Raw genomic sequence first — 72089 nt, 5'->3', positions numbered from 1 at the left:
CTATACCCAGTAAGTTCTTTGCTCAACTATCCAAACATCTAAACAAATTCATATGGGCAGGTAAAAAACCTAGACTAGCCTTAGCGAAACTCTATAAGCCAAAGTACCTTGGTGGAATGGGTCTCCCTAACGCCCAGGCTTACTATCATGCAGCTATATTGGACCAAATGAAATACTGGTTCTCCTGTCAATCCGACAATAAATGGTCGAACATAGAACGTACTGTCACCCCTGGGCATGACCTCCCTGCTCTAGCTATGGCGGCTAGCATTCACCACAAACCAACTATCCCCAACTACCCTACTATACAAACCACAATTAAGGCATGGTCGGGCCTGACTCAAAGTAAAATTACTGACGTACCGATGAGCAGACTACAAATTCCATTAGCAACCTACCAATACCTAATACCCAACTTCTCCACACAGCGATGGAAACAATCAGGCAATCACTTTTTTGCGCCCCTTGACGAACAAAGAGACTTAACTGACCGTTATAGACCAAATTCGGCACCACAATGTGTCCAATACTTCTAATCCGGTAGAAATTCCGCAAGCACTATGGGACTTCCTTCTAAACAAAAGCTCTACCTGTAGAAAGGGGATCTCACTTTTCTATAGACTAGCAAACCCTCTGTATCTGAACTCTAAACTGCCCTGCATGTTACACTGGGAAAGAGAAGTGAGGAAGGAATACTCACTCTCGCAATGGCATACGGCACTAAAATATAGTGGGAAATCCTCTGCTTGTATAGATCACTGGGATAATGCCCAGAAGATACTACACCGATGGTACCTAACTCCGCTACGCATCCACAAAATGCATACAGACACAGCCCCTCTGTGCTGGAGGAACTGCCAGCACATGGGGAATCTTCTTCATATATTATGGAGTTGTGAAATTATTACCCCATATTGGAAGAAAGTAGAATCCCTGATCAGAGATATCACAAAGTCTAAGTGTAATATTGACCCAGGTTTGGCTCTTCTTAGCCTCTCGATAGAGCAATTCCCTCCAGTGATGCGAAAAATAGTGATTAATATTCTCTTTGCTGCCAGAATTTCGTTGACAAGACATTGGAAGACCCCCACACCCCCTTCTCTAGAGGAGGTTATTACCAGAGTAAACAACATATATCTTATGGAAAAGATGTTAGCATACAAAGAAGGGGCAATCCCGGGTTTCCATAAATACTGGGGGACCTGGGATTCCTCCAAATACGCCTCTCCACATCTGTGATCTAATTCATAGATTTTCATATTGAATTATATCTTGAAATTAAGTTGCCTGAACTCAAAATGCGTTTCATACAACTACAGTGTAAGTAGAGGTAATAGCACCCATTTTAGCCCAGGAGTAGTGCTCAAAGAGGAATCTATATCTATGTTGTGTTGAAGTTTCTTGTTTACCGTTTTCCCTATGCCTTATGAACAAGTATTGCTGTACTAAGTATTAAAACAAATGAGCTGCGTACTTACCTGTGCCATCGCCCTTGACCCTCGGTAAGGTCAAAGGATACTAATACTCAGGTAATCCTACTCCAGCGCTAAGCCTGCTCACAGTGTGTACCCGTATGGGGTGACAGGCTAGGCCTACTAGTAGGCCATTTAAGGTTTTCAACCTATAATAGCTCTAATAGGATACTACTGTTTATTTTCTCTTTTCTTTGTGAGTATGTGGTACACTGCCTTAAATGTGTATGATAATGCTACATATTTCTTTGTCAACTGATGCATACTTGTTTTATACAAAATCTAATAAAATTCTTTGGTTAAAAAAAAAAAAAAAAGAAGCCTGTCATAAAGGCACAAATCAGTGCATCGCACAGTGATCATAGGATCACCGTGGGGCGCACAACAAACAAAAAAAAAAAACAAAAAAGAAAAAAACCCTGTAAGGGGGGGGGGGGGGAGTGTGGGATAAAAACACAGAGTCGGGCAGCTCCCAGCACCCCGGCCCCACGGGTAAACCAGTATCAGTTGCGACCTAAAGAGTAAACTAAAGAACATAGTAAGCATAATCATCTTAGTGGTCATCAATAAATGCAATTGTAAACCGGCATAAAATAGAGAACATCTATGAGTCATAGGGGGAAGGACATGCAATAGGCCCAACAAAGGGGTCAGATTAAACAAAACAATAATCGTAAAGTATGTCAAGGGCAACACGGAGGGGACCGTTGTATACAGTGGGTTGCAAAGACAAGTCTTGAGATCAGTCCAGGAACTATCAGCACAACAGAGAACCCCAACTATAGGGAAAGGGGGGAGGGGAACACAGCAACGGGGGTTGTAAAAGATATGTAAAAAACCTGTAAACAAAAGGGTTAATCAACATGTGAGATATTCGACCCATACGGGTCCAAGGCCATCACAGGGGAAGGCCCCAGCGGCGAGAGGAGAAAACAGGCCCCGGGGGCCCACTGGATCGGGTCAGTCGTTGGGATCCTGAAGCTGCGGGGACCGAGGGGTGCGCTTGCGTCCTTGCTTCTGCCATTGCGGGGTGTAGGGTAGACCTGGAGTGGTCGGTGCAAACGGCCAGTCAGGCAGGGCAACTTGAGGCAGTTCAAGCGTACTAAGAAATGTAGGCAGGTCCCCCAACGTACGAAATACAGCGGTTTTACCCGCGTGGTGCACTCGAAGATGGAACGGGAAACGCCATTGGTATTTGATCTGTCTTGCTTGCAGGAGTTGCGTGAGGGGTCGTAGGGGTTTCCGCAAAGCCAGTGTTTGGCGAGAGAGATCAGGAAGGAGCATGACGGGTGCGTAGTTGAAGAGGATCGACTGCTGCATGCTGGCGGCCCTCATAATGTTCTCCTTTATTTTGTAGAAATGGACACGGCACAACGTGTCACGAATGAAGGAGGGGTCAGGGGTACGGGGACCCGATGTACGGTGCACCCGGTCCAATTCGATCGGGTCATCCTTGGGTCATTGGAGCAGTTGGTTGAAGATAGTTGTCACAGCTGCAGGCAGGTTTTTGGGGTCAACCGACTCGGGTATCCCCCGTATACGGATGTTGTTGCGGCGACTGCGATTTTCGAGGTCGTCCTGTTGGTACGAGAGCTGCTGAAGCAGGACAGTGTGGGTATTGAGGATCCGATCATGTGATTGTACAGTGTCCCGCAGGCTATCTACTGTGCTATCCACATCATCAAAGCGCACCCGCACATCTTTTCTCAAGTCAGAGATTTCCTTGCGGTATGTTTCCTCGATCCGGAGTACACAGTGTTCAAAGTCAGCTTTGGTGGGTAGAGACCTCATGTAGCTGTGCAGAGATCTAATCTGCGATTCCATGTCCCATCCATCCCCCGATCCTAGGGAGGCATTAGAGCGGCTTCTGGTAAGCCTGGGGGAGAGGGCAGTGTCCTCAGAATGTGAGAGCAGGCTGTGGGGACGCACCTGAGACTGCAGAGCTGATTCAGAGCGTGCCGGGGATGGAGGGGCCGGCGTCCCTTTGGATGCCGGTCGGTGCTGAGAGGACGACCGTCCATGGCCAAAATAATCATCGAGATCCCCTCCCGGGTGATGGTTATTACCGCTCTTGTGTGCTTTGGGCTTGTCTTTCCCCATGGTGCTGTGTATAGTCCGGTTAACTGTCCGAAAGAAGGGCCGCGGGGCCGGGGGAGCCAGGAGCCGAGTATAGGCCCGACCTACCTCTCCATAGTGGGGGCAGGCCCTTAGAGGTGAAAGTCCAGATCATTCAGGAGGGGCTTGCATATAAAGCAGAACGTGGTTCTATAAGTACAGTCTCGAGATAGATCAAGGTGACCCCCGCCGTAGCAATTCTGTGGGGTATAGTGGCTGATTATCTGAGAGGATTAAAGGATCATCCAGGTAGAAGGAATGTAAAGTGGTCAGTCCCCTGCTGCAGTAGAGTAAATGAATAGACAAGGGAGCCAGAGCAGAGTCTGTGTGCAGAGGGCTGCAGGGGATGCCTGGAGTAGTGGACCAGGAGAGCAGGCTGGGGTCACAATCAAAGGTGGATGGAGAACCACAAGCAGAGAGATAAGTCTACTAGAGCAATCCTCCATGGGGGGGGGGGGGGTTTTCAAGCAGGCAGACCGCAGATGCGAGCCAAAACATCCGCGGAGCACGTTCCCGGGCACCAGCCGCAGGAAACCCTGGGGATCCTCAGGCCTCAGTAGGCCGCACTAGGCCGGGGCCGGCCGCGGGCCCCCCGAGGGCCACGGAAGCCCGAAACCACCCCAAATAGGATCCGGGCGGGGGGGAGACAACTGGAGGGGACCGATGACAGCCCCTTACCTTACCCCTTACCTCACCCGCCGGCGTGGCTCCGGTGGCTTCAGGTGATCTCGGAGGCCCAAGATGGCGGCGGCCGGCGGAGAAACTAGTGGCAAGTCCGGGTAGCTGGAGGCCTCAATTCCGGGGGAAAATCGTCCAGGACCCCGTGGCGGCACAGCGCGGACCGGGCGCAACAATTTCCCAGGCAGATTGTGCTCGTTGGCAGGTGGATGGCGACGGATGGCTCCGTGAGCGGCGGGAGCTCTTCAACTACACGTCCGCCGCCATTCGCGTCAGGCCACGCCCCCCCTATATGTTTTTTTTAAATGAAAATACTAAATACCTGCGTGGTCATGTGATCCCCATGTGCTGGCTGGCTGAAATCCCTGGGGAATCTGGGCCCCTCCCGCCTCTCTCCATAGATCGGGGAAGACGAGTGAGGGGGATCAGGTGACCGCACAGCTGCAGTGTGAGAAAACACTATTGTTATTGGCAGCATTTAAGCATTACCAACAGGTTTGTAAGGCTGCATTCACACTACAGGGTTTTGAATTGTGGGCAGATTTGAAGCTGATAGAGCCGATGTGTGAATGACAAAATGCGGAACTCGCATTTGAGATTCCATTCATTTGAATGACACCCCAAAACGCGATGCAGGTCTGCCACAATTGTCGCGTGATAAAATGTGCTGCAATCGTGGCAATCCGCATCACAGGACACATGTCGCCCCAAAGTAGCTCCTGAACTATTTTTGGATGACATGCATCCCACGATGCAAGTTGTCACGATGCGGGTTGCCACGATTGCAGCATGTTTTATCGCACAACAGTCACGGCAGACCCGCACCGCGATTTTTAGTGTCATTCAAATGAATGGCATCTCAAATGCGAGTTCCGTGTTTTGTCAGTCACATATCCATGCTGTCAAATCACGGGCAGATCCATGGCAGATCTGCCCGCGATTCAAAACACTGTAGTGTGTATGCAGCCTAACACCATGGGCTTTTAAAATAGCCCCTGCTAGAATTAAAAATGCCCACCACCGGTTTTGGTAACTTTACAGACAATTCTGGCAGATTAAGGTAGTTTTTAATGCACCAATTTCAAATATAATTCCCTCCAGGTCACAGAAAATTAAACTGGAGGTAATTAAGATCTACTCTAAGTTGGCATACACAGACAGACAGAGTGCCCTGTATGCAGTATAGTAGAGTCATATATATGCCACTGCTACCCTCCCCCTGTAACAGATTTTTAAGAACCCTGTAGGCTTCACAGCAAACAGTCTCCTAACATCCAGTAATGCTGCAATAGGGGGAACCTGATGAACAACTGAGACACTAGCTCCCCATGAGGTCCACTCTCCCCTTGTAATTTACAGCAGACAGTGTGTGGATTCAATAACCAATAGTAAGCTGTCTGTTGGCTAAGGATCCAACCATTGCATACTATTAATCACAAGGGGAGAAAACCTGATGAGGAACTAGTGTCTATTAATTCCCATCAGGCTTTGCGCCCCAGGTACAAAACTCCTTGCTACTGCTCTGTTATCAGGTGCTGCATCAGGTAGAAGGCACAGTTGCAGTGTCTGTAAGGGCAATCCAGCCTCAGTGTAGCTTCACCTTTGATGCATGCCTCAGATGCATGCCTCAGGAAACAGATTCATATACCCACAGATTCATCTACCTATCTACAATTGGTAGATGAATCTGTGGGTATATCAATCTGTTTCCTGCACTACATTTGTTGTGTGGAGGCTCATTGGAATTCTTTTTGGGCATATCTCTTTCCCTACTTACATATATGTCACACGTCATTGTCACTTTGCTGTTGATCTATACCCAGTAGCTGCCTGCTTGTGTGAGTCAGAGGACCACAACCTGGCAATCATCTGTAGCACAACCCATCAGGAATTCTGGAGAAGACATGGCAATTCCTTTTTGAGCCTCAACCCTTCCAAAGGCTCTCATATTCGCTGTATATACAGGCACCTTCAGTTATCTCTTGTTAGTACCCATAGGTATCCTTTCTGTCCTAGACTCTTTGTGCAGCCCAACTATATTCTATGTACATGCATTCCCTAGGACCCCTGTGCACCACTGATTCCTCAAATACATCATTACCTCTGTGTTCCTCTAAGCTCAGCATCCCAATGGTGTAAGATACTCCAGTCTCCCTATACTTTTGTCATGCTCATGAGTCCAGTATTCTGTGCTTTCCAGACACTTGTCCCTTATGTTTCTCTGTACTAGGTGGTCAGCTGTATCTGCATGTGTGCACGCTCCAAACACATCCACCCAAAGGTCAGACTACATGGAGGGTCCATGATCCACAACCATTCATGATATTCCCTTTTGTACACACAATATTGCAAGAGCTCTGGAAACCACATTAACTTCAGCTGCACTTTAAAGACAGTCTGACACTATTTATTTATCTAGCAAAATAAGAAAGATTAAAGAGTTTATTTAATATAGTAGTACAAATATAAGTGATGACCTGTATGAAACAGTAAGCCATAGCAACAAGATTTCTATATAACGTAGCATATGCCAATGTGAAATAAGAAAAAAACAACATACTTAGCACATCTCTTGAAAACATTTACCCAGTACAGAAAAATAACTGCTTATGTGCCATAAATATAGTCTGCTCCTTCGTCTTTTGCATGAAAACTCAATTGTGAATTCCTAAACATGTGGGGGCAGTCTTGCCTACTTCATGAAAATGAATACAGAATACAGACCTCTCCTTATGTTCCTTCTCCTCATTTCCCAAACCTCTGCTCATAGACAGGCAGAGAGCACAGGAAAGTTACCAGCTCGAAAGATTTCTGGCAAATACATAATTCTTCTTCTTTTCATTGGCAAATAATTAAAAGAATACCATCACAACTATACAGGATGCGATATAACCTGCAGGTAGACAATGGAATCTGACCCACCTTTGTAGAGACTAGAGAGAGAGCAACACTTTCTGGCTTCTTTGTGTTATCATATTAAACTTTCAACAGAACAGCATGTCAAATATTCTACAACAGACTCTTCATGCCAGAATAAACTGAATCCTTGTAAACAATTTGTAAATAATTGGATACCTTTAGGCGGTGCTGTGGTAGAGCCAAGGTTAAGATTTTTATATTTTTATTTCTTAAAGTAGTATTAAACCCAGAACAAATAAATGAAATGCGATATATTCTAGGCTAATGATGATCCTTAAATGTGGTGGCTGCAATTATTTTATTTCTACTCTGGAGGGAAGAGCAACAGAGACACATTTGGACAGCATTGTCAGCCTGGGGAGAGGGTAGTGTTAGATGCACAACGTATTTAGATGGACTTGACTGGCAAATTAAGAATGGTCTGCCTCCTCCCTTTACTGAATAGCTTGGTCTGCTAACCACTTAAGGACCAGAAGAATTTCCCCCTTAATGACAGGCCATTTTTTGCAATACGGCACTGTGTCACTTTAACTGACAATTGTGAGGTCATGTGACACTGTACCCAAACAAAATTGACATCCTTTTTCACCCACAAATAAAGATTTCTTTTGGTGGTTTTTGATCGCCTCATTTACAGCACACTGGGCAACCCTGCTTGCAACTCGGAAGTATGCCTGACAGGGCTCAGTGCTTCAGCTTAGACATGTGTATGATGTAAAAATTTGATTTGTTTTGTTTCGTTCTGATTCGTTAATTTAGTTATTTTGTTTAGTTAAGTTCGGTTGATTCGTTCAATTCAAATTTGGAATTCGTATTCAGAATCCGTTTTCGGAATTTGCATTCAAATTTTCTTCAAATTTACAGATTTTTTTTGATTCGAAACGATCAAATCAATACATTTTCGAATAGGTCGAAAACAAAATGTTAGATTGTTTTTGATTCAAATGCAGCAAAGTAAACAAACAAAAAAAAATCTTCATCAAATGGTTACAATGACTCTTTAAATCACCTTTGGCTTAACAAAAACAGCATTATTTCGAAATGGTACTCTAATAATGCACACAGTCTTTGATTTCAGCAATATGTGTAGTTAGAATTTACTGGAGTTCAATAAAAAATTTGATTTAAATTTCAGTTTGAATTTCCGAAATTTGGATGAATTTCGTTATGTTATTCGGAAAAAAAAATTTATATTGTAATTCGGGAATTATGATATATCCGAATCTCTGAATAACAAAAAAATTGAATATTAATTCATAACGAACCACACATGTCTACTTCAGCTTGTTGTGCTGCCATGTCTCTATGCAGCTAGTGGTGATGATGCAAGATTTGTCAGCTCTACCCCTCCTCCATGCCCATCTCTGCTGAATTGCCCTATGAACCACAAATATCCCCTAAGTGTTCAAGGGGATAGTCAATGAGTCAGGCTAAATGTGCCATGCAGTGGGCCATGTGCCATGCAGTACTTCAGCTGGTGTGTCTAGGGGACAGGAACTACACCAGAGTCTGTAACCATTTCAGGCGGTCATACACAGCCATTACTCGATTGACTGAAGCTCCAAAGGAGTTACACCTGCCTGTAAACTGCCTGCTTTGTGACATGCCCACCAGGTGGAACTTGACTTTGGCAATGCAGCAGAGGCTGCACATGCAGCAGAGGGTTGCCAATGAGTACCTGTGTAAGTATGGCACAATGACAGGCTCAGGCTGGCTTGGGTTTTTTTCCCCACATCAATGGCTGTTCATAAAGGATGCATGTACTGTACTATCACCATTTGAGGAGGCCACAAGGATGGTAAGCCATGACAATGCATGCATCAGTGACACAATCCCTATTGTGTTCCTGCTGGAGAAGACTCACAGAGGGTGCAGGAGATTAAATCTTTTGAGGACTAGGCATGAGCTTCGTGTTCGAGTCGACTCGAACATCGGCTGTTCGCCCGTTCTGCGAATACCGAACGTTATGGGCCGTTCGCGCCAAATTCGTGTGGCGCTCACGGCCCACAATGCACTGCGCCATCGCAGTGCATTGCTGGCTCATGATTGGCCAAGCATGCACTGTGACCCCACATGCTTGGCCAATCACAGCGCCGGCAGCGAGGAGAGCCATGATTGGCCACAGGCATTAGGCTGTGTAGTACACGCCCCACACTATATAAGGCCGCCAGCGCGGCGGCCTTGTGTAGTGTGTTGGCATCTGTAGGAGTTAGTGGGTGTTCTGTGTACCTTCAACACAGTATACACTGTTCGTTATCGGCCGATTTTGCGTTCTTGCTTTTCTGTAGTGCAGTATACACCATTATATCCACCTATATAGCTAGCTATCTTGCTCTTTTTAAATAGAGCTTGCAGTCAGTTGTAGGAGATTGTGCGTGCTGTCTGCGTGCCCTGACCGCAGAATACACCGCTATATCCACCTATATAGCTAGCTATCGTGCTCTTTTTAAATAGAGCTTGCAGTCAGTTGTAGGAGATTGTGCGTGCTGTCTGCGTGCCCTGACCGCAGTATACACCGCTATATCCACCTATATAGCTAGCTATCTTGCTCTTTTTAAATAGCGCTTGCAGTCAGTTGTAGGAGATTGTGCGTGCTGTCTGCGTGCCCTGACCGCAGTATACACCGTTATATCCACCTATATAGCTAGCTATATTGCTCTTTTTAAAAAGAGCTTGCAGTCAGTTGTAGGAGATTGTGTGTGCTGTCTGCGTGCCCTGACCGCAGTATACACCACTATATCCATCTATATAGCTAGCTATTTTGCTCTTTTTAAATAGAGCTTGTAGTCAGCTGTAGGAGATTGTGTGTGCTGTCTGCATGCCCTGACCGCAGTATATACCGCTATATCCACCTATATAGCTAGCTATCTTGCTCTTTTTAAATAGAGCTTGCAGTCAGTTGTAGGAGATTGTGCGTGCTGTCTGCGTGCCCTGACCGCAGTATACACCGCTATATCCACCTATATAGCTAGCTATCTTGCTCTTTTTAAATAGCGCTTGCAGTCAGTTGTAGGAGATTGTGCGTGCTGTCTGCGTGCCCTGACCGCAGTATACACCGTTATATCCACCTATATAGCTAGCTATATTGCTCTTTTTAAAAAGAGCTTGCAGTCAGTTGTAGGAGATTGTGTGTGCTGTCTGCGTGCCCTGACCGCAGTATACACCACTATATCCATCTATATAGCTAGCTATTTTGCTCTTTTTAAATAGAGCTTGTAGTCAGCTGTAGGAGATTGTGTGTGCTGTCTGCATGCCCTGACCGCAGTATATACCGCTATATCCACCTATATAGCTAGCTATCTTGCTCTTTTTAAATAGAGCTTGCAGTCAGTTGTAAGAGATTGTGCGTGCTGTCTGCGTGCCCTGACCGCAGTATACACCGTTATATCCACCTATATAGCTAGCTATCTTGCTCTTTTTAAATAGAGCTTGTAGTCAGCTGTAGGAGATTGTGCATGCTGTCTGCGTGCCCTGACCTCAGTATACACTGTTATATCCACCTACATAGCTCTTCTCTAATTGAGCCATCTGCCATCTGCAGTGGTGGGTGTTGTGTGTGCCTCCAGCACAATATACACTACCCAATTGCTGGTTTCCCCATCTCCCTTCAGGCCATTACCATGTCTGGAAGGCCAGCAAGGAGAGGCAGACAGGCACGAGCCGATAAAAGATGGCAAGCAGGCTCTGTGTCTAGAGACAACAGAGCTAGTCGTGGACGCGGTGCATCGTCATCATCAGCACGTGGCCATGGGACACGCTTGTCCTTTTCGGCAGCTGGACATGTTGAGCCGCAACATGCTGAAGACTTGGTAGAGTGGATGACCAAACCCTCTTCATCCTCCTTATCCTCTCTCACCCAGGCTCAGGGTACTAGCAAAGCAGCTGCCAACGCCTCGTCATCCCTCCTCTCAATGTCATCATCAGTGACTCCTTCCCTAGACCCACCACGTCCTCCTGAGCAATCTCCTGAACTCTTTGAGCACAGTGTTGGGTACATGCTCCAGGAGGATGCCCATTGTTTTGTAGGCTCTGATGATGATACTCAGCTAGAGGAAGGCAGTAGCGTGAGCGCAGAGAGAGGGGATGCTCAAGAAGGACAGCAATCTGGCAGTCATGTTCTACAAGCTGCGGCATACTGCCAGGTTTGCTCCAGCGATGAAGAGGGAGGGGATGATGAGGGCACTGACTCCACATGGGTGCCTGGTAGGAGAGAGGAGGAGGAGGAAGAGGAGGAGGAGGCACATGTCCAACGAGGCAGGATGCCCTCCGGGGGCCAGCTTAGGGGCAGCACACCGACTGAATCACACCGCAGAGCTGCGCCTGTGCAGGGCGCTGCCTCTGCACGTTACTCTAAAAGTTCTTTGGTGTGGGCCTTTTTTGAGACGAGTGCATCAGATGGCACCGCTGCTATTTGCAACATATGTCTCAAGCACATCTCGCGTGGCCAAAACATCAGCCGCTTGGGCACCACATGCTTGACCAGACATATGTTTACCTGCCATGCAGCTCGTTGGCAAGCGTACCTCAAAGACCCACACCAAAGAACAAAGCGGACCTCTCCTTGCTCCTCATCAGCTGGGATCTCCAACCCCACTAGACCTTCAGTCCTCTCTGAAACCTGCTCTGAGAGGAATGAAGGTGTAGAATTAGGTGTGTCACAGCCAAGTGCTTCCGGGCACTCTGCTAGCAGTACACCCACGTCCGATTATAGCAGGCAAATGTCCCTGCCCCAGCTGCTGGACCGGCGAAAGAAGTTCACTCCCAGCCATCCACATGCTCAGCAGTTGAATGCTAGCTTGGCTAAATTGCTAGCACTTCAACTGCTGCCTTTTCAGTTGGTAGACTCTTCCCCCTTCCGTGAGTTTGTACAATGTGCGGTTCCTCAGTGGCAGGTCCCCAAACGCCACTTTTTCTCACGGAAGGCGATTCCGGCTCTCTACGGGCATGTGGAAGGCAATGTCCTTGCCTCGCTGGACAGGGCGGTCAGTGGTAAGGTGCATATTACCGCTGACTCATGGTCCAGCAGGCATGGACAGGGACGTTACCTGTCTTTCACGGCCCATTGGGTCACTCTTCTGGCAGCTGGGAAGGATGCAGGACAAGGTGCAGTAGTGTTGGAGGTTGTTCCGCCACCACGCCTCCAAAATGCTACTATTGGTTGTGACACACCTCTCTCCTCCACCCCCTCCTCTTCTTCTTCCTCCATGGCCTCCTCCAGTGCTCTGTCCTCAGAACCAGCGGTGCTCTGTAGGCGTTCCAGGGGCTACGCAAGTACGCAGGCAAAACGATGCCATGCCGTGCTTGCGCTGGTTTGTTTGGGGGACAGGAGCCACACTGGGGCAGATGTTTTGTCAGCTCTGCAGGGGCAGGCCTGAGAGGTGGTTGACACCACGCCAGCTTAAGCCAGGAATGGTGGTTTGCGACAATGGCACCAACCTCCTCTCCGCCCTCCGACAGGGACAACTGACCCATGTGCCCTGTGTGGCTCACGTCCTTAACCTGGTGGTGCAGCGGTTCTTGGGCAGGTACCCGAGCTTACAGGATGTCCTGAAGCAGGCCAAGAAAGTCTGTGCGCATTTCCGCCGATCATTTAATGCCTGTGCTCGGCTGGCTGAGCTCCAAAAGGAGTTGAACCTGCCCAAGAACTGCCTTATATGTGACATGCCCACCAGGTGGAACTCAACGTTGGCCATGCTGCAGCGGCTGCACACGCAGCAGAGGGCCATCAATGAGTACCTGTGCGACTATGGCACCAGGACAAGGTCAGGGGAGCTCGGTTTTTTCTCACCACGCCAGTGGGGCATGATCAGGGATGCATGCACTGTCCTGTCACCGTTCGAGGAGGCCACAAGGATGGTGAGCAGTGACAGTGCATGCATTAGTGACACTGTACCTCTTGGAGCATATGCTGTGTGGAATAATGGACAGGGCACTTGAGGCAGAACAGAGGCAGGAAGAGGAGGACTTCCTTGCCTCTCAAGGCCCCCTTTATCCAGACAGTGTTCCTGCTGTGCCACCCATCACACAGGAAGAGGATGAGGAGGAGGATGATTGTGTCAGCATGGAGGTGGAGGCTGGCACTCAGCATCAGCAGCAGCAGAAGCAGCAGCAGTCTTGTAGGGATGATTTACAGTCCCAAGAAACCCGTGGACTTGTACGTGTCTGGAAGGAGGTAGCTGCGGATCATGTTGTCCTTAGTGACCCAGAGGACTCCGGACCGAATGCCTCAGCTAACCTACGCTGCATGGCCTCCCTGATCCTGCAAAGCCTGCGGAAGGATCCTTGTATTCTTCAGGATCAAGGAGAGGGACCATTACTGGCTGGCCACTCTCCTTGATCCATGGTACAAGGGTAAGGTTGCCGACCTTATCTTGCCATTGCAGAGGGAGCAGAGGATGAGACATCTCCGGGAGGCCTTGCAGAATGGTCTGTGCAATGCATTCCCAGAGACTGGGAGGTTACAAACTCCTGGTCCTGGACAACGTGTTGCTGAGGCATCGGTCAGAAGGAGCGGTGGAGAAGGTGGCCGTCTGACCGATGCTTTCAGACAATTTTTTAGTCCGCAGCCCCAAGGTGTGATCAGTTCCAGCAACCATCGCCAGCGTCTGATTTACATGGTGCAGGAATACCTAGGGGCAAGGTTAGACTTGGACACCTTCCCCACCGAAAATCCTCTGGCTTACTGGGTCTTGAGGATGGATCGCTGGCCAAAGTTTGCACAGTATGCAATTGAGCTACTGGCCTGTCCTGCATACAGCGTTCTTTCGGAACGCACCTTCAGTGCTGCTGTTGGCTTTGTTACTGATCACAGGGTGCGCCTGTCCACCGACTCAGTTGATCGACTGACCTTCATCAAGATGAATCAGTCTTGGATCACCCACAGCTACCAAGCACCTGAAGCTCATGTAACCGAATAATTTTTTTTGAAATATCACATCCCTTCAAGACTGCCTATGCTGATGCTGAGTGACTGTCCTGTTATGTTGATTGTCTATCCTCTTCCTCCTCCGCTGATATGTTGGAAGAACATTTTTGGTTCTGGGTGATGCCAACAGCCCAATTTTTCTGCCCCTGTTTAACAGGGGCATTTAATTAAAATTTTTGTTGCAATGCTTTGCAGCAGGGCTCATTCCTGCACCACAACTAGAGTATATCGGAAAGGTTGCAGTGTCGTGGCACCAGCACCAGTGCCTAAGGCCCAATTTGTCAGCCCCTGTTTAACAGGGACGTTTAATTCCAATTCTTGATGCAATGCTTTGCAGCAGGGCTCATTCCTGCACCACAACTAGAGTATATGGGAGAGGTTGCAGTGTCGTGGCACCAGCACCAGTGCCTAAGGCCCAATTTTTAAGCCGCATGTAATTACAATTCTTGATATAATATTTCACAGCAGGGCCCGTTCCTGTGCCCACCGAGAGTAACTGTGATGACTTATAGTGTTGTGGCACCAGCACCAGCACCACAACCACCAACGGTCCAATTTTTCTACCACTGCTCAACAATGGCATTTAATTACAATTCTTGATATAATCGTTCAGAGCAGGGCACTCCAGCGCCCACCAAGAGTCACTTTGAGGGCTTACAATGTTGTGGCAACACCAACACATTGTTCCGCCATTTCTGCAGAGCATATAGGGAAGGCCCCTACTTTCAAACATCCAACTTACAAACGTCTCCTACTTGGAAACGGAAGGAGACAACAGGAAGTGAGATGAAAAAAGACGGACTGCAAAACAAATTATACAGGGGTGACCCTTCCCTATGTTTTCCAAAAAGCTTAAAAATAGATTTTTTGACTGGAGCTACACTTTAAAAATGTACCAGTTGAAAAATACAAACAGATTCTACTTAACACAACAAACCTACACAGTCCCTGTCTTGTTTGCACTGCCTGTATACTGCTGTTCTGAGTATATAGGGCCTGGGGGCCACACATATTTCCTTTTTTTAATATGGGTACGGGCAGGGGCGTAACTAGAAATCACAGGGCCCCATAGCAAAATGTTGTATGGGCCCCCCCCCCCCCATCAAAAAAAAAAAAAATGAACTAATGCCATTGAACAACAGACTACCACACCCATGTGGCACAGTACCCAGGCAACAGCTTATATTAATTTTGAACAACAAAGTATGCAGTATACTCTATGCAGCCCCTGAAGGGAACACATTGCAGACCTCCAGGCCTTCTAACCAATTTCTGTTCTGTTATATAAAATGAAATAGTTCAACTCACCATAATGCAAAATCAGTGGGATCCCTGAGCGTGTCACTTGCCATCATCGCCTGCCACCAGATGCAGATTGTAACTTGTCACAGGTTGCGGAATGTCACCTACCACATGTTGCAGATTGTCCACTTGCCACATCCCAGATTGTCACTTGCCAAGATAGATAAGTCACACATTATGCCACACATTATGGATTGTCACTTGCCACGTCCTGGATTGTCACTTGCCACGTCACTTGCTAAACATTATGGATTGTCACTTGCCACGTCCTGGATTGTCACTTGCCACATCACTTGCCACACATTATGGATTGTCACTTGCCACGTCCTGGATTGTCACTTGCCACGTCACTTGCCACACATTATGGATTGTCACTTGCCACGTCCTGGATTGTCACTTGCCACATCACTTGCCACACATTATGGATTGTCACTTGCCACGTCCTGGATTGTCACTTGCCACACATTAAGGATTGTCACTTGTCACATCACCTGCTACATGTTGCGGATTGTCCACTTGCCACATCGCCTGCCACCAGATGCAGATTGTCACTTGTCACACGTTGCAGAATGTCACCTGCCACATGTTGTGGATTGTCCACTTGCCACATCCCGGATTGTCACTTGCCACGTTACCTGCCACACATTACGGATTGTCACTTGCCACGTCCTAGATTGTCACTTGCCACGTCCTGGGTTGTCACTTGCCACGTCACCTGCCACACATTACGGATTGTCACTTGCCACATCACCTGCCACACATTACGGAATGTCACTTGCCACGTCACGGATTTTCACTTGCTACGTCCCCTGCCACATGTTACGGATTGTCACTTGCCACATCCAGGTTGTCACTTGCCACGTCACCTGCCACACATTACGGATTGTCACTTGCTACGTCATTACAGATTGTCACTTGCCACATCCTAGATTGTCACTTGCCATACATTATGGATTGTCACTTGCACGTCCCGGGTTGTCACTTGCCACGTCACCTGCCGCACATTACGGATTGACACTTGTCACGTCACGGATTTTCACTTGCCACGTCACCTGCCACATGTTATGGATTGTCACTTGCCACATCCAGGTTGTCACTTGCCATGTCACCTGCCACACGTTATGGATTGTCACTTGCCACGTCCCGGGTTGTCACTTGCCACGTCGCCTGCCACACATTATGGATTGTCATTTGCCACGTCATGGATTTTCACTTGCCACGTCACCTGCCACACGTTACGGATTGTCACTTGCCACGTCATTACAGATTGTCACTTGCCACATCCTAGATTGTCACTTGCCATACATTATGGATTGTCACTTGCACGTCCCGGGTTGTCACTTGCCACGTCACCTGCCGCACATTATGGATTGACACTTGTCACGTCACGGATTTTCACTTGCCACGTCACCTGCCACATGTTATGGATTGTCACTTGCCACATCCAGGTTGTCACTTGCCATGTCACCTGCCACACGTTATGGATTGTCACTTGCCACGTCCCGGGTTGTCACTTGCCACGTCACCTGCCACACATTATGGATTGTCATTTGCCACGTCATGGATTTTCACTTGCCACGTCACCTGCCACACGTTACGGATTGTCACTTGCCACGTCGCCTGCCACACATTATGGATTGTCACTTGCTCTGCCACTTTCCTGCTGTGTCACTGAGTCAGACAGCAGAGAGATAATGTCAGCTCTCTGCTTCCTGGCTGCCTGCCCAGTGAGGGGGGAACTGCACTGCAGGGATGCAGGGCGGCCAGAGATGATGTCATCTCTATGCTCCCCGCCCTGTCAGCTCCCTGATTGGCCAGCCCACTCTCTCACCAGCGAACTGGCCACTCTCATCCGCCTCCCACGGATCCTCTGACCGCCCGCTCTCACTCACTGAGCCGCCTGTGGACCACCCGCGGAGCCGCGGAGCCGCCCGCGGAGCCGCGGCGCCGCCCGCGGACTACCCGCGGAGCCGCCCGCGGACCACCCGCGGAGCCGCGGACTACCCGCGGAGCCGCCCGCGGACCACCCGCGGAGCCGCGGACTACCCGCGGAGCCGCCCGCGGACCACCCGCGGACTACCCGCGGAGCCGCCCGCGGACCACCCGCGGACCTCCCGCGGAGCCGCCGGCTATCTCCCGCGGAGCCGTGGCGCCTGTCCTCACCGGGCCCCACTTGACTGCGGGCCCCATAGCGCCCGCATGTGTTGCTATGGCGGTAGTTCCGCCACTGGGTACGGGGTTCCCCTTAATATTCGTACAAGACCCAAAGGGGCTGGTAATGGGCAGTGGGGCTACCCATGCCATTTTTCTCAATGATTTTCATCCATATTGCAGGAACCAGATATAACATTAAAACCGCAAGCAGTTTTAAATGACGTTATTTCCGTTAAATGTCATTTTGTGCAGGGACTGTTCTAAACACGGGAAACACGTGGCACTTCACAGGCATACTATAGACACCCGACAGGCACGATATTTAAAGGAATATTTCACTTTTTTTTCCACTTTAATCGTCATTAAAATCAGTGCTCCCGCCAATACGGCCATTTTTAAAAACATTTTAGGCATTGACCCACGTCTCCTGGGGCAGGAGCCAGGTCCCCAAACCCTTTTTAGGACAGTATCTTGCATATTAGCCATTAAAATTAGCACTTTTAATTTCGATGTTCGAGTCCCATAGACATTAATGGGGTTCTAAAGTTCGTACGAATTTTGGATCCGTTCGAAAGTTCTGGTGCGAACCGAACCGGGGGGTGTTCGGCTCATCCCTATTGAGGACACCTTAAATAGAAGTTTATCTAATGCTTTTCCTGACTCTGGTAGGTTACAGTGTCATGGAAAACATAGTTTTGAGGCTTCTATTGGTCAAGAGAGGAACGGTGGAGAAGGCAGCTATCCAAGTGATGCATTTAAAAAAAAAGTTTAGTGGGGGGGGCGTGGCTAACCGCCGAGCATGATGGACATCTGACTTTTCAGCTCCTACACCGACCGGACTCTATAACAGAGACATCGCCGCTCAGACTGCCTCTACAAACCCCTAATTACACGGGGAGACTGCTATGTCCCAGGCAAACCGCAAATGAAAAGATTACCAGCCGCCGAAGAAACTGACTGATTACTTTAATCAGCCGCCTGACACTGAAATCCAAGATGGCGCCCGCGGCCCTGCTCGAGAATCATCTGCTTTCACAGATCTCCCTGATGCAGACGAGCCTGTAATATCCACTCCACAGCATTCTCCTGAATCATCTACACAGTATACTTCATCCTCGGCCAGTAATAGCCCAGCAAAGGCGCGGATGTGACTGGATTCTGCGGGGCCAACTCTGAGGTAAGCCCTGCATCCCTCTCAATCTCACATCAGCCCTCAGCTATTGCAGCCTTCTCCACTTCTGACCAGCCTGTTCTGGACACTACCATGAAGGAGATGCTCATCTCCTTACAATCTTCCATACATACTGAGATAGCATCCATGTTTACTAAATTTTCCTCTCATGTGCTGCACTTAGGACAAAAAATCCAACTTGTTGAACATCATATGGGTGACCTGACTAATACTGTCAATGACCTTGTGGATGCCCAAGATCACACGCATGATGAACAACAATGGTTGAAATCCAAAATGGCGGACCTTGAAGACCTCTCTCGACGTAACAACGTCAAAATCAGGGGTATACCTGAATCGGTCTTGCCTCATGACCTCAACACATACGCCAGAAAAATGATCTCCACTATATTACCAGACCTGTCACCTATGGAGACCATAATTGATCACATACACCTTATTCCCAAGCCGCCACACCTTGCAGCAACCATACCCAGGGATGTCTTGATGCGGGTCCATTTTTTCCACGCTAAAGATCAGCTATTGTTCAAGACCAGACATCTGAACAAGCTGCCTGAACCGTTTACTGACTTGCAGCTATTTGCAGATCTGTCTCAGCATACTAGACAACTGCGCAGACAACTAAATACTAGACATGTGCAGAGTAAAATATTTCGTTTCGGAATTTCGTTTTCGTCCGAAAACTTAATTTATTTAGTTACTCCCAAAATTCGTTTTTATTTATTTCGTTTTTCGTTCAAAAATTGCATTCGTCCGAAAATCCACATGAATTACGGTCGAATCTGTCTTTGAAGGCTTATAGTGTCTGTCGAATGTGTAAAGAAGATTCGACGGAGCTAGTATATAGCATACTTTAGAACCCCTGTTAAAGTCTATGGGACTCCAACATTAAAATCTAAAGTGCTAATTTTAAAGACTAATTTGCAAGTTACTGTCCTAAAAAGTGTTTGGGGACCCGGGTCCTGCCCCAGGGGACATGTATCAATGCAAAAAAAAGTTTTAAAAACGGCCGTTTTTTCGGGAGCAGTGATTTTAATAATGATTAAAGTGAAACAATAAAAGTGTAATATTCCTTTAAATTTCGTAGGGGGGGGGGGGGGGTTGTCTATAGTATGCCTGTGAAGGGGCGCATGTTTCTGGTGCTTAGAACTGTCCCTGCACAAAGTGTCATTTATGCAGGAAAAAAATTCCTTTAAAATCACTCGCAGCTATTATGAATTGTCGGCTCCCCGTAATACAGAGAACACTCATTGAAAGTCATTGATAAAAAAATAAAAAAAAAGCGTGGGGGTACCCCAAATTCAATTACCAGGCCCTTCAGGTCTGGTATGGATATTAAGGGGAACCCTGCCTCAAATTTAAGAAAAAATTTGACGTGGGGTTCCCCCTAAATATCCATAACCAGACCATTTATCCGAGCACGCAACCTGGCAGGCCGCAGGAAAAGAGGGGGGGACAAGAGAGCGGCCCCCCTCCCTCCTGAACCATACCAGGCCACATGCCCTCAACATTGGGAGGATGCTTTGGGGGTCTGTGACCCCTCAAAGCACCTTGTCCCCATGTTGATGAGGACAAGGGCCTCATCCCCACAACCCTGGCCGGTGGTTGTGAGGGTTTGCGGCGGGGGGCTTATCAGAATCTGGAAGCCCCCTTTAACAAGGGGACCCCCAGATCCCGCCCCCCCCCCCGTTTGAAATGGTAAGGGGGTACAAAAGTACCCCTACCATTTCACAAAGAAAGTGTCAAAATGGTTAAATAAGACAAACACACTTTTGAAAAATTCCTTTATTAAAAATAAAAAAATAAAAAAAAGATTCCAGCGGTGCTAATCCACTCTTGCTATCCAGCGACGGAGGATCATCTCTCCAGCGATGGCTCATCTCATCCAGCGCAGCGAATACATCCTTCTTCTGTGTCCGCTGAGGAGACACTGCAAGGATTCCGGCGGCCTGACGTTTCTTATATACAGAGGGCGGGGCCACACGTCACCTGACCCCACCCCCCTCTGACGCAAGGGGAAACCCGGGGTTACCTGTGACGTATGGGTGACCCCACCCCCTCTGATGTAACGGAAACCTGCCTGTGTTACATCAGAGGGGTGCGGGGTCACCCATACGTCACAGGGAACCCCGGGTTTCCCCTTGCGTCAGAGGGGGGCAGGGTCAGGTGACGGGTGGCCCCGCCCTCCGTATATAAGAAACGTCAGACCGCCGGAATCCTTGCAGTGTCTCCTCAGCGGAGACAGAAGGATGGATACTCTGCACTGGATGAGATGAGCCATCGCTGGAGAGATGACCGTCCGTCGCTGGATAGTAAGAGTGGATTACCGCCGCTGGAATCTTTTTTTTAATTTTTTTTTTTTTTAATAAAGGAATTTTTCAAAAGTGTGTTTGTCTTATTTAACTATTTTTTACACTTTCTTTGTGAAATGGTAGGGGTACTTTTGTACCCCCTTACCATTTCAAACAGGGGGGGGCCGGGATCTGGGGGTCCCCTTGTTAAAGGGGGCTTCCAGATTCTGATTAGCCCCCCGCCTGCAGACCTCCACAACCACCGGCCACGGTTATGGGGGATGAGGCCCTTGTCCTCATCAACATGGGGACAAGGTGCTTTGAGGGGTCACAGACCCCCAAAGCATCCTCCCAATGTTGAGGGCATGTGGCCTGGTACGGTTCAGGAGGGAGGGGGGGCGCTCTCTCGTCCCCCCCTCTTTTCCTGCGGCCTGCCAGGTTGCGTGCTCGGATAAAGGGTCTGGTATGGATTTTTAGGGGGACCCCACGTCAATTTTTTTTTTAATTTGACGCGGGGTTCCGCTTAATATCCATACCAGACCTGAAGGGTCTGGTTATGGATATTTAGGGGGAACCCCACGTCAAATTTTTTCTTAAATTTGAGGCAGGGTTCCCCTTAATATCCATACCAGACCTGAAGGGCCTGGTAATTGAATTTGGGGGACCCCCACACTTTTTTTTTATTTATGTTTGTTATTTTTTTATCAATGACTTTCAATGAGTGTTCTCTGTATTACGGAGCCGACAATTCATAATAGCTGCGAGTGATTTTAAAGGACTTTTTTTCCTGCATAAATGACACTTTGTGCAGGGACAGTTCTAAGCACCAGAAACATGAGCCCCTTCACAGGCATACTATAGACAACCCCCCCCCCCCCCCCTACGAAATTTAAAGGAATATTACACTTTTATTGTTTCACTTTAATCATTATTAAAATCACTGCTCCCGAAAAAACGGCCGTTTTTAAAACTTTTTTTTGCATTGATACATGTCCCCTGGGGCAGGACCCGGGTCCACAAACACTTTTTAGGACAGTAACTTGCAGAATCTTTTCTCTCTGCCAAATCATTTTTCTCTGTCGAATATTTTCTCTATATAATCTTGGACTAATAGAGGTAAGGTTAGGCACATTCGACCACAGGTTCTATAGACAGATTGTTATTGTCAGAGTCATGTCGAATCTCCTATTCTATATCGAACTGTTGTAACAATGAATACGAAAATAAAGCATTTATTTATGTCGGATCTTTCGTTTTTTGGATTTTGTGCTTTCATTATCGTTTGTCAAAACGAAAACAGCTGAAATTCGGACGAAAATGCATTCGGACGAAAACGAATGCACATGTCTACTAAATACCATTACTAAACCACTGTTTAACCACAAAATCCCCTACCAATGGGGATTTCCAACTAAACTGATCGTTACCAGAAATGGAACGAAACATATCATCACATCAGTCCCTGAAGGCATAAAGCTCCTACAACAATGGGAAATCATCCCGGAAGAGCCTGCCGCACTGTCCAACACTCGCAGAGGACCTTCCCAACCCCTCTATGCTAAACAACCTCCTAATGCTCGCTGAAGTCATTCTCCAGGCGATGGTCATTCATTTTATGCTATGCTTACTCCGGTCGGTGCCCTGCTTGTGCAGTGTTCACCATAAACTTTTACCCCACTCAGTTGACACAGCCTAGTATTTTCAGGCTGTTCTAAGCTACAGTTCATACCGTTTCTTTTACTGTCCTGCTTACAGTTAACACATTCTTCTATTATAACCTCTTCTCTCCACCCTCTCCTTCACCGGTTTACCTCCATCTTGAGAAATCTACCTGCAATACCTACAGGAACTCGCCTCCAGGAACCATTTGACACTGTAAAGAGACTCTCACCTACCGTAAGTACCGACTACTACACCTAACACCCACGCCTGCTATACAATATGCCAAAATTTCTCTCACTTAATACAAAAGGACTTAACCATCCAGCGAAAAGATCTTCCATGTGGAGGACTGCCACTGAATCCAAGTGTGACATCCTGTGTCTCCAAGCGACACACTTTAAAAAGTCAGATGAGCCTCACTGTTCTTACTGCCGATTCCCCCACATCTTTAAGTCCTCAGGACCAGACAAACGCAATGGGGTTATGATAGCGATTAAAGACACCATTGCCTTCACCCTACACAACAGCATAGTGGATGAGGATGGGAGATATCTAGCACTGGACTGTACTCTTGACAAAACCAGATACACCATTGTAAACGTCTACTCCCCCAATATTGGCCAAATCAAATTCCTATCTAGATTGATGAAAAAGCTCGAAAAATTTCGACAGGGATGTTTCATTATTTGTGGAGACTTTAATGTGGTACCGGACAATTCGATAAATACTTCTTCACGCTCTTCGAGACTAACTTCCCCAATGACTACCTTCATCAGAAACAATGACCTCTACAACATCTGGAGATGTCACCATACCACAGAAAGAGACTACTCCTTTTTTTTCACCACAGACATAACTGCTACACGAGGATTGACTATTTTCTTGTCGATAAATGGACACTAACTAGATCAACAGACTCGGGCATCGGTACGATAACGTGGTCCGACCACGCTCCAATAACACTCACTGTTACGGATCATCCAAATTCCCCACACCACATGGTATGGAGAGTGAATGCAGACATCATCCATTCCCCCGAACATTCTTCTTACATACGCACTCATCTTGAAGAATTTTTCAAGTTAAATGCTGGCTCAGTCTCCAGTGATACTGTCCTCTGGAATGCGCACCAGGCATTCGTCAGAGGGATCATTATGCAGATCTCTGCACGAGAGAAGAGGAGGATATCACAGCGTCTAGACACCATTATAGCCAAGATACATGCACTTGACATTCAAAACCAAACCAATCCAGACCCTAAACTAAAAGATCAGTTAGTTCTCCTCCGGCAGGAACTCAGAAATTTACTCCTAGAAACACACACTAAAACCCACACAAAATTCAAAGCACACTACTACACTACAGGCAACAAAGCAGGGAAGGCACTTGCGCTCAAGATTAAGGGTCGCTACGTTAAATCAAGAATCCACCACCTCTTCCACCCCACCTCAAAACAGAAACTTTTTGATCCTCAAGCTATTGCCGATGCTTTTAGCCATTATTACCAAACATATGATATGCATATCCCTGGGCCGACAATGGTATATCGTATTTAGGCATTGTGCTCACCAAATCAGTATCCAGATTGTTCCAGTCTAACTATGTAGCAACCAAACAAATGCTAATCAAGGAATTATCCAAACTGACCCAATTTGAACTCTCATGGTCAGTCAGGCTAGCAGCCTTTAAAATGCTCCTACTACTCAAACTACTGTACATGTTTCGCACCCTTCCCATCCCCTTAACCAAATCCTATCTCAATTCTTTACAATCTATTCTTACTAACTACATATGGCAAGGTAAAAAACCTAGAAGCAACCACTCTAAGCTTATCAAACATAAACGTGCGGGTGGCATGGGATATACCGACATCCAGGATTACTACTTGGCCACCATCCTTTCCCAATTGCAAGAATGGACTAATCCCCCCCCCACACCACACTATGGGGTGATATCGACCAGGTTCTGATCTTAAAAGTTGGCTATGTAGCTCTCCAGCTTTTGTGACGAATCTACGCCTATACTCACCCACCATACAGGCATCGATCTCTGCATGAAAGATACTACACAACAGTAAGTGGATATCCTCTCCCATGAAAGACATACAGATACCCCTACAAACTCTCCAAATGTTGTCCCCTGATCTGACCCTCCCTACATGGCTCACATCACACACATCAACCACGACTGAACTTAGAACCCTCACAGACCACAAAACATTCCCTGAGATCCAGTCCACATACGGGGCACCTACCTCAGACTTCCTCACATACCACAGGATATGTTCCTGTCTGACCACACACACTCACATAGAAGGGGCACTGCCTACAAAATTATGGAACTTCTATTTCTCCCATAGCTCCACGGCTAAAGGCATCTCACTTATCTACCCATTACTACAGGAGAGAAACGTCTTCTGCAAATCCAAACCCTTCTTAGACTGGGAATCGGACATACACCTACAACTCTCTGCTGCCCAATGGCAACAAGCGCTAAACTCTATTTATAAAGCTACACGGTGCACAGGTTTATGGGAACTAACGACCAAAATCACACTTCGCTGGTACCTGACTCCTCACAGGCTAGCTAAATTCCAATCCACCACCACCCCATTATGCTGGCGTAATTGTAATCATACGGGGACTCTACTCCACATCCTATGGCAATGTCCTAAAGTACGACCCCTCTGGTCGGAAGTCACACAACTCATAGATGAAGTAAGTCATACCACTCTATCCTTGACACCACAACTCGCTACACTCAACATAATTCCAGACGATATCCCTCACGCATTTCACGCGGTCCTTACTCATATCCTTCTGGCAACTAGACTGCAACTAGAAACTGGAAATCACCAAACTTACCTACTATCCTTGACGTCACCACACTGGTCCATTCACACTACACCTATGAACTTTTAGGATCAAGAGGCCTAGCCTCATATACTAAAACTCATACCAAATGGCTCCCATGGCACAGATGGTACACATCTAAGATAGACTGATCTTCGTCTTGATGACTTCTTTTCTCTTGCTATTATTCCTGTAATTGAAGGGTTACTTACCATACAACTTTGTTCTCAAGATCCCTACCCCCTCCTACTCCATCCCCCCTCCCCCTTCCTACCCTATCTCCTATCCAAATAACCTTTACTAAACTTATTACGTGGCACATTACTAGATCACTTAACTCTGCTTCCTGTTTTCTGTTAATCATATATATGTGTGCCGAGGTTATTGTTACTATTGGCAATCTCTGTTATGATATATTAAGATTGCAACCGATGGAATTGTATTTTCTACTATTGTCCATTGTGAAATTCAATAAAAATTAATTTGAATATTTCTGCCCAGGGATGTCAGCTTCCACATCCCCTCGTCAGCGTCTGCATCATATGGGGGATGATTATCTAGGGGCAAAAACAGAGATGGTGAACTTTTCAATTGATGATCCACTGCGTTACAGGGTCATGGGAATAGACCACTGGCCAAAACTTGCCCAGTATGCAATTGAGATGCTGGGCTGTCCTGCATCCTGCATGCTTTCCTGAACGGGCATTCAGTGCTGCTGGAGGTTTTAATACTGATAATAAAATGCATCTGTCCATAGACTCTGTGGACCGTCTGACATTTATCAAAATTAATCTGTCCTGTATTACCAGCAGTTATGAAGCCCCTGATGCTGATGTTGCTGATTAAGTGTTTTTGGGATGTATAATCTCTGCAGGACTTCTAGGCAGCCTAGTGTTGTGGTTGTTGATTTAATCTGAAATAACTTTTTTGGTGTAGGTTTCATGGGCACGATTAACACCCAAAAAACAATTTTCCACACCTGTTTGACAGTTACATATCATTTAAATTTTTGACAGCAAAGCAAATTCTTGCTTTCATCAAGAGTACCTCTATATGGTTACAGTGTGAAGGGGCCACAGACACCAAAAGGCCAATTTTATGGCACCTATTTGACAGATACATATCATTTCAATTTTTGACAGCAAGACCAAATCTTGTTTTTATGAAAAGTACCTCTATAGAGGTACAGTGTGAGAGCACCTCCGACACCCAAAGACCAATTTTTCTGCACCTGATACTTGTAAGTCTGACAAAGAGACACCAAAATGTATCCAAAAATCTCTAATCTTATTCCCAGTTCACTATATTGGGGCCTCATCATACAGACTGTCTCCCCAAGTTGTTGTTTACAAAATAAAGAAATCTTGCAGGGAAAATGTCATTTTTTTGGATTTATAAATGCAATTATTTCTGCAGCAGTTCTATAAACAGTACAGATGTGCCACTTTACAAGTAGCCTAAGGAGACCCCCCAGGCACTATACTGAAAGGAATTTTTCATTTTTATTGTTATTTCTCATTTGTATGCTTTTACTTTAAGCATCTGTAAATCTCTGCTCATTTAAAGATGACGTTTTTACACATTTTTTTTCATTGATTCATGTCCCCCAGGGCATTATCTGGACCCCCATAACCATTGTTTGTCCAATTACTTGCATATAAGCCTTCATAATGGGCACTTTTGATTTTTCCAGTTCGGGTCCCATAGACTTTAATGGGATTCATTATTTGGTTCACTTTTGTGATGTTCTAAAGTTCTGTTGTGAACCAAACAGGGGGTCGTTTGGCCCATCCCTAATCATTATACATAGATAGATACCACGAAAAACCTTCAGCTTAGATGCAGACCCTCAGGATCATGCAGTGGTGGGGATCACAAAATTTTGGAGTAAAAGCCCCATTCTCAAGTTAGATCCACCTGCATGTGACACCCAAATGACTTTGTAGGAATTACAAAAGAGAAAAAAACTGCGCTAATATAAAATCCACTACACATTGCTTGAAGCAGCAACTCTCCTATGAGATATAAACACAGTCCAGGAATAAAATATTTTAACAGAGTTTCCCTATGTTGTGTTTATCTGCATACACCAATACAAAGCCTGATCTGATGCGGTCCACAAATAATATAGTGAAAAGTGTCCAGCTACAGCTTCTATGAATGGCACAGGATAGGGGACAGGTGGCTGATTGATAACTCTATCCCCTCCATTAACACATTTTAAAGCCTTGTACACACAATCTGATTTTCTGTGGTGTGTGCCGTGAACTTGTCTTGCATACAAATGGTATACAATTGTCAACCAACAAACACGAACGTAGTGGCATACTAAACATACTACCAGCCTATAAAGAAGAAGTTCAATCATCATGCGCCACCTTTGGGCTCCTTCTGAGTTTTGTGTTAGTAGAAGTTTGGTGAGTGTTAATTTGTGCTTTTCATTTCGTGCTTGTAAAGGCCCGTACACATGATCTGACTTTTTGACAACAAACATGCAAATTAGCTGTTTTGAAGCAACATCAGACTGTGCGTACGCTCCATCGGACAAACTTTTTCAGTATTCATCGGACTTTTGTTGGTTGTGCGAACGGACAAACTTTTTGATAACATAAGTCCGATGGAGCAAAGTCTGATCGTGTGTACACAAAACCATCGGACTTTAGTCCAAAGTACAAACCCGCATGCTCGGGAGCAAGGACCAGCAAGAAGAGGTCGGTCTTGTAAAGCTAACGTTCGTAATGTAGATAGCACATTCATGATGTGTCAAATTCAGAATTTTCTAAATGCAGCGCACATTCTCCTAATTTTTAATGGCTTAATAATAAATATGATTTGCTGGTGATACTGACAAAGTACTAACAAACATATTTTACATTAGATTTGTGTTCTAATGATATCAATAAAAAAAAAACAAAAAAAAAAAATTGCCATATTGTTTATTGTGCATTCAAAACATAAATAAAATTTTTAAATTATTAGACATATTTTCTGTCATCACAATTCTAAATTTAAAATTATAAACCAAAAGAGAAAATGACACATGGAACACAAAAAATATAGCCTATTAAATCATAGTTAAATCAAAAAATACAACATGCTAAATTAGTAGCCCCTAAACCCCCCAGACCACTGACCTTGTTGTGTATCCTGGGGCCGATTTTGCCACTGACCACCATGCTGCTGAGGTGGGTGGGCTTGCTGGGGTGGGTAGGTTTGCTGGGGTGGGTAGGTTTGCTGAGATGGGTATGTTTGCTGAGGTGGGTAGGCTTGTTGTGGAAGAGGTAAAGGTGTGTGGTCTAAATTATACTCATGTGATTTGGTGGTTAGCTCACATTTTGCTGAGGAGCTGGATGATGATACCCTCACATAGCTCCCTTTGAACTGGGTCAATTTCGCAGAGCTTATTAGCTGTAAAACAGCCAAACCCTTCAGCACTATCGGGTGCTGTGATTATCACAGAAGTAGCCTTAGTTAGGAAGTCAGCTGTGGCCTCATCCAGGTGTTGGCACTTCCTGGCCCTTTTTTTGGGAGGACGCAGGGGGGGATTCTGCACTCCGTTGTCTGGCTGCTGGGCCGAGTCTCTTCTTGCCTCAAAAGTTCCTGTGTGTGAAAAAACAACATAATTTAAATTTTTCTACCGTCGGCTTGTGTCAGCTTGTATCAGCTTGCATCAGCTTCATCTCCCACCTATTCTGAATGTTTCATTGCATCACACGTTCATGTTTTATACTCGGCATATGCGTCAAACCTCTGCTCTCCGAGCGTCGAGACGTTGGGCCGTTACCATATTACAGATTCTGCAATGCATTGTTAATATTTAACGTTCGTATCCAATTGACTTTAATTGTTTTCTTTATTCATGTCCGGACTATTTTATTTATAACATATATATATATATATATATACACATCTATAAATTAGATCATTTTTCCATACATGTATTTAGCAAAAGAGAGGTTCAGTGCTTAAAATGTTTAATCGTGTATGGGGTGGAGTCCATCGTATATTCCCGATCGGACCTATATACATACCGCATGTTAAGCTTGACATACACTACGCATGCGTGAAACTCCGCTTGCGTCCCACGCCTCTGATGTTCCTTTTCTCTAATATTCCCTGCTCCTTCTGTCTTCGTTGTGCAGTCGGAGAAAACATGGCGGAGACACAGATGTAGGCCAATGTATCATCCAGTGAGGAGGAATCCCAATCTAGGAGGAGGAGATTTAAGGCCACCAACATGGCCTTTGAAGAAATGGTGGATATTTTACGCAGGGAGGATTACAATGGGAAACATGGCCCATACCTGCGATGGTCCAAAGACCAATTAAGGAAGCGCTGGTCTGACATTAAACTGAGGGAGCCAGATCAGTATCTCAAAATAAAGAAGGTGCTTTGAAAAAGTAAGTACCTGTTGTGTGTTCCTATTATAAATAGTAACTTGTAAGCCTAGGTAAGTAAAACTAGGTAGGCTAGTAACTTAATGTATTTTGTCAGCTACATTTTTGTTCTTACCCTAAACACCCCCTAAAATGTGTCCAAATTTTATTGTTGTCCTCCTATTCAGGCAGAGTGCAAGAGCCCATTTTTGGGACCAAACTCATTTGTAATCCTCCTCCCCCCCAAAATGTTAAGTCAACAGATACAAATACTCAATCTGCTAACTTTACAAAACCCATACATACTATCTCTCTTTTGTGGTCATATCTCTTCAGAAATTCACCCAACCATGTAGTGCATGGGCCTGCCTGATGGCCTACAAATTTGTAACATAGGCAGTTTTTGTCTCCTATTATATTGATATGCATTTTCTGAATGTCAAAATGTGCTGCAATTTGGACAGTGTGGATCCATATTTTTAGATTATGACACTTCTTACCTGTCTACTGAGCTGCCAATAGTGTAAGTATAAAGTAAGGAGGGGATGGCTATATCCCAAGTATCCCAGATTATTTATGCAAACAGCTCGCATGAAAGTGGAGAGGGTTACCTGTCCAAAACATCTACATTCCCCCAACCCTAAAATTTTGCTAATGGGCCATCAGAGGGGGAGATGATTAAGACAAGTTGACCTTACACCTTTGGCTTTAAATACTCATTTAAAGAGGGAGTCCGCATTTTTTTTTTTTTTAAAGCCAGCAGCTACAAATACTGCAGCTGCTGACTTTTAAAATAGTGACACTTACCTGGCCAGCGCGCCCGCGATGTCGGCACCCGAAGCCGATCTCTCAATCGTCTCTCAGGTGCTGCAGCCGCCATCTTGGGTATGGGAATCAGGAAGTGGAGCCTTTCGGCTTCATTTCCCAGTTCCCTACTGCGCATGCGCGAGTCGCGCTGCGCAATAAGGATGGACCCGCTGCCTCTGGGATCTTTGTGTTTCCCAGCAGGCAGCGGGGGACTTTCGGAAAGGGGCGTAATCTACGCCCCTTTCCGCAGAGAGCCATCCCGGAAGTGGGTGCAGATACCTGTACTGTACAGGTACCTGCACCCCCCTCCCCCCTGAAAGGTGCCAATTGTGGCGCCGGAGGGGGGGAGGATTCCAATGAGCGGAAGGTCCACTTTAGGGTGGACCTCCGCTTTAAGTTGTCTCCTTATGTTGGATAACCATGTTTGTGTCAAATCTGATTGCAATGTTATGTGCAGAAGTAGTAATTTGTTTTTTCTTTTTTAAATCCACAGCAATGGCAGGACATTGCAGCCCAGTTCCAGCACCAACGGGATTTTCCCAACTGTGGTGGTGCTATTGATGGAAAACATGTCCCACCACTCAACTCAGCTCATATTATTTTAATTATAAGGGCTTTTGCAGCATAGTCATGCTAGCTGTAGTGTCTGCCACATATGAGGTCCTGTATCTGGATGTTGGGAAGAATGGCCGCAACTCTGATGGAGGAGTCATTATGCAGACAGAGTTCTACAAGTGGCTCCAGAATGGCACCTTAAACTTGCCACCTGAGGATAATGTTGAGGGCCTGAATTTTGTATTTGTTGCAGATGAGAACTTTGCTCTGGGGGAAAATTTTATGAAGCCGTTTTCTATGAGGAACCTCACTCCAGAGCAGAAAATATTTAACTACAGGCTCTCTCATGCCAGAAGGGTGGTTGAAAACACCTTTGGCATCCTCTCCAGTCGTTTCAGGCTGTTTTTAACCCAAAAATCAACCATGTGGTATTCTGCTCCTATATCCTCCATATTTTTTTATGGAGGAATGCTGACAGTGATGACATCTCTGGAAAATTCCATGCTGGATTGCCCTCCCAAAATGCAAGAGATCTCCAAAAAAAAATACCTGTATTATATTGTGGGTAGAGGGGCAGTGGCTTGTCAGCAAATTGGAGCTGATCATTAATAATATATTTCTTTGATCATAAACTCCTATTTAATTTGAACTACTGTTGTCTGGGTTTCTTATCTGTCCAATATGTTCACAAATGGGCTTCATTTTGGCCACTTGCTCCAATAGTGAAAATGTACCTTATTTGCTACATGAGGTGACAGGATCTTCCTCAGCTAACTATTATGGTGTGCTGTGGGTCTGCTACACACACAGAATGTTTTTGCTCTTAATGGATCTAATGCATGAAGATCAAAAACATTATGCCTTTTCAACTCTATAATTTTTTGGAGGACTAAAAATTGCAGGAGTTGGCCACATTCTAAGGCCACATTGTCACTGTAACTACAAATACTTAACAAATACACTGGTATTGAGCTTCGAAATAATAAGCCAGGCATCGTTTATTAAAAAACAATTCACTTAAAACACATTCACATGTGCATTTTAAGGTTTAAAACTTGGTGTATAACATGTGTGGTTTACATTATTTTCCCTTTTTGGGGGAAAAGGGCATGTTCAAAAACATTGGATACAAGTCCCAAACTCGGGAACTTACAAAGTTGCATTTTGGTAAAGTGAAGGCCAAATAAGGCATTAGTATCCCAAGACTGTTTGGATGTTGACTTCCTCATATGGGATGATCGCACCCCTTTAAAAGCCAAAATTTTAAGTCACATACACATAGAGGCATAGCAATTAAATTACCCTTGATCCCATGCCACAAATGTGTGTAGTTACACACAAGTTTTTTCCTAAACCCAAAAAACACACAGTGTGTCAACATATGCTAGCCCCCATCATGGGGTATCAATGGATGTGTTTTCCGGGGGTGTTTCTGAGCTTTTTTAGCCACTTCAGCCCCAGAAGAATTTACTCCCTTCCTAACCATGTCCTTTTTTCCCACAAATAGACCTTTCTTTTGGTGGTATTTGACAACCCCTGCGGTTTTTATTTTTTGCGCTATAAACAAATAAAGAGCGACAATTTTGAAAAAAGCGCATTATTTTTTACTTTTTGCTATAATAAATATCCCCCAAAAATATAAAAAACTTTTTTGCCTCAGTTTAGGCCAATACGTATTCTTCTACATAGTTTTGGTAAACAAATTTGCAATAAGCGATTATTGATTGGTTTGTGCAAAAGTTATAGCATTTACAATATAGAGGATAGTTTTATGGCCTTTTTATTAATAATTTTTTTTTTAATGGCGGCGATCAGAGATTTTTATCATGACTGCAACATTATGACGGACATATCGGACATTTTTTACACATTTTTGGGACCATTATCATTTATACAGCAAGCAGTGCTATACAAATGCACTGATTTCTGTGTAAATGACACTGGCAGTGAAGGGGTTAACCACTAGGTGGCAGTGTAGGGGTTAAGTGTGTCCTAGGGGCATGTTGCTAACTGTGGGGGCGTGGCTAAGTTTTACAGATCACTGACCTCTGTTCCAATAACAGGGAGCAGAGATCAGTCTCACTTGTTGCTAGGCAGAACGGGGAGATGCTGTTTACAACGGCATCTCCCAGCTCTTCCTCTCCATGAGGCGATCGCAATCGAGTCCGCGGGACCCGTCACCGGACTCACGGAGCTTCCCGCGGGTGCGCTGCCGCCTCTTAAAGGGCAACGTACAGGTACGTGATGCGGTCGGGGAGCGGTTAGTTATGAGGAAGGGGTTGCACCCCCAAAACACGTCCATTGATACCCAGTGATGGTAGATAGCACATGTTGACACACTGTGTGTTTTGGGGATTTTGGCAACTAGATGTATGGAAATACACACATTTTAGGCATGGGATCATGAGGAAATAATAATTTTAAAGCATAATTTGGGAGCACCTTCAAATTTTGGGTTTTATATTCTTCAAAACACAGAAAAATTACAATTCCCATTAGTTAGGACAGTGTTCCCCAACTCTCCTCCTCAAGATGCAAACCCAGGTCATGTTTTCTATACTTGTGGAATTTGGCACAGGTGGTGTTGTCATTTTCATTGTTAGCAATTCAAACAGTCATTTTTAGACTGAGGAAAATATAGAAAACAGGACCTGATGGTGCACCTAGAGGAATGGAGTAGAGAAACACTGAGCTTGGACACTAAACTTGCTCATTTAAAAGTCAGAAAAACATGGTAAATATTCAAAGTGAAACAGGAGGCAACAAGTGGAACAAGAAACTTCCTAACAGGCAAGAGGAAATTATAATTTGTCAAGAATATCTACAAAATCTCTGATTCTTCACTGTAAAGCAGTGGCAGCCTCCTTTATTTGCCCTTCAGACACCTACACTACTAGGAATGTACACACTGAAACTACCCAGTAATCTTGGCCCTGGGGCCTGGGTCTCCAAAAACTCGGGTACCTAGCAAAAATGACAGCTCCTTCCACCTCTTCCTGTTCCATGCTAATGTTAAGGCACTACATACATTGCTAATGTGTGGAGTGGGTGTTTTGTTTGTTCAGCTAAACACTCAACATGTAGACACATTTAAAGCCAGATTCCAAGAATACTTACTTGTGCAAACAAGAGGCTCCCGAATACTTGCTTCCTCTTCGGAGTCACTTTGGCCCGAAATGCGACTTGCGTCAGGCGATTTGACATCCACAATGTACAGGTCTGTGCTGGGTCCAGGAGTCAGATCCCATGCCTTCAACCCCACATCCTGGGTGAGATAACCACACTCACTTTCCTCTAAAAAGAAACAATACACCATTCATTAAGCCACCCCTAGTCCCATCTGTTTCTAGCATCCATTTTGCTACATTAGTTGACCAATCTTGCACTTGGTCTGATGACAATGTTTGCTCCTGACAAGTAGACTGCACCCTACTGCACTGTGTTTTTTTTTACAGTGAAAAATGCATGGAAAAGGGAAGGTGATGTCATTTTACGGAGGGCAATCACTGAACAAGCGCCAACATTGAAAAAGTCCTGCAGTTGCCCCTCACCCCTTTTGTCTCCTGCCTCAGCCGGCTCCGTCACTCCGTTCCGTTCCAATAGGTGGACCTGGTCTTCCAATGTTCAAACGAGTGTCTCTGGATCATCTCAATCCGATCACTGTGTCTCTGGCACTTCGGGTCACTCACACAACCGAGCAGGGTTGTGCTCTGCAAAGGCAATAGGCCACTTCCTTCAGGAGGCCTCCTCACCAGTCCTCACAGGCAGGCCATGCGTTCCCAAGAGACCTAAGGTGGCCGCTCATGGTCCTTTTATGTCCAACCCAGCATTCAGTGCAAGAGAGCATGTCCATGGGTAGGTCACCCGGCATCCGGTGTAAAAAGATCAACTCTTCAATGTAAATAACAGTCACTTCCTGTAAATAGTTCAATGCTTGTGAAAGCAAAAATCATTTAAGTCCACTTTCAGTGTTTGGCCGCTAGATGGCACCAAACACTAAGCCATAGAAATGTCCATAGACTTTCATTGTAAATACTAATACACATTAGTAGACAAGGATACCAGCACTACACACTCCCCCTAATTTGTCTCTTTGGTCCCCAAAAATGTTCAAAATCATGACTATCCTATATTCTTGTCTCTATACAGTTACACAATACAGACAGAGGAGCTTCCCACCAGTTCACTTGTGATGGGGAGCTATCCTGTGCACTCACAGCTGACACTATAGTGTCTGGTACAGATGTGTCAAGGGGTGAGTTGGGGTTGTCCCTCACTGAATCAATAGTAAAGGGACCAGGCATTTCAGAGTTTCTTTTGCTAGTATGTTGAGTTGCTTCAGAGCATTCACCCAATGTATCATAAGTCAGTCTCTTTGGTGGGTGAATGTCTCTTTTCTCTTTGCCTTTTTGGTGTATCCACCATTCTTGAACAAGTATCCTCATTCCTCATTTCAGGTGCTGGTAATAGGGAGTAGACAGGAGTATTTTGGTCTTCCGCTTGTATTGTCATTGGCACAAATTCTGGGGCCTCTGCCCTAAGAGTCCCATTATTATCTTTTCCTGTCTTTGGGGAAACATCAACTTCAGTCTCTGATGTCTCAGGTGGCCACAGCCAACTCATCTACATTTCCTCACCCTAATCTCCAGAGGGGGCTAGGCTGAGACCTAGTTACTGGTCTGCGCACAGCAGTGAATGTGGAGGGGAGATCCTCTTCTGGAATTATCCTGACTGCTTCTGTGAGGGGTAAGAGATGATTTCGATGCCAGGTTTTTACTGGCCCAGTGTTTCCTTCTGGCTTGCTTTCATACACTGGGAGACCTGTGAGCTTCCTACACACAACATATGGCTGTGATCTCCAGCGGTCAGCCAACTTATGTTTGCCTGGGATGCCCAGATTCCTTAGTAGGACACGGTCACTTGGTTGAAGATCCTGAACTCTTACTTTTAGATTAAAGTTCCTCTTATTCCTATTTTCTCTGATATTCGAGGTGGCTTGAGCTTGCTCATAAGCTATCTTCAAGTTCCTCCACAGTCTGTCCACATACCCTGGATGAGAGGTCTCTGATATGTGGTCCAGAGAGGTCCCAAAGGCTAGATCCACTGGTAGCCTGGCTTCACGCCCGAACATTAGCCTATAAGGTAAATATCCAGTAGCGTCATTCTTGGTACTGTTATATGCATGAACCAATGCACTGATGTGCCTACTCCAATGGGGTTTCTGCTCTTCAGTCAAAGTCCCCAACATGTTCTGTTGAACCTTTCCGGTTGAGGGTCCCCTTGTGGGTGGTAGGGAGTAGACTAGACTTTTGTATGCCTAATAAATCCAACAGTCTTTTTATCAGCCTGCTCTCAAAGTCTCTTCCTTGGTCCGAATATATCCGTTGAGGTAGACCATAATGGATGAAGAACTTTTCCACGAGGGTCTTTGCTACTGTGGCTGCTTGCTGGTCCCTAGTAGGGAACGCCTGGGCATAGCAGGTGAAATGATCTGTAACCACTAAGATGTCCCCTTGCATACTCAGGTTGGGTTCCAAACACAGAAAGTCTATGCAGACTAGATCCATTTGCCCTTGGCTCTTTAAATGGCGCATTGGGGAAGCCCTTTGAGGCAAGGTCTTCCATTGTATGCACCTGAGGCAGGAATGGCAATAGCTCTCCACTTCATTCCTCATGTGAGGCCAGTAGAATCTGTCCCTTACAAGTTGAAGAGTCCTCTCAACTCCCAAATGACCATGGTGGTCATGCAGAGCGATCAGCACCCTCTCTCTGTGCTTTTCCGGCAGAAGCAGTTGCCTTTTTCTCTTCGGGATCTTCAGAGGGGCCCCTTCGGTAGACTGCCCCCTGTTGTAACTGCAACTGATCCCACCCTTTCAGTAGTAGCCGGGCTTCTTTCTGGGGGTCCTTCTGCAGCAGATCAGGCTGTTTGCTCTCCAATGCCTTCAGCACTAGCCCACAGAGTGAATCTTCCTCCTGATATCTCCTGAGATCCTTTTTTGATAGCTTGGGAAGACCCTCTTGCATAATCTGGGAGATGTTACAATAACACCTGGGTATCCCCACTGAGGACACTCCCACTTATTCAGCTCTGGCCCCACCCTTCCCTTGCTGGCTTGTCCCTTCACAGAGAGCGCTTACTCCTTCAGGGGTAAGTTGAGTCCAGTCTTCTGAGGGGTTTTGGGAGTCATGGGGCCTTCTTGACAGTGCATCTGCATCTCGGTTACCAAATCCTGGTCTGTACTTCAGGCTGAAGGTAAACGCCGAGAGAGCAGCCAGCCACCTGTGGCCGGTGGCATCCAGCTTTACGGTGGTGAGCAAGTATGTGAGGGGGTTGTTGTCCGTCTTGACTACGAACTCTGCCCCATAAAGATAATCCTTCAACTTGTCTACCACTGCCCACTTCAGGGACAGAAATTCAAGCTTGTGAGTAGGATAGTTTCTTTCAGCAGGAAGAAGACTTCTGCTCACATAGGCAATGGGCTGCAGCTGTCCATTATATTTGTGATAGAGCACTCCTCCTAGCCCGTCTCAGCTGGCGTCCACATGTAGCTCGTAAGGTTTGGCAGGGTCTGCATAGGCCAAAACCGGAACAGTGGTAAGGCTCCACTTCAATTGTCTGAAGGCTTCCTCGCATTGTAGAGTCCACTGGTCCGGGATGGACTCTCTTCTTCCTGGGCCCTTCCTTTGGCTTCTCAGACTGATCTGGGTCTGCACCAGCTTCTTCCTGATTCTTCAGAAGCTCAGTGAGTGGGTGGGCTATTTTGGCAAACCCTTCCACGAACCTCCTGTAGTAGGGGCAGAAGCATAAGAATGATCTGAGTTTGGTCACATTTGTAGGCCTGGGCCAAAAAGTGACAACTTCCAATTTCTCAGAATCTGTTGCCACTCCGTCTTCAGACACAATGTGTCCTAGGTAGTTCACTGAGGGTTGGTAGAATTGCCATTTTTCCATGGAGAGCTTCAGGCCTTCATCATGAAGCCTCTTCAGGACTTTCTCCAGGCATTCTTTGTGCTCTTCTAATGTTCTCCCAAACACTATGATATCATCCAGGTATACCAGCACTTCAATCAGGTTCATGCCGCCCACTGTCTTCTTCATTAATCTCTGGAAAGTTGCTGAGGCTCCAGACAGACCTTGCAGCATCTGATTGAACTCGAAGAAACCCACATGAGTGATAAAATAATTTTTTTTCCCTATCTTCAGGACACATGGGAATCTGATAGTACCCTCTTTTTAGGTCCACACTGAATTACTTTTCCCCCCCGAGAGGCTCTGCAAGGCATCCTCTATTTGAAGTGTGGTGTACTGGTCAGGAATGGACCTCCGGTTCAGGGTCCTATAATCAATGCACAGCCGTAGGGACCCGCTCTTCTTCCTTACCACCACTATTGGAGAGGCGTAAGGACTCCGGGACTCTCTAATAATGCCCGTCCTTTTGAGTTCAGCCAGTTGTTCCCTCAAGTCTTCAAGATCCCCCAGTGGGATTTGCACCACTGGACCACTATGAGGGGGTCCATACTGGCACTAAGGGGGTGGACTTGTTTGCAGAGAGAGGCATCCCGGACGAGCCCCCACGTGTAGCACTGACCCCCAAAGGAGCTGCTGGTTTGATTTGGGCCTGCACTCTGCTAATAAAACCCCACTAACTTGCCTCAGTCATCTGGACACAGCTGTGGTGCAATACAATACAGTACAATATAATATAACACAATATATCTATATTGTCCTCTCAGGATCCACTGGCTCCACTTGCTGGGAGAAAACAATACTCCACACAACAGGGTACTTAGCCAAAGTATATTTGACTGTATATATTGGTAAATAGGTGATTACAGCAATTGTACTGTCACCCCAACATAGAATGACAGCACAATGAATTTTGATAAAACAGTTACAAACAAACTATATATATATATATATATATATATATATATATATATGTATATATATATATATATATATATATATAGAGGAGCTCCCCCTACTTTTACAGCTAGGCGTGCGATCTCACTTAAAGTACTCAGTCTTTAGTCTTTTGGTCTTCACTACCAATGATAATTCCTTATAAATTGTAATCCAAGGGTTAAAGTAATTAAAGTTGAGTTAAGGATGATCCTAGTGTTGCTTCTGTAAATACAATACAATACTTGAGATGTTATAGTAAGTAGGCCTTATGCCTGCCTAGTGTCAGTTGCTATACTCCTCCTCCGTGGGACTAAGGATCCCAGCGAGGCCTGTATATAAGTCTCTTGAAATAGATGTGATGTGTATCTATCACAGGGTGGTTCTGTGGATACACTATAAAACGAAAAACCAAATGCCATGTCCTTTAAATAACTTGAAAAAAAAGGGGAAGGAGACAGGGAAAGGAAAAACACAAAAAAACCTCAACAAAAAATGTTGGTTGTGTTGGACTTTTTAGGCATAGTAATATATTTAAATGTAACGAAAAAGGGGAAAAGAAAAATAATATTTGAAATAAAAAAATATTTATTCATAAAAAAGGAAAAAGAAAGAAAGTGTATATAAAACATACCAAATACTGTTTCATATACTGTCTAAACTAGTACATTTTGACAATGTCCATATATATTCCCATTAGGCATATGAGTCCAAAAAAGAAAAAAAACAAACAATCGTGAGCACCAGAATATATCCAATTGGTTCTGTAACTAATATCATGTCTACTGTAAACAGTTTTTATATTGAGTATTAACGTGTGTTTGTTTTTTCTTTTTTGGGCTCATATGCCTAATGGGAATATATATGGACATTGTCAAAATGTACTAGTTTTTTTTGTTTATGGCACAAAAAATAAAAAACGCAGAGGTGATCAAATGCCACCAAAAAACATCTCTATTTGTGGGAAAAAAGGACATCAGTTTTGTTTGGGTGCAACTTCCCGCAATTTGCACGACAGCACAATTGTCAGTTAAAGCGACACAGTGCAGAATCGCAATCGTGATTTCATAATTTGCCTCAACACAAATGTTAATTCTCCATTACGAAGCTAGTTTTCCAAGACCGATTGCTTCCGGCTCGCCCTTGCTTCCAAGCATGCGTGTTTGTACTTTGGACTTGTGTAACAGACTTGCATACACACAATAGGAAAATCTGACAACAGACCGTTGCCTGACGAAAATTTACTAGCCTGCCATCCAACATTTGTTGGCGGAAAGCAACTGTCTGATGGAGCATACAAATGGACGGATTTTAGGCAAACAGTCTGCCATCACACAATTCCGGGACCAAAATCTGATCGCGTGTACGAGGCTTTACTATAAATTATGTCCATTGTACTGATTTTTATATTTTTATTTTAAGCTAAACTTGGCCTTTAAAAGTAAAAAAAACAAAAAAGAATTACTTTGTGCTTTTTGTGTGGGTTTTTTTTTAATGTTTCTTAAAAATATCGCTGTAAAATACACCAAAAAATAAGGAGAAAATAAAAAAGAATCTGTCTCCTAAATGTTTTTAAGTTTCCATCTTGACAATTTCCTCTATTGTTTCCAAAAGAAATAAAATAAATAACAATGCATATCATGCAAACTAGGTATAAACATATGTCACTGGCTTTTTAACTTCTTGCTGTCCACATAACACATATATGGTGTGGTAAAGAGCATGGACTTTAACACCCACATGTCACACCTATGCATCCATAAGAGTGGCAGAGCTTTCTGCGCTAGGAGCATACTCATTGTGCGCTCCCAGCACAGTAACCGAGCTGTTAGTGACAGCTCTCAGTCCATACTAATGTTTGGAAATTGGCAGACTGTCTCCCAATCGTGTGGCCATAGTGACAGCCAATTACAGTGGTCACATGATCATTCAATCCTTCCTGCCTCCATTATGTACAGACTCTATTGAAGGGATGTCAGGCCTAGGCAGGAAGGAGTTAAAAATTCCAAGGCTATTAGAACAAATCACAACATACAAGAAGAAAAAAGGATCTAGGACAAAGAAATGCATTTATTGGATTTATTTTACATTTTTATTATGACCTTTTGTAACGTTTGAAAAAATGCATTTGCTGATATACAAAATCATTCCACTACACAAAAATGGAACTGATTTCCCCATCCACACATTCAAGGTGGATGCAGGAATCCTCCCTGGTGTGTCATTGGATTCTGACAGTGGGACAGAATAATGTAATTAATGCGTAGTTAAATGCCTGCATGTGCTGATTGATGAAAAATTTCCAGCAAGCTCGTTCCTGAGAAGCCAATTGTTAGATCGACTTCTCACGATCAGGAATGGCCACAGATGGATCAAAATTTGTCGGGTCCCCTGCTGAATCGGATTTCAATCCATCTATGACCAGCTTTAAACTGAACTAGCAGCTTTATGACACATACTGTAGAACAAGAAGCTTTATCAAAGTCTGTTTGTGTGCGGGGGAGAAAACACTAAAAGACTGATCCCTATTTTATTATTCTTACACATTGCATTTTTAAATAAATATGTGGGAAGGCATAGATCAGAAACAGAAATTTAAATCACACACACTGCATACTTTTTTAATTAAGAACTCCCTGAAGTGAGAAAAACTAAGTATACCTAAAAGGGGTGCTGGCGGAGAGTAAATGCTGCGTACACACGACAGGACTTTCCAGCAGAAAATGTCAGACGGAATAATTTCATCGGATATTCCGATCGTGTGTGGGCCTCATCTGACTTTTTTTTTTTTTTACAAAAATTCTGACGGACCTAGAAATAGAACATGTTTTAAATCTTTCCGACAAAATCAATTCCTATCAGGGAAACTGTTCGTCTGTATGCTATTCCGACGGATCAAAAACGATGCAAGGGCAGCTATTGGCTACTGGCTATTGAACTTCCCTTTTCTAGTCCCGTCGTACGTCATCGCTTTCTAAGCGAACGGACTTTGACGTGATCGTGTGTAGGCAAGTCCGTTTCAGTGGAACTCGTCGGAGAAACCATCATGCCTTGTACACACGGTCAGACTTTCCGACGGAAAATGTGCGATTGGATCGTGTTGTCAGAAAATCCGATCGTGTGTAGACAATTCTGACGGACAAAGTTCCACGCATGCTCAGAATAAATTATAAGACAAAAGCTATTGGCTACTGACCCGTTTATAGTCCTATTGTACGTGTTATACGATCGGATTTTCCGACAACTTTGTGCGACCATGTGTATGCAAGACAAGTTTGGGCCAAAATCTATCGGAAAAAATCTGACGGATTTTGTCGTCGGAAAAGCCAACCGTGTGTACAGGGCATTAGAGTTTATTCTGATGGAAAAACCGGTCGTGTGTACGCGGAATAAAAAGAATAAATGTTCCTAAATTTCCCGTCCTTTAAAGTGTTTGTTACTCCAACATTTCATATTCCTGATATGTGCCTGCTGTACGATGTACTTGTATGAGGAAGTATCCTGTTATCTTTGTATTGCTTCTTCTGTATAAAATCCCTGGTGTCCCTGACAGTCCCTCTGCTTTCTTATTAAAAACTGACCACACTGGGGCGTGGCTTGGCACCGGACTGTGATGGCCGCTTAATCACAGAGCTCCGGCAAACGGGTTCTCGGCTAGCACTATCCCATAAGCTTGGAGGCTGGCAAACGGGTCGGAAAGGATGGCGGGGAAATCTAAACTGCACGATTCCCGAGCTGTTCTGGACACAGCAAGGAGAGTCTCAGGCCACGCACATGTTGGCGGGAGGAGTTGTACCCAGCGGTGTGCAGGAGGCCCGAGGGGTCCCCGAGGTGTCCCAGGAAAAGTTCCCGGCATCTTCCCTCAGTCTAGCAGACCTCCAAATGGTGGTGATGGATATCAAAGCCACGCTTGCGGCAGCGATTACCGATCTCAAAGCAGAGGTGAAAGGGATGGTCACCAGGATTGAACATGTGGAAGCAGTGACGGCATCACATGGAGCAGCCATTCAACAGGTACAATACACTTCAGGGGCACAGGAGCAGATCATCCTTGATATGCACAGGCACCTCGAGGATTTGGACAACAGGGGGCGGAGGCACAATTTGAGGTTCAGGGGTATCCCAGAAACAATAGAAAGCCCCCATCTCCAGCAAGCTGTGTGGGCGATTTGCAATACACTCTTGGGGAGGCCGCCAGACGCTCCGGTGGAAATGGAGAGATGCCACAGAGCCCTACGTCCAAGGGAGCGAGAAGGGGACCCCCCCAGGGATGTAATTTGCTGCTTAGTCAGCTTTAGTCAAAATGAGGACATCCTTCGCCAGGCACGCACGCAAGGTCAGATTCTACATGAAGGTGCTCATGTTCAAATTTACCAAGACTTGTCGGCCATTACCCTACAGCACAGAAGGGAGCTCCGCCCCCTCCTCAGCATACTAAGAGACAGACACATAGCATACCGCCGGAAGTTCCCCTTCTGCTTGCAGGCGTCAGCAGGAAACCGTACGGCCTCACTGCGCACCATGGCGGACCATACTGCTTTTTGTGACACCCTTGGGATCCCTAGAGTGGAAGTACCCGAATGGTATAGCAACCTGATCAGACGAGATCCATGGATCCAGATTCCACGGGACCTCACTCCCCGTTCGCAGCGCAACAGACACAGGCGATGTAGATCATCATCCTTTTCCCAAAGAGGTCTGGACGACATCACCGACCGTAGCCCGGATGGGCTTCCCTCGTCAATTCGCAGGAAAATGACAGAATGAGTCTCACAAGATGAGCGCTGGGTGAGGAACTTTTCTTTGCATCACACTCAGATCTTCTAGGCAAGCTCATAGTTCTCTCAGACTGTAATTTTGCAAGTTGTTATGGTCAAGCTTGTCCTTTGCTACTCACTACCGTTTTCTCCAGATACTTTTCTTTTTGCTTTCTTGTCTCCGCCTTTTTTTTTGTATGGAGGCCTGGATTGTGCCCAGACTGTAGCGGCGCACTCGGTCCCGCACTACTAGCGAGTTATGCGGAGAGGACGCTTAAGGTTTACAACCTCAGAGTTGATTATGTTTTCATCCCCACAAGTAGGCTCCCAACTTAAGGTGGAGTCATGCAGCCTAAGGTATTACAACACCTCTGTCCGCACAGCATCCACCAGGGTTTTTTCTCCATCCTGATCTAGGACTGGAAACTTTTGGCTGAGAGCAACCCATAGAGTTCACAGGCTCCAATTGGACCATGAAGGTTGCCCATTGGAAGAAGGATCACGTGGTCTCTACTATACATTTAGGGGACACTGCTTCCCGAACTTTGATTCCAAATGGGCTCCTTTGCCATTATTTAGTTATTGTTAGTTAGCATGTTCACAAGCTTAGTATCCCAATATGGCATATATGGGTAATGTCTGTCTTACAGTATGGGTAGCCTCTACCAAGTTTTGTAAACTAGCGGGTCTTCCCTGGTCAACGCTTGGTAGACGTCGGATCTGTGGTTTGTAACTTCCAGTAGTTTGAAAAGGGGAAAATAACAAAAATAAAAAATAACTAATGAGGAGGGGGTTGCAGATCACAGATTCCACGTGAAATTAACCTATATGGCACGATAACGGTGGTGATGTTGCTAGTTTTCTGTTAAGCTATGTGACCAGAACATACTTTGAGTTTGACAGTTGCTTATGTTATGCTTCTTTGACAAATGTAAGACGAGGTTTAATTGGTTGTTTCCCCACGGCACTCTTAGATGATCCGGACCTCCCTTTCTGACCCACTAAGAGGCAGTTTAGCCCTACCCTTAACCTCACTTTTCTACCTTCTTAAAGCCAACTATCCCAGTTTGCTGCAGCGATACCAGAGTCCAGTGCCACACCCACACCACATCTCTGCCGGCTCATCCTCTACGGTGCCCCCTTCCCGGACACCCGTCCTTCCCCTTTCCCAGTCCCTTTACTAGGTGGAGTAGCGGGTCCTTCGGCCACCCCTGGCAGTTAGAGCCTACGGGCTCAGGTACTTTGGTACCGTCGTGCTAGTGTTGTTTGTTGCCCCCCCCCCTTTTTTTATTCCTTCCCTCTCTCTCCTCTGTCCCTCTTCTCTCCCCATATCTAACCTGCCCATTCAGTGCGACAAAATAACCCCAAAATACTGGTGGGCTAGACCACACAGCATGGCAGATAAAGTAGAGAGCGTAACTCATTTATCTTTGAATGCGAAGGGCCTTAACAACCCATGTAAGTGCAGCAATGTGCTCTTAGAAGCGCACAAACTAAGAACACAAGTTTTATTTGTCCAAGAAACACACTTCAAACAGGGTTCTGTGCCCCGTTTCTCGAATAGCCGTTTTGCTGTAGCCTTTCACTCGACCAACCCTGGGGCTAGGTCGAAAGGGGTCTCAATCCTTTTATCTAAATCCTTCCCTATGACAATTGAAGACCAACTGATAGACCGAGAAGGGAGATTCATATTTCTAAAAGGCGTCTGGCAAAATAGACCGCTCACGCTAGCTAACATATACTGCCCCAACACCAAGCAAGTCACTTTCATGAAAGACATCGCGTCTAAGCTGTCTCTTTTCCAAGCGGGCCTAGTAGTCCTGGGGGGAGATTTTCACATTCCCCTAGACCCTCTCATTGACACCTCCACGGGCACCTCAACCCTTCCCTTTTCGGCCTTACATCAGATCCAAATACAACTGACATCCCTAGCGTTACATGACTCTTGGAGAACGCTGCACCCATCAGGTCGCGATTACACCTTTTATTCGGCTCCACATAATAGGTATTCGAGGCTCGATTACCTGTTTGTATCCCAAACCGATTTAGCCTTTCTCCAGCAAGCCACGATCGAAAGTATGGTCCTGTCAGACCATCACCCCATCACCTTAACCCTAGTCTTCCCAGAAACACATAGGACCACTAAGCTGTGGAGATTGAATGCGTCCACGTTGGCAGATCTAGGTAATTTGACAGAAATAGGCGAATCCATCCGGAACTTTTTTCTCGACAACGATACCCTGGAAACATCCCCTATGGTACAGTGGGAAGCCCATAAATGTGTGATCCGGGGGCGGTTGCTGGCTATCGCAGCCAGGAAAAAGAAAGCCCATCAAGCTTTGATTCGGACCCTGTCCTCCAAAATTCATAAGCTGGAAATCAAACACAAGCGCCCTCTGGCGTTAGAGGTTGCACAGGAATTGGCGGAAGCATGAACGGCACTACTAGAGGAGTTAAATAGAGCGACAATGCGGCGGAATAGTCTAACCCAAAAGATGTTTTACGAACAAGGCAATAAACCAGGGAAACTTCTAGCCAGGGCTACCCAACAACGTAAAGCAATGTATACGGTACACCACATCACAGACAGAGCGGGTACAACCCATGTGAAAAACGAAGATATCGCTAGACAATTTCAATCGTACTATAGCGATTTATATAATCTACAGCCTCCTGGTCATCCCGAGTCGCAACCGGGGTTACGGGAGGGTTCCATTAGCGAATTCTTAAGCACCTATAGTCCAAAAGCCCTTGCGGCCACGGATCGCGAGGCCATGGAAGAACCCATTAGGTGAGAGGAATTCCTGGAGGCATTGAAATCTACTAAACCGGGTAAAACACCGGGCCTGGGCGGCTTTTCAGCCCTCTATTACAAAACGTTCGCAGAATCTCTTGCCCCGTAATTTACTAAAGCATTTAAAAACTGACCACACTAAGCAGGTAAACACACCTTGCTAAGTTCTCTAGCTATGCTGGGAACTCAGCCTCCTCTCCTCTAATGATCAGACTTGTCCTGACATGGCCTCCACTGCACAGCCTTTCAATGGGAAGAACAGTGCATTGCTGCTTCTCCCCTCCAGCTCTTATGCAGCTGAGAACAGAAGGAGTATGATCACTTATAAAAAGGGGAAAAAAATGTATTCATAATGTTTGTTTGTTTGTTTGCTTTTTTACAACTATACACAAATGTTTTGGCTTTCATTTATATTTTAAACTGCATGGGTTGTTTTACAAGGCAATCGTTTACAATCACTTTAAAGAAAAAATAGTGCTGATTTAAATTTACAGATAAAAATATAGTTGACCTAAAACAAATGGAATGCTAAATAAATCACTCTTTAAATCAAGATATTAGTGACAGATGCAATCTCAGCTTTGAGTGTCAGTTTAATGTAGTGTGACCCAAAAATGGCATATTACTATCCAAAAATTGAATATGTTGCTCTTCGTTCTAATCAATATTGCCATGATTCATAAAATAGAAAATATTGATAAATGGAATGCAATCTTGTCAAAATAATAACCTTTCTGTTCAGTTATGTTTAAACAGTGCATTAGTAATCTGTAGTTACACAGACCAAAATATGTGCATATTATGCTTGTTTAAACTTAAAAAAACAAGATATTGCTCATTTTTCTATTTAATTTTTTGAAGAAGAAACACAGTCATAAACGCAAACTTAAAACTATATCCAAAGACTTCAGCATTATCTCTTATGCTGCAAACAAATGACCAGACTTTTCAGCAGAATAGGTCCAACGGAATCATTCCATCGGATATTCCGATCATGTGTGGGATAATCTGATCGTTTTTCTAAAAAAATTCCGACCTAGACCTAGAAATAGAACATGTTTCAAATCTGTCTGATGGACTCGATTTCTATTGGGAAAAAAGTTTGTCCGTATGCTGGTCCAAGGACAAAATACGACACAGGGCAGCTATTGGCTACTGGCTATTGAACTTCCTTTTCTAGTTCTATCGTACATCATCACATTCAAAAGGAACGGACTTTCAAATGAACTTTGGTCCATTCATGTGTGGGCAAGTCCGTTAGTTCTGACCGTCTGACCTTTTCTGCCGGAAAGTCCGGTCGTGTGTATGCAGCATTACAATTACTTCTATGTAAAAAGCAGCTTGCACCACGGTGTATATTTATAAAAAAGTTTGCATAGCTATTCATCCAGCAAATCAAATTTGAATGTACATTCCTACTCTGCAAATCAGGCAAAAACAGTTGTTCTTTAGACTCTTTTCTCTTCTGAATAAATGTTCTTTTATTATGTGCAGTAGTAAAATATCACATTGTGGGCACTAGATGGAGTCTAATATTAGCCTCTCATAGTACATATTCTTGTTCAGCCGAATGTAGAATGAGAGAGGTGGAAGCAATACAGGGAGCTAAACTCAAATTAAAGTAGTTGTAACCGTAAAATTTTTTAATTAAAATTAAAATATCTATAAAAAAAAAAAAAAAAAAAAAAAGATAAATCTTGTTCCCTTAAAGCAGGTTAAATGGCACAGTGTTTGTGCTGTCTAACCTGTCCCTCTGTAAGCTGTAAAATACCTGGCTGATCCTGCCTAGATCTGCCCTCCCCTCTGTAAACTGACCACGTTTATTATGGCTGCTGAGCCCTGATTACCATCATTTCCTATGTCTCTGTAAGCCATCTCTGCTCCCCTCCCCTCTCTCCTGCCACTATTAGGACAAAAGATAAAAAAAATGTCACTGGCAGCCCCTTTCTGTATGCAGCAATAGCACACAGTGTAAGGTTTTTTTTTTTTGTTTTTGTTTTTTTAAACAATGCCTCTAAATACCTTTATTCACATATCTTGAGGCTGGTCACATGACTCCCAGCCACTCTCTTACTCCGATCCAGGGCTACGGGGGGGGTGAGCGGACATCGTCAAAGGGAGACCTCAGCCCCTCCCGCTGTAGACCTGGATCAAAGTAAGAGAGCAACCGGGAGTCCCGTGACGGGCCTGAAGATCTCTGAAAAAAAAAAAAGGTATTTAACCCTTTCATGACTAAGCCTATTTTTGGAATTTGGTGTTTACAAGTTAAAATCCATATTTTTTGCTAGAAAATTACTTGGAACCCCCAAACATGATATATTTTTAGCAGAGACTCTAGAGAATAAAACGGCGATTGTTGCAATATTTTATGTCACACGGTATTTGCGCAGTGGTGTTTTAAACGCAACTTTTTGGGAAAAGGGACACTTTCATGAATAAAAAACAAAAACAAAACAGTAAAATTAGCCCAATTTTTTTGCGTAATGTTATGCCGAGTAAATAGATACCAAACATGTCACACTTTATAATTGCGCGCACTTGTAGATTGACGACAAAGTACGGTACCTAAAAATCTCAATAGGCGACGCTTTAAATTTTTTTTACAGTTACCAGGTTAGCGTTACAGAGGAGTTCTAGTGCTAGAATTATTGCACTCGCTCTGACGATCGCGGCGATACCTCACATGTGTGATTTGAACACCGTTTACATACGCGGGGGCGCGACTTCCTATGCGTTTTCTTTGCTTCACGAGCTCGCGGGGACGGCGGGCGCTTTAAAAATTTTTATTTTATTTATTTTATTTATTTTAAAATGACTAAATTGTTTAAAAAATAAATAAAAAATTGATCACTTTTATTGCTGTCACAAGGAATGTAAACATCCCTTGTGACAGTAATAGGTGGTGACAGGTCCTCTTTATGGAGGGATCGGGGGTCTAAAAGAACCCCCACCCCTCCTTTACACTTCAATGTATTCAGATCGCCGAAAACGGCGATTCTGAATACCGGATATTTTTTTAAAACTGGCGCCATTGGCAGCCGAGTAAACGGGAAGTGACGTCATGACGTCGCTTCCGTGTTTACGATGAGGAGACTGGAACGAAGCCTATTACGGCTTCGTTCCAGTTCCTCCGCAGCAGCCGGAGGCATCGGATCACTGATCGGTGCTCCCGATCGAGCGGGAGCACCGGTAACAGCGGCGAGAGGCGGCGGGAGGGGGGGACGTCCCCTCCCGCTCCTCTGGCATAACAGCCAAGCGGCTTTAAGCCGCATCGGTTGTTATGCCTGGATAGCCAATCGCCTGCTGCAAAAAACGGTACTGGGATGATGCCTGCAGGTGCGGGCATCATCCCGGTATAACCCCCGGAAGCCGAGTACGCATATCTGCGTACGCTCGGCGGGAAAGGTTTAACCACTTCAGCCCCAGAAGGATTTATCCCCCTTAATGACCAGGCCATTTTTTGTGATAGGGCACTGCACTACTTTAAATGACAATTGCGCGGTCGCACGATGCTGTACCCAAATGAAATCAATGTCCTTTTTCCCCACAAATAGAGCTTTCTTTTGGTGGTATTTTATCACTTCTGCAGTTTTTATTTTTTTATAAACAAAAAAAGACTGGCAATTTTGAAAAAAATTTTTTTACTTTCTGCTTTAATACATATTAAAAAAATAAAAAATAAATAAAAAAATCACCATCAATTTAGGCCAATTTGTATTCTGCTACATATTTTTGGTAAAATAATCCCAATAAGCGTATATTGATTGGTTTGCGCAAAAGTTATAGCCTATACATACTACAGGATAGATTTATGAACTATTAATATTTTTTATGTTTTTTACTAGTAATGACGGCAATCAGCGATTTTTAGTGGGACTGCGACATTGCAGCAGACAAATTTACGTGACACTTTTTGGGGACCAGTCACACCAACACAGTGATCAGTGCTAAAAAAAAATCCTGTATAAAGGTCACTGGCAGAGATGGGGTTAACATCAGGTCGATCAAAGAGTTAACTGTGTTCCCTCAGTGTGTTTTCTTACCGTGTGGTGGAAGTGCTGACAAGAACAACACAAAGTCGCTGTTCCTGATCACTAGAAACAGCAGATCTCCATGTTGTCCCCTATCAGAATGGGGACCTGTCTTGTTTACATCCCCGCTCTGCTTCTCTGTACCGCGATTGAGGGTGGCCGGTGGACATCAGGTCTGCTGGACACGCGCATTGCCTCCTACTTCGCTAAGTGGATACTCTGTGCCCACAGTATCTATTGCAGGACTTTCCAGCGGAGGTCCGCAGAACTTTTCGAACGAGCGGACATGCTCACACACGTCCACACACAAACAGACTTTTCTGGTGGACTAGGTCCGGCGGACAGTCTGCCGGACTTTTGGCGGAGGTCCTCTGGACTTTCCAAATGAACGGACTAGCCCACACACAGACTAAAGTCCATTAGTTTTGAACATGACTTCAGGTACAACGGGACTAGCGAGATTGACACCTCGCAAGCCCTGTCCCCTGGTATGGGTTTTGAGGATAACCCCTACGCCAAAAAATGGCGTGGGGGTCCCCCCAAAGTCCATACCAGACCCTTATCCAAGCACGCAGCCCGGCTGGTCAGGAAAGGGGGTGAGGACAAGCGAGCAGCGACCCTCCTGAGCCATACCAGGCCACGTACCCTCAACATGAGTGGGTAGGTGCTTTGGGGAAGGGAGCTCCCTGCGGGTCCCCACCCCAAAGCACCTTGTCCCCATGCTGATGAGCACAAGGGCCTCTTCCCGACAACCCTAGCCGTTGGTTGTTGGGGTCTGCAGGTGGGGGGGCTTATTGGAATCCGGGAGCCCCCTTTAATAAGGGGGCCCCCAGATTCCGCCCCCCGCCCTATATGAATGAGTATGGGGTACGATGTACCCCTACCCATTCACCTGGGGGAAAAAAGTGTAAAAAAACACACAACAAAGGTTTTTAAAGTCGTTTATTAGGCAGCTCCGGGGGTCTTCTTCCGACTTCGGGAGTCTTCTCACCGGGCTCCTCCGCTATCTTCTGCTCTTTTGCCACTCTTTTGCTAGTGGAGGAGCCCAGCTTTCTCCTTCATCGTCGGCGCCTTCTGGGGGTCTTCTTCTGACTTAGGGGGGTCTTTCCGGCCGGTTCTCCCGCTCTTCGGTTCTTCTGCCAGGCTCTTCTTCCAGCTCTTTTATTAGCATTGGCCTGGTCTTCTCGTTCACTGCCGCCACTTTCTTCTTCTTCTTCTTCTTCCTTCTTCTTCTCCTCTTCTTCTGATGTTGACACAATGCTCTCTCCGGCTCTCCTGACATGTTGCGCGGTGACTTATATAGGCATAAGGGGCGGGGTCAGAGGGTGATGTCACATGGTGACCCCACCCATTATGATGTCAAAGTCCGGGGGGATGCTGGGACTGTGACAACATAAGGGGTGAGGTCACCATGTGACATCACCCAGTGACCCCGCCCCTTGTGCCTACATAAGAATAAGAAGAAGTCCCCCCAGATGACGACGAAGGAGAAAGCCAGGCTCCTCTGCTAGCAAAAGAGCAGAAGATAGTGGAGGAGCCCAGCAAGAAGACCCCCGAAGTCAGAAGAAGACCCCCCGTAGCTGCCTAATAAACTACTTTAAAAACCTGCGTTGTGTGTTTTTTATTTACACTTTTTTTCCCCCAGGTGAATGGGTAGGGGTACATTGTACCCCATACTCATTCACATGGGGGGGCAGAATCTGGGGCCCCCTTATTAAAGAGGGCTCCCAGATTCCAATAAGCCCCCCACCCGCAGACCCCGACAACCAACGGCCAGGGTTGTCGGGAAGATGCTCTTGTCCTCATCAACATGGGGGCAAGGTGCTTTGGGGTGGGGGGCCCGTAGGAGGCATTCAGAATTTCAGAATTGTTGCCGCCTTCAAAAAAGAAGCAGTCTGGTATTTTATTTTCCAATATTAATCTATCAGGTAATAGTTTACGAATTTTGCTTTCAGGCAGTAAGTCAGGCCCTTTAGGTTTGGGGTCTTGGATAACTCTACAAGAATAGTGCGATAGCTGATATATGTGTACAATATTCCTTATCTAAACAATAGAAAAAGCGGCGCTGAATATAAATCCACACCAGTGAATTCAAAAATATTAAAGATGGGGGGGCGTGGCGACCGCCGAACGAGATGGCCGCAAGCGAATAGAGCTCCGCTCGGCCGAAGGGGAACTATCGACATACCGCCTTTAGGTCGCACCTCTGAATCGCCGCCGCGGCTCGACTAAACGCCGCAGAAGCGAGGAGTCCCGGGGACATGAAGAAAAAGCTCCGCGCGGCGGAGAATATGCAAAAATTACCGGCCTTTTTTCCGGCCGTATCCCGCGGACTACAAGAAAATGGCGGCGAGAGACAAAACTTCGGGCAAGCCTCTAGTGCTCTAGGGACACCGTCCGGACCGGAAGCGCAGCGGAAGGAGAAGGAGAGGAACGCAGCCACCGCACATAACATGTTCGCTGCACGGCACAGTGAAAACAAATCGCCCTGTGACTCACCCACAACTAGGAGCCCGGCGAAATCCAAGCCCAGGCTGGATCCGGATATCCCTGAACACCCTAACAAATTCTCAGCCCTGGATATGGAGGTGAGTGGTACTACTGACAAAGACTCAGGAACACATGCCCCAGCAGACCCAATAGCAATGTTTCCAACTACAGGGCAGTCAATTTCGGATATTACACTTAAAGAGATGCTGATGTCGCTTAGATCATCGCTACAATCAGATATGATGTCGTGTCTCCAGCAATGCAGAGCTGATATCACTGAACTGGGGGGCAGGGTGCATCAAGTTGAAACGCAGATGAGTGATGTTACCATTTCATTTAACGCACTTGTGGACTCCCATATGTCCCAGCAAGACTCTATATCTAAAATACAATCAAAATTGGCAGACCTCGAGGACCGTTCCCGCCGGAACAATTTGAAAATAAGGGGCATACCGGAAAGCGTCACATCGCAACAGCTCCAGTCCTATGCCACAGATCTTTTTCATGCTGTTGCGCCATCATTGTCCCCATTGGATCTGAAGATAGACAGGATACATAGAGTACCTAAACCTTCCTTCTTACCACAAGAAGTCCCGAGAGACGTGCTCCTTCGAGTCCATTTTTTCCAAACAAAGGAATTACTTTTAGATGCCTTCCGTAAAGCGGAGAACATTCCAGAACAGGCTGCAGGATTACAAGTGCTCCCGGACCTTTCGCAACACACGTGCGACATGGCGACAGTCACTAAAGCGCTCCGAAACCACAAGATAATGTATAAATGGAAATACCCGGCGAAACTTGTCGTTTCACATCAGGGTGCCACTCACTTAATTACATCATTGGAAGATGGTCTGAGTCTCATCCGTCAATGGCAAATCCTACCGCCTGATGCTAGTGCTGATCCTCCTCCACTGCAGGTGGCCCCTCCTGGCAAAGTTCAACCAGAGTGGCAACTACAACAGCGCAGAAGATCCAATTCGAGGCGTACCTGAACCGACCAGTACTACTTGACCTGCTAAACACAGTTGGGTTCCCCGACGGCCTATGGTACCATACACCGTACCGTAGCTTCCTCCAGTTGGACGGCCAGCTTGCCTGGTCCGTCTGGACTTGTTCGTATGTTTTTGAGTGTTTTCTTTTTGTTTTCCTTTTGTTTTCCCATTCCTTTTGATCTTTGGAGATTTTGCGCGACTATTATGCTCGCAGCTGCAATTTTTAGATCATCTCCACATGCAGTTCCGGACATTACCGCTTTTTTGATTGTTTGCCTCCATTTCCACTACTATTGGCAGTCATCCTGGATATTGACTGTTGCAAACCTCCACCTATGCTTTAACTCTGTTACATATCTAAATACAAACCTATCGGAGATCCTATTGAAAGTTGCTTCTACATCATTTCCACTTCAGAGAATACTGTGCCATTTCTCCCATGATCAAAGATATTACCGACTGCAGTATCGTCCCATATCTGTGAATGTCAGTTAAGATCCTATCGATCAACGCGAGAGGCCTTAACCACCCGGCTAAAAGAAGATCCCTATGGAGAGAGACCATCCAGCACAATGCAGACATTCTAGCAGTCCAAGAGACACATTTTCATAGCTCAGCCACACCTAGGTGTTCCCACCCGAATTTCCCGCATGTGTTCTTATCATCTGCTATGACGAAGAAGAGAGGAGTGATGATTGCGGTGAGAGACACAGTGGTATTTGATCTAAAAGACTCCTTTTGTGACCCAGAAGGTCGATTCATCATTTTGGTTTGTACCATAAATAAGCTTCCTTTTACTTTATCATGCATATATGCTCCCAACTCGCATCAACTCCAATTTGTAAAGCGTATCACTAAAAAGATCTCAGAGTTGCGAGAGGGGAGTGTATTAATTTGTGGTGATTTCAACATGGTGGTAGACGTAAACTTAGATTCTTCCTCCCGCACTAAAAATAGTAACCCGAATTTTCGGGACCTTCTTATCAGGGAAGATTTGTATGACGCGTGGCGTTGTCTAAATGCTAATGACAGATCGTACACTTATTACTCCCCCAGACACAATACATACTCTAGATTAGATATGTTTCTAGTAGATAAGATGCTGTTGCAGAGAATCTCCCACTCTGCTATATACGATATAACGTGGTCAGACCACGCACCTGTACTTATTCAGATAGAGGGTGGGAGTGCATTTGCCGCAGCTCGCTTATGGCGTTGCAATGACTACATTATTCAGGATCCTAAATTTCAAAAAGAGATCGCCAACCACTTAACAGAATTCTTTCATATTAATACCCCTGCTGACACAAACCCTTTTATAAATTGGAATGCCCACAAAGCTTATATCCGGGGTATCCTAATCAAACTAAATGCAGTAGCCCACAAGGCCCGCTCGGCTAAAATTACGGAAATCACATCTGCACTTCGTAAGCTGGAAAAAGAAAACCAGCTTACACCTACAGCTGCCACTGCCTCGAAACTAGCCAACACACGTACACAACTCAGGGAACTGTTTTGTACTCAACACGACCAACATATGAATAGACTAAAATTAAACTACTACGCTAATAACAACAAGGCAGGTAAACTCCTAGCAAACAGATTAAAACAAAGAAGATCCAAAACGGTAATTCCCCATCTGCACTACCCCGACGCATCCAAAAAAATAGAAAATCCACAGGGTATTGCTGACGCATTCGCGGACTACTACTCGTCACTATATAACTTAAAAGATGACCCCAATACTACCCAACCAAATAGGACGGATATAGTCAAATTTTTATCCACAATCAATCTACCTTCACTATCAGAATCCCAGCTTCAAGCATTGAACGACCCTTTTATAATCCCAGAAATAGAAAAAGCCATAGAATCCCTCCCACTCAATAAGGCCCCCGGCCCAGACGGCTTATCCAATGGATACTACAAAATATTTACCAAAATACTGACTCCAAACCTTATATCACTATTCAACGAGGCTAGGTCAAATGGTTTCTTCCCACCAGAAATGCTAAAGGCTTATGTAATCACACTACCAAAACCGGGGAAAACTCCCGATACGCCGGCTAATTTCCGCCCCATTTCTCTTCTCAATGGAGACGTAAAAATCTATGCAAAATTACTCGCCAACCGATTATATGATATTATCCCAGACCTGGTGAAATCAGACCAGACAGGCTTCACCAAAGGCCGTCAGGCTTCAGATGCCACAAGACGCCTTTTGAACATTATTAACCAAGCAGAGACCCGGAGAACGCCTTCTCTGCTCTTATCAGTGGACGCAGAGAAGGCGTTCGATAGGGTCCACTGGGGCTATATGGAGGCAGTCCTGCAAAAATTTGGTTTCCAAGGTGAATCCCTATCAGCCATTATGGCCCTATATTCAAATCCAGTAGCACAGGTCTATACCTCAGGACTGTTATCGAAAGAATTCCAAATTACGAATGGAACCCGCCAGGGGTGCCCATTATCGCCATCAATTTTTAACCTAATGATGGAGCCCCTGGCGGAAACCATTCGTACTCATCCCCACATCTCAGGCTTTAAATTCCGTAAAGTCAACCACGTCATAAGCCTCTTTGCGGATGACGTTATTCTTCTACTTACCAACCCCTCTCTTTCACTTCAGTTCACCCACAACGTTCTCAGTGAGTTCGGTAACTTATCGTACTATAAAGTAAACTTTAGCAAGTCCCTAATATTAGACTTAGGCGTTCACCATCTTACTAAATCTCATTTAAAAAATACCTTCCCATATAAGTGGGCGGAAAAATCCATAACATACCTGGGAGTTCAACTTGCGGCAAGGATTTCAAAGATAGCCGAGATTAATATTAAATTATTACTCTCGGACATCCGAGGAACTTTGGATAAGATGACCAAAATTGAACTCTCCTGGGCAGGCAGGATTGCATCCTACAAAATGATCATCCTCCCTAAAATACTGTACATGTTCAGAACCCTCCCCATTCCGTTTAAAGCCTCCTACATCAACGAACTAAACAGATCCCTTAAGTTGTATATCTGGCAAGGGAAAAGGGCTCGTTGTCCATTTAATGTTCTTACTCGACATAGGAAGGGAGGGGGGATGGGACTCCCGGACCTAAAAGACTATTACGGGGCTTCTCTTCTTGCCCAGTCCAAAAGCTAGTTTCAAGAATCTTCACCTCCGTTATGGGTAGACATAGAAGCATCGGTCAACAAGGCGTACCCTTTAAGTCTTCTACTGATAGCAGACTCCTGGAAACAACTATCGCTTACATCCCTGTCCCCAACCACCAAGGCCACTCTCCTTGCGTGGAGATATCTTCTGTCACAACCCAAAACTGAGCAGAATCTCACCACCTTAAAAATACCATTGCAGACACTCGGTATAATCCTCCCCTATAGCCACATTCAAAAATGGATAGATTTGGGGATAGATACAATAGAAGAACTTCTAGACGACGGCACGCTAAAGCCATTTAAAACTTTACAAAGTAAATACAATCTACCTACCTCACATTTTATGTTATATAAACAAATCTCATCATTCTTAAGTAAACATCCCCTTCCGATTATACAGATAAACAAGCAGGTATGGCAGTTCCTTACATCACAATACAGCAAACGCAGAGGCATATCCCTTATCTACAATCTCTTACAATCCAAACTCGAGTTCCTCAAAACGCCAAATATTCTGTCCTGGGAAAAAGATCTGGATGAAACGTTTGATCCTGACCACTGGCGAGTAGCACTGCGTTACAACTACAAGGCCACGCATTGTATTAATCACTGGGAACTGTCCCAAAAAATTCTCACTAAATGGTATAGGACACCCTTTCAATTAGCTAGAATGTTCCCTACGCATTCCCAGTTATGCTGGAGGAACTGTGACTCAACCGGAACAATACTACATATTTTCTGGCATTGCAAAAATCTAACCAGCTTTTGGAGAAAAATATTCACAATACTTGCAGAAATCACAGGTATATTACAGAATCCTAACCCAGCTCTAGCAATTCTCCATTTAGGCATACATAACTACCCTTATCAACTCCGGTTAGTCGTAACGCATATTTTAACCACAGCAAAACTGATTATTGCCAGGCATTGGAAAAATACTCTCTCTCCTAACCCCTCTGAAGTAACGGCACAAGTAAATCTTAACTATCACTATGAAAGGTTATTAGCGATTAGAAGTAATTCTTGCTTGACTTTTGACAAAAACTGGAAATGTTGGAAAGAATGGTATGGCCGTTGATAATATATTATCTTTCGCTTCCACTATTTGCCCTACCTATACTCCTCCTGTCATCCCTAGAACTCTATCGTTCACGTACCTTACCAAGCAGTTGAAGCAAGTTAATGGTTAGGCATTCAATTCATCGTTTTGTACTTTTATAGCGGTCCTCCACCTGGAGTATGCGTCATATTCGAATCCAAGCAACGAACCTCCTCTGGCGCAGTGTGATCCCAATTGGGGCACCGGAGAGGTTCGGACAAGTCTCACTAGACGCGTTTTCCAGTTGGTTGACAACAACAGTAGTTTTCACATGCAACTTTATTTATGTTCCAATGGTAATGTTCTCACTCAACCTATTGTATTTTATTTGATGTTACAACGTATTACTCTTATGACCTTGTTTGACAATCCAATTGTAACTGTGAAATTTAATAAAAATTATATTAAAAAAAAAAAAAAAAAAAAAAAAATATTAAAGATGATAGACCCAATCCAGTGAACATGAATTACTAAATGTTACTACACTGTGCAAGCCCTGCCCCGAGCATACAGAAAATTAATTAATAGTTTGTATCGAAATTAATTAACACAAATTATTATATAGTACATATCACCAGATGAATAGTGATAACAAATATATACGATCTGTTGAAAAAAATATCCTGTGACTAAATATTATTCAACACTAAAAATAAATAAACAAGTAACGAGAATCAAATGAATTGTTTCAAGTTCTATCAAACAATGTCCACTTCCTAAAAACATTGTTACCAACACCACTGTGAAAAGCTTCTGAGAATATAATGTATCCCAGTAAAATCATAATCCATAAATTGAATCTTCAGATCATAATCCAAGTAATGGAATAGTGAAAAAAACGTTTAACCAGTGTCTCTTGAATAAACAGCAGATTACATCTACACTCCTCCACCACACCGCTCTAGATGTGACTCCTCTCCCCTTATGTGATTACACTCACCCGCTGTATATGCCTCACACTTTCGTGTTTGGCTGGATGTGCTTTTTCCCTTTACAGGGTTTAAATGGGGTATCCAGGTTTCCACTCCAGAATGCAGGGCTAGTACCATGGCTGCTCTCATAGACGCCACGGATGTTTCCATAGGTGTCACGGCTGTTCCCATAGATACTCTCATGCAACAAAGAAAAGATTTGCTTCCATAGCGTGATACAGTCTAAAACTTTTTAATCACACATAAAAATCTCTCACATTGCACTCACATCAAAGGATGAATAAACACGCCAAATGTAAAAATTCACAGCACTCTTGAGTAACCCATACTGAAGCATAGGTGGTCACGGCGGACCCAGGATATGCGGGAATAATTGATAGTCTCTCACCGCTCCTTAACTGTACCGCCGCTTTACAGGGATCAATGTAAGATGTTCAGCATCCTATATGTATCTCTCTCATTCGCCTAGTAGCCAAAATCCGACATGTTTCGTCATAAAATTGACTTAATCATGGACCTGGTCACTAGGCAAGACAAACTGACTTATATTTTCCCCAAACTGCTCTCAATGGGCGGTGTATAATCACCACACATGTGCATCACCTGTGTCCCCAATTCCATCAATGCTTCAGTTCACACTGCTCATTAATCCAGAGTCAATCCATGATGCAATCTAACAAGCTTTTAAAGATTATATATAAATATCATTCCAACAATCTAAAACTCAATTGCACAAAAGTAAAAGTAGATTAATACTCTATACAGATATTGGTAGTGAATAGTAGCGGAGAATTTCCACAAGGGGAGTCGCTCTTAACATATCAATCTGCATCAGCATATATAGCGTCCTATCTCCCCCAATTTCTATTACTATCCTATATCAGATGCTACATGCATTGGAAAAGGGGGGTGACCTGCAGACTTAAAATAAACAAATTGGAAATGGGTTTTATTGATATCTATATTTCCATTAAGGAGAACTAAATACCACACATGAGACAAATGTAATTAATGCATTCAAAAATGCCTTATGACTTAATAACATCTGACCCATTTACATGGATTATGCCCGCATGCAGGGGAATACACCTGCATTAACCCATATGTATATATCACTAATTAAGTCACTGGTCCTATTTAAACTAAAATTACAAAACTATATAAAAATATATAAAAAATACATATATTTATATATGTGTGATCACACTGCTGGCAGTGCGCGTGCAACACACATATATACAAAATCCTACTACTGGTGTTCCTCAAAGTGCAATGACACACCATGGCACTGGAACCCCTTCCAGATGTTTCCTGGACGTTCAGAGATTCGCACTCCTAACATCCGTTTGGTGCGACCCACATAAACCAATCCGCAGGGGTACCATAACAAAAAATTGATCCTTCCTTCTGATAGTAACAGAGGTCAAAACATCCCACCATGTTCAAGCCTACTGTTCCAGCAGGTGATCAAGATTTTATTTAAAAATGCCTTATGACTTAATAACATCTGACCCATTTACATGGATCATGCCCGCATGCAGGGGAATACACCTGTATTAGCCCATATGTATATATCACTAATTAAGTCACTGGTCCTATTTAAACTAAAATTGCAAAACTATATAAAAATACATATATTTATATATGTGTGATCACACTGCTTGCAGTGCGTGTGCAACACACATATATACAAAATCCTACTACTGGTGTTCCTCAAAGTGCAATGACACACCATGGCACTGTAACCCCTTCCGGATGTTTCCTGGATGTTCAGAGATTCGCACTCCTAACTTCCGTTTGGTGCGACCCACATAAACCAATCCGCAGGGGTACCATAACAGAAAATTGATCCTTCCTTCTAATAGTAACAGAGGTCAAAACATCCCACCATGTTCAAGCCTACTGTTCCAGCAGGTGATCAAGGTTTTATTTAAAAATCCCTGATATATCTAACTCCCCTTCACTCATCTCACAGTTAGTTGAGAAGATGTTATCAGGGTTGATCAGTCTGTTTTACGGATCCTGATAGCATCCATAGCAGCAGGTGGTTATATAAATAATATGTAAAACAAGGACACACTTACTCTTTCCCTCCATCTATTGTGTATCACCACTGCGCTAAACAAAACACTATAAACTAAGCCGCCACTTTAAAAAAACAAAATGTGTACAATATTCCTTATCTAAACAATAGAAAAAGTGGCGCTGAATATAAATCCACACCAGTGAATTCAAAAATATTAAAGATGATAGACCCAGTCCAGTGAACATGAATTACTAAATGTTACTACACTGTGCAAGCCCTGCCCCGAGCATACAGAAAATTAATTAATAGTTTGTATCGAAATTAATTAACACAAATTATTATATAGTACATATCACCAGATGAATAGTGATAACAAATATATACGATCTGTTGAAAAAAATATCCTGTGACTAAATATTATTCAACACTAAAAATAAATAAACAAGTAACGAGAATCAAATGAATTGTTTCAAGTTCTATAAAACAATGTCCACTTCCTAAAAACATTGTTACCAACACCACTGTGAAAAGCTCCTGAGAATATAATGCATCCCAGTAAAATCATAATCCATACGTTGAATCTTCAGATCATAATCCAAGTAATGGAATAGTGAAAAAAACGTTTAACCAGTGTCTCTTGAATAAACAGCAGATTACATCTACACTCCTCCACCACACCGCTCTAGATGTGACTCCTCTCCCCTTATGTGATTACACTCACCCGCTGTATATGCCTAGTGACCAGGTCCATGATTAAGTCAATTTTATGACGAAACATGTTGGATTTTGGCTACTAGGCGAATGAGAGAGATACATATAGGATGCTGAACATCTTACATTGATCCCTGTAAAGCGGCGGTACAGTTAAGGAGCGGTGAGAGACTATCCATTATTCCCGCATATCCTGGGTCCGCCGTGACCACCTATGCTTCAGTATGGGTTACTCAAGAGTGCTGTGAATTTTTACATTTGGCGTGTTTATTCATCCTTTGATGTGAGTGCAATGTGAGAGATTTTTATGTGTGATTAAAAAGTTTTAGACTGTATCACGCTATGGAAGCAAATCTTTTCTTTGTTGCATGAGAGTATCTATGGGAACAGCCGTGACACCTATGGAAACATCCGTGGCGTCTATGAGAACAGCCATGGTACTAGCCCTGCATTCTGGAGTGGAAACCTGGATACCCCATTTAAACCCTGTAAAGGGAAAAAGCACATCCAGCCAAACACGAAAGTGTGAGGCATATACAGCGGGTGAGTGTAATCACATAAGGGGAGAGGAGTCACATCTAGAGCGGTGTGGTGGAGGAGTGAAGATGTAATCTGCTGTTTATTCAAGAGACACTGGTTAAAAGTTTTTTTTCACTATTCCATTACTTGGATTCTGATCTGAAGATTCAACGTATGGATTATGATTTTACTGGGATACATTATATTCTCAGGAGCTTTTCACAGTGGTGTTGGTAACAATGTTTTTAGGAAGTGGACATTGTTTGATAGAACTTGAAACAATTCATTTGATTCTCGTTACTTGTTTATTTATTTTTAGTGTTGAATAATATTTAGTCACAGGATATTTTTTTCAACAGATCGTATATATTTGTTATCACTATTCATCTTGTGATATGTACTATATAATAATTTGTGTTAATTAATTTCGATACAAACTATTAATTAATTTTCTGTATGCTCGGGGCAGGGCTTGCACAGTGTAGTAACATTTAGTAATTCATGTTCACTGGACTGGGTCTATCATCTTTAATATTTTTGAATTCACTGGTGTGGATTTATATTCAGCGCCGCTTTTTCTATTGTTTAGATAAGGAATATTGTACACATTTTGTTTTTTTAAAGTGGCGGCTTAGTTTATAGTGTTTTGTTTAGCGCAGTGGTGATACACAATAGATGGAGGGAAAGAGTAAGGGCCGGTTCACACAGCGAGGCGAGGCGAGGCGACACGGCTCGCCTCGCCTCGCTCCCGCAAGTCGCCCCCATTCAGTACTATGGAACCGTTCTGAGAGGAGCGACTCGAGTCGCTCCGACTCAGAAAAAAGGTTCCTGTACTACTTCGGGGCGACTTCGGGGGCGACTTGCATTGACTTCTATACAGAAGTCCTCTGCAAGTCGCCGCTGAGCTCCCCGCAGGTCGCGGCGAGGTAAGTCGGAGACGCCTCGCCGCGCCTTGCTGTGTGAACCGGCCCTAAGTGTGTCCTTGTTTTACATATTATTTATATAACCACCTGCTGCTATGGATGCTATCAGGATCCGTCAAACAGACTGATCAACCCTGATAACATCTTCTCAACTAACTGTGAGATGAGTGAAGGGGAGTTAGATATATCAGGGATTTTTAAATAAAACCTTGATCACCTGCTGGAACAGTAGGCTTGAACATGGTGGGATGTTTTGACCTCTGTTACTATCAGAAGGAAGGATCAATTTTCTGTTATGGTACCCCTGCGGATTGGTTTATGTGGGTCGCACCAAACGGATGTTAGGAGTGTGAATCTCTGAACATCCAGGAAACATCCGGAAGGGGTTCCAGTGCCATGGTGTGTCACTGCACTTTGAGGAACACCAGTAGTAGGATTTTGTATATATGTGTGTTGCACACGCACTGCAAGCAGTGTGATCACACATATATAAATATATGTATTTTTATATAGTTTTGCAATTTTAGTTTAAATAGGACCAGTGACTTAATTAGTGATATATACATATGGGCTAATACAGGTGTATTCCCCTGCATGCGGGCATGATCCATGTAAATGGGTCAGATGTTATTAAGTCATAAGGCATTTTTAAATAAAATCTTGATCACCTGCTGGAACAGTAGGCTTGAACATGGTGGGATGTTTTGACCTCTGTTACTATTAGAAGGAAGGATCAATTTTCTGTTATGGTACCCCTGCGGATTGGTTTATGTAGGTCGCACCAAACGGATGTTAGGAGTGCGAATCTCTGAACATCCAGGAAACATCCGGAAGGGGTTCCAGTGCCATGGTGTGTCATTGCACTTTGAGGAACACCAGTAGTAGGATTTTGTATATATGTGTGTTGCACGCGCACTGCCAGCAGTGTGATCACACATATATAAATATATGTATTTTTTATATATTTTTATATAGTTTTGTAATTTTAGTTTAAATAGGACCAGTGACTTAATTAGTGATATATACATATGGGTTAATGCAGGTGTATTCCCCTGCATGCGGGCATAATCCATGTAAATGGGTCAGATGTTATTAAGTCATAAGGCATTTTTGAATGCATTAATTACATTTGTCTCATGTGTGGTATTTAGTTCTCCTTAATGGAAATATAGATATCAATAAAACCCATTTCCAATTTGTTTATTTTAAGTCTGCAGGTCACCCCCCCTCTCCAATGCATGTAGCATCTGATATAGGATAGTAATAGAAATTGGGGGAGATAGGACGCTATATATGCTGATGCAGATTGATATGTTAAGAGCGACTCCCCTTGTGGAAATTCTCCGCTACTATTCACTACCAATATCTGTATAGAGTATTAATCTACTTTTACTTTTGTGCAATTGAGTTTTAGATTGTTGGAATGATATTTATATATAATCTTTAAAAGCTTATTAGATTGCATCATGGATTGACTCTGGATTAATGAGCAGTGTGAACTGAAGCATTGATGGAATTGGGGACACAGGTGATGCACATGTGTGGTGATTATACACCGCCCATTGAGAGCAGTTTGGGGAAAATATAAGTCAGTTTGTCTTGCCTAGTGACCAGGTCCATGATTAAGTCAATTTTATGACGAAACATGTCGGATTTTGGCTACTAGGCGAATGAGAGAGATACATATAGGATGCTGAACATCTTACATTGATCCCTGTAAAGCGGCGGTACAGTTAAGGAGCGGTGAGAGACTATCCATTATTCCCGCATATCCTGGGTCCGCCGTGACCACCTATGCTTCAGTATGGGTTACTCAAGAGTGCTGTGAATTTTTACATTTGGCGTGTTTATTCATCCTTTGATGTGAGTGCAATGTGAGAGATTTTTATGTGTGATTAAAAAGTTTTAGACTGTATCACGCTATGGAAGCAAATCTTTTCTTTGTTGCATGAGAGTATCTATGGGAACAGCCGTGACACCTATGGAAACATCCGTGGCGTCTATGAGAACAGCCATGGTACTAGCCCTGCATTCTGGAGTGGAAACCTGGATACCCCATTTAAACCCTGTAAAGAGAAAAAGCACATCCAGCCAAACACGAAAGTGTGAGGCATATACAGCGGGTGAGTGTAATCACATAAGGGGAGAGGAGTCACATCTAGAGCGGTGTGGTGGAGGAGTGTAGATGTAATCTGCTGTTTATTCAAGAGACACTGGTTAAACGTTTTTTTCACTATTCCATTACTTGGATTATGATCTGAAGATTCAACTTATGGATTATGATTTTACTGGGATACATTATATTCTCAGGAGCTTTTCACAGTGGTGTTGGTAACAATGTTTTTAGGAAGTGGACATTGTTTGATAGAACTTGAAACAATTCATTTGATTCTCGTTACTTGTTTATTTATTTTTAGTGTTGAATAATATTTAGTCACAGGATATTTTTTTCAACAGATCGTATATATTTGTTATCACTATTCATCTGGTGATATGTACTATATAATAATTTGTGTTAATTAATTTCGATACAAACTATTAATTAATTTTCTGTATGCTCGGGGCAGGGCTTGCACAGTGTAGTAACATTTAGTAATTCATGTTCACTGGACTGGGTCTGTCATCTTTAATATTTTTGAATTCACTGGTGTGGATTTATATTCAGCGCCGCTTTTTCTATTGTTTAGATAAGGAATATTGTACACATTTTGTTTTTTTAAAGTGGCTGCTTAGTTTATAGTGTTTTGTTTAGCGCAGTGGTGATACACAATAGATGGAGGGAAAGAGTAAGTGTGTCCTTGTTTTACAGATAGCTGATATATGCCCGGTTAGGGCTTTGAAGGCTTATCTTGAAATTTCCAAAATTTGTTATTTATTCATGATAATGGTTCACAGTTAATAAATTATCAATTCTCAATGGTTCTGAAACAATGTATGTGATATTTAAAGCTAGGTCACTTAAAGATAACTACGCATTCTTTTTTTCGCATTGGAGCTGCTGTGGAAGCTGCTCGGATGGGTTTAGAAGGAAAGGAAATTAAAAGGATAGGTAGATGGCGTTCAGATTCATATAAACTATATATTTGCCCTTATTAACGTAAATTGTGATTGCAGGTACCTGGCTTATAGTTTGGATTGTGGGCCACTCTTATATTTTCTAGGTGCAGAAAAGAGCAGCAGATAGGATATACTCGGAGAATATGGGCCTGGATCCATCTTTATACTGCATTAATTGGCATGGACTTAGGGGTATGGTTTGGTGTGATTTAATTTTTGAATTAGGAAGGCTTTATGCTAGCTCCCCTCTTCCTAATATGCTAATAGTCCATCTAGGAGGAAATGACATAGGGAAATTAAAAACATTTGATTTCATTTCAAACATGAAGGATATTTTTCATTTTCTTCACTTAAATTCTCCTAATACAATATTAGTATTTTCCAAAATTGTCCTGAGGTTATGTTGGTTACAATCTGTTATTTTTAAGCCACTTGAGAAAGTTTGTAAGAGAATCAATAAAGCTTTAGAAAAATGTTTAGTTCCTGAACTGGGTTTTTCTTTTTGCCATTTGGAGCTATAAGGAGGTATTACAGGCATTTATAGGCACGACAGAGTGCATCTATAAGATGTGGGTTTAGATATTTTCAATTGTGACCTTCAAACATGCATTGAATCAGCCGTGGGTTGGATTGACAGGGACAGGAGGTGTGGTGGTGTCACCGCTCCTGTTGTTTGGGATTGGTAAGGAAATGTTAATTAAAGGTTGAGTTAGATTGAGTCTCAGTGGCTGAGCTCAGAGTGGTTTAATTTATCAATATTTGGATGATGAAGTTAATTGATGAAATAAGTTTACTATTTATTTTAAATATTTATGTATTTATTAAAACCAATAAACCAGTCCGTGGTCAAAATTTAATCCAATAAAAAAATAAAAAAATAAATAAAATAAAAAATAAAATGGTGTGGTGTTTTTTATTTCTCAAATGCATGTTTTTTGGTTGTTTTTTGCATATCACCTATGGCTTCATACAGTTCTTCTGCTGTGTGAAGAGGAGTGTTTTTCTTTCCTCCAATCTACTCTCGCACACTGTAACTGCAGCCTCTTCGCCCCCTCCTCTGTGCTGCTGACAAATGAAGAAAGATTTCTAACATGATCTGCACTTTTGAAGTGGTGTAGGGTAGAGAAGAACAAATAGAACCTATGTAGGAGGATTTGTTTAATTGCTGTGTATCTGAGGCTGTTCACTTCACTGAGTATGTGTGAGGGTTTGCAACCACTTTAAGTGGGTGCTGGTCTCTGACCATTTTAACCCCTTTCTTTAAAATTTTAGGATAAAAACATACTTAAACAGTACCAGCAAAGCCACTCAACAATTTCCCTCAATTAGCTGTATTCTAGACTATATTGCACTCTATTCTATTATATCTCTCTTTGTCCTTATAACAAATTCTTAATGTTTTTAAGAGGTGGAAACAGTTTATAAATTATACTCTAGGTTTGGAGATGATACAACAATTCACGTTAACATTTAAATATACAGAATGGTACACCAAAGCTGATATTATGAATAGTTTACCACTTCCCACCTGTACTGGCATCCCCTTTAAATGTTCTTAATGCCCGGAGGGGCGTAGGATCAGCAATCTTGTGACCACTGTGATTGGCTGTCACAGTGGTAACATGATCAGGAGACGGTCCTGCTACTAATGTTTTCTTGGAACCAAGAATCATTTTTGGAAGTTCAATCTTTGTGTTGGGAGGCATGATCCATGATATTGCGGTCAATGATGTCACAAGGAGAAGGGTCACTTGGCAATGTCACCAGGCCTCCTCATTTATTTATCAGCGGGTAGGCAGCAGAGCTGTCATTCATCAGGAGCCTAGCTTTAGATGTGGATCTTTGCCCATTTTTTTTGGTGAATGAGTAGGGGTGTATATATATATCTTGGGGCCCATCTAAAAGGGGATTTACAGATTTCGATAAGTCACCCAGCACCCCCAAAGCCACCAGTCCATGGTGGTGAGGAAGAGCCCCTTATCCTCATCAATATGGGGACAAGGTGTTTTGGGGATATAGTCCCCCCCTCCATGTTGAGGACATGTGGCCTGGTATGGTTCAGGAGGGGTGCACTTGCTCATCCCCCCTTTCCTGGCCTACCAGGCTGCATGCTCAGATAAGAGTCTAGTATGTATTTTGAAGGGGAACTCCACGGCATTAAAAAAAAAATGGTGCGGGGTCCACCTCAACATTGTTTTTTTCCTAATGCAGGCTCTTCTTTTGTTTAAGACCCACTTAGTTACATTCTATTGACCACTGGGAATCCCACTGACAGTAAATAAGTCATAGTTGTTAAGGACACAGACTGACAATTCTAATGTTTTAACAAAAGAAAAAAAAAAAAGAAAAGATCTCTGAAACACTAATGCCCTGTACACACAGTCAGACATTCAGATGACAAAATCCGTCAGATTTTTTCAGATTGATTTTGGCTAAAACTTGTCTTGCATACACACGGTCACACAAAGTTGTCGGAAAGTAAACCACGTATGACGGGACTATAAAGAGGCCAGTAGCCAATAGCTTTCGTCTCGTAATTTATTCTGAGCATGTGTAGCAATTTGTGCGTTGGAATTGTATACACACAATCAAAATTTAAACAATCAAATTTTGTTGTCAGAAAATTTTTGATCCAGATCTCAAACTTTGTGTGTCGGAAATTCAGACGGAATAAGTCAGATGGAGCCCACACACGATCGGAATTTCTGACAAAACAGTCTGATCGTACATTTTCTGTCGGAAAGTCCAACCTTGTGTACAGGGCATAAATCTCCAGACATTTTAGCAGGGATAAATATGATATAAAATAAATAAAATAAAATAAAAGATTGCACAAAAAAGGTTGGGGGTCCAACACACACTGACAAATGGCACTGACAAATGGATGCTGGAAATCCACCCTTTTACAGTGCGGAAGCTGGTACATAACAAAGCCCCTATAATTGTCCACAGTTAAAAAGGTCAGACAGTGCATTATAATTGCAAAGAGTTTAATCTATTGGTTTTTCACACTAATTTGGCAGCACCATAGTTTTCTGCTGGATCCACCTTAAGCTCACAGTAACAGCAAAACAGAACCTTATCGCTATTGATCGGTCATCATGTCTTAAACAAATACTCTGCAAACTGCTTCTTACATTGTTCATTTACTTACTGAATCTATATGTAAATGTATGCATTTACCTATTCTGAAAATATACTGTTGGTTTCTAACTAACTGTTTCAGTGTTAGTACAAATTAGAAGTGAAAATATCAAAGCATCATGGACAAAAAGTCTAGAAGAAATATTTCACACGCTAACTTGCTGAAATAAGCATCAAGTAATGCTGTGGATTACTTATGTTTGCCAAGAAAAGGAAAAAAGTAGTTAAATGTTTTTCACTGAAGTTATAGGAAATCTATAATGGTTGAACTTTAAAGCTTGCATGTATAAAATATCCAATTAAACAGAGAAAGCAAAAACCATGAAAATGTAGCTTTACTTAACACATTCAACAGTATCAGATATTAGAAAAATATAAATGAATAATCCAGCCTTTATTCAATAAACAGTGCACTTGCAGACAATTCAACAATGCAAATTGTTTAAAGTCCAATTGCATTATTTTTATTTTAAAATAAATAGATTAGATATTAGATAGAATAAAAAACAAAAAACTCTCACTGCTTACTTATCTCCTTCTCCCTAATACTGCCCCAAAAGACTCATCTCTCTGTGGTCCGATACTCAGCGTAATTCAACTCACCTACTCTCTGCACAGGGTGTTATGGACTTGCCATCTGGCATCGAGTCGTCATGTCTTTGTGGGCTCACAACACAATGCTGCAGAACACAGTTCTGAGGTTAAGACTCTCTGTATCATTGTGGACCACCCAGCATCAGAGAAAAGAGGAAGAGAACATAGAGCAACTTCTGAATGTCCAGAAGAAACCTACAATCACTGAACTGCTAATGCTGTTTAGGAAACACTGTAACAATAGGGCCTTGTTCATCCAGCTATAGAGGATAAACTCATGGTTTAACCACTTGCCGACCAGTCGCCATCATTATACTGTGGCAGATCAGCAGGATCCCACGAACCATCGTAGGTGTACGTTGGCTCCTTTAAATGGGATATCAGACCCGCGCGTGCCCGCTGCACTGCGGGGATAACGATTCTCGTGACAGCTGGCCACGTGTAATCGCAGGCACAAGAGGCAGAACAGGGACGTGTGTGTGTAAACACACAAATCTCTGTTCTGTAAAGAGAGGTGGTGCAGATTGTGAGTTCCCAATAGCTAGGAACCACAATCTGTCATCTCCTATAGTCAGTCTCCTCCCCCTACAGTAAGAACACACACTAGGGAATGCAGTTAACTCCTTGATTGTCCCCTAGTGTTAACCCCTTTCCTGCCAGTGACATTTATACAGTAATCAGTGCATTTTTATAGCATTGATCTCTGTATAATTGTCAATTGTCCCAAAAATGTGTCAAAAGGGTCTGAGGTGTCTGCCATAATGTTGCAGTCCTGATAAAAATCACAGATCGCCACCGTTACCAGTAAAAAAAAAAAAATAATATAAATTTTATAAACCTATACCCTATTTTGTAGACACTATACCTTTTAAACAAACCAATCAATATACGCTTATTGCGATTTTTATTACCAAAAAATATGTAGAAGAATAAATATTGGCCTGAACTGAAAAAAAAAAAGTTTTTTTTGTTTATAACACAAAAAAAAACGCAGAGATGATCAAATACCACCAAAAGAAAGCTCTATTTGTGGGAAAAAAAACCATAAATTTTGTCTAGCAACACTGGGGTGTGGCAGTGATCAGGAACACTGTTGCTGGCTTATACCAGTGTGGCAGTGATCAGTAACATTGTGGCTGTCTTCCTCTGAAACTCATGTGGCAGTAATTAAGAACACTTTTGCTGTCTTCTAATAGACTAGTGACACTGGGCGGCATGTGGCGACAATCAGGAACTCTGTGCCTGGCTTACACTGGTTTGGTAACACCGAGACTGGTGTTGCTGTGATCAGGAACAATGTTGCTGGCTTAGGCTAGTATGGCAACACTGGTACTGGTGTAGCAGCAATTAAGAACAATGTTGCTGTCCTCCACTGGTCTCTTTACACTGTGACTGGTGTGGCAACAATCATGAATCCTTTTGATGGCTTACAGTTGCCTGGTGACACCAGGACACACTGTTCCTGGCTTACACTGGTCTGGGGACACTATAACTGGAGTGGTGATGCAATAAGGAACACTGTTGCTGGTTTACACTGGTGTGATGATAGTAGAACTCAGGTGACAACAATTGGAACACTGTTGCTGGCTTATACTGGTCTGGGTACACTACAACTCATACAGTGATGATCAAGAACCCAGTTACTGGCCACC

The sequence above is a fragment of the Lithobates pipiens genome, unplaced genomic scaffold (genome assembly GCF_037356315.1).
Source record: "Lithobates pipiens isolate NorthernLeopardFrog02 unplaced genomic scaffold, aLitPip1_a1.2 Scaffold_13, whole genome shotgun sequence".
NCBI lineage: Eukaryota > Metazoa > Chordata > Amphibia > Anura > Ranidae > Lithobates > Lithobates pipiens.
The sequence above is the reverse complement of the archived record's forward strand: the minus strand, read 5'-3'. Positions refer to the sequence as shown.